This window comes from Schistocerca cancellata, chromosome 5, assembly GCF_023864275.1.
Source record: "Schistocerca cancellata isolate TAMUIC-IGC-003103 chromosome 5, iqSchCanc2.1, whole genome shotgun sequence".
Classification (NCBI taxonomy): domain Eukaryota; kingdom Metazoa; phylum Arthropoda; class Insecta; order Orthoptera; family Acrididae; genus Schistocerca; species Schistocerca cancellata.
The window spans coordinates 316,109,874-316,181,962 of record NC_064630.1 but is presented as its reverse complement, the minus strand read 5'-3'; the positions used below and the strand labels follow the sequence as shown (position 1 = coordinate 316,181,962).

The 72,089-nt window shown below is 43.5% G+C and overlaps 1 protein-coding gene across 1 annotated transcript; it reads left to right on the top strand.

Annotated features, from left to right (window-relative positions):
• Positions 1-27,100: 27,100 nt before the first annotated feature.
• LOC126188515 (alanine and glycine-rich protein-like) lies at positions 27,101-27,789 on the top strand. The gene is made up of 2 exons (XM_049930116.1): positions 27,101-27,182; positions 27,236-27,789. Exons 1-2 carry the CDS (start codon positions 27,101-27,103, stop codon positions 27,787-27,789), a joined length of 636 nt encoding a protein of 211 aa, XP_049786073.1.
• The last annotated feature ends 44,300 nt before the right edge of the window (positions 27,790-72,089 follow it).

Genomic DNA, 72,089 nt, shown 5'->3' with positions numbered 1-72,089 from the left:
ACGACAGTCATTTCGACTACTCTTGTGACAGCTTCTTGAATACCGCCAGCATAGCTTGCAGAAATAAGATGTGCTTTTTCTGTATTGATCTGACGTATGTTTTCACACGATAAACGTCGTCATAAGTAGCGTTCTGAGGCATCAAGGGATCACCAATTTAGTATTGGAAGGCAGCGTGGAGGGTAAAAATCATAGGGGGAGACCAAGAGATGAATACACTAAGCAGATTCAGAAGGATGTAGGTTGCAGTAGGTACTGGGAGATGAAGAAGCTTGCACAGGATAGAGTAGCATGGAGAGCTGCATCAAACCAGTCTCAGGACTGAAGACAACAACAACAACAACAACAAGTAGCGTAAATCATATGTATGTATTTTTCCTCTTGAACTAAGTTGAGCTTCGTTTGCTGGGTGGGTTTCCTGAATTAAAACTAAATCAATTCTGTTTTCAGCTAAAATTATATGCAGCGCTTGGCATTTTGCTCTGCTGATGCGCTCAGTATTCGACAGACAAACTCTGAAACATTGCTCTAGTTTTCTAGAGGCGATCTGTCTAGACTTGAATGAATGTACCCATGTAATAATACCCGAAGCTCACTGTCGACATCACTGCCAAAAGCACATGTGACACAAATCCAGTTATGATCTTTCTATTGTTTCCAGTGTCTTCTTGCTGTGTTTTACGGGTTTTAATGTTGGCTTGTATATTTTTGGCTCCAGATGAATTATGAATATAAAGATCTGGAGCAAGCAACCAAAATGTTTCCAGAAGACGAGGTACTGGCAGAAGTAAAGCTGTGAGAACAGGGCCTAAGTCGTGCTTGGGTAGCTCAGATGGTAGAGCACTTGCCCGCGAAAGGTAAAGGTCCCGAGTTAGAGGCTCGGCCTGGCACACAGTTTTAATCTGCCAGGAAGTTTCACCAAAATGTTGATCATAATTTGTTTCGAAATCCTGATATACGCATTTGGTGCTTCATTTCTACTTTGTTGTTAGTTTTTTCATGCACGAAACTTGCAGTGACGATCTGCAAGAGCATCAGTAAATTTATCGCACTGATGAGTGGACTGCGCTGGATCACGTCACTGGATATAGAACTTAGCCCTATAAATTGGTGAACGGACTACCTAGTGGAATTCTGTTTACAGAAAAGTGTAGCGCCCCATTCCACCATTCCACATATCTAAACTAACATATACAGGCCCAGATGACTTTTTATCATCGTTGTGGTGTGTACGCTCTATTTAGATATTCTATATCTACAAGAAGCTTACGTCAGCGACGGACAGTTAACTTTCCTTCTACCACAAGCCACAACGATCACTGGAGATCGCAAAGAAATAACATAAATTATCGTTCTAAACAGGAACTTCGGTATCACTAAGTACTGAGGCTGGACAGAGATGTGGAAAGACTGCGAGAAAAGCATGTTTGAACATAACTCCAGATACTAGCCAAGACAGCAGGTTTCGCTGTAGTATTTGACCAAACGACGGCACCTGTGCCATGACCTCAGTACGTTGCAAGTGACAGTCGTGGCCAAAGCATTGTTGTGAGGAGCCGCGAGTGCATTATGTCGCAGCTAAGAGAAGTCGAACGTGGACAAATTTTTGCTGCTCGTACGGTGGCTACTTCCGAAGCCGAAGTGTTTGGTGTTACAAATGGTACCGTATCGAAGATTTATACAGCACACAGGGCTAGCGGAAGCACATCATCCACAGAATCAGAACGCGGACGGAAGTGTGTGTTGACTGATTTTGACGAACATTGAAGAGTATTATGACCATAACTAAGAGAACGACAGCTTCAAAAGTCGCTGCAGAGCTGAATCTCGCACTCGCGAACCCTGTCAGCACCGAAACACCACTAAGGTTCCTCCATAATCATGGAATTGCAGGACGAGCTGGCTGAGACTTGGTACCAAGGAAGGCAGGATTGGAATGCGGTTGTGGACGGGACCGTAATCAATTACTGTTGGGCAGTTTATTTTTCAATCACGTACACGTTATTAGGAAACAACAACAAATAAAAGGTGACAATAAATTAATAAGTGTTCCACGGCTGAAGGCCTTAATGACAAAAAATTCAAACTATTTCTCGGCTTAAGGCCCCAGTAGTGATAATTTAAAACTATTTCAAGGCTGAAGGCCCTGAATAGCAACCTTAAGAACCAGTTAAACTACTTCGACCAGCAATTACAGTTATTAAAATATTTTTAAAATAACAATCATCAAAATCTCACTGCTAGAATACAATTTCCTAAGTAAAATTTTAAGACAAGTAACACCCACGGCTGAAGGCCTTAATGACAACAAATTCAAACTATTTCTCGGCTGAAGGCCCCAATAGTAATAACTTAAAAACTGTTTCATGGCTGAAGGCCTGAATAGCAATCTTTTAAGAACCAGTTAACCTCTTCAACTTGCAGTTACAGTTACTATAATTTTTTAAAGAACAATCATCAAAACTGCAACGCTAGAATACAATTGTCTAATTAAAATTTTAAGACAAGTAACACTCACGGCTGAAGGCTTTAATGACAACACATTCAAACTACTTCTCGGCTGAAGGCTCTAGTAGAAATAATTTAAAACTGTTTGAAGTCTGAAGGCCTAACTAGCAATCTTTTTAAGACACAGTTGAGCCATGCATGGCTCGTGTTCCCGCCATCATGTATTTTCATCCTGTTTTTAACGTACTTCCACCTCACTACGTTAATTTAAATTGCTACTGTCAATGACATGTTGCTTTGCCTGTCGTGAGCGACGTTAGCAGCGCGTATCGATATATCCCCTCTGGTAGTATCTTTACTCGACTGCTGTTACTTCCCGGTCGTTGTCGGTCGTAAGGAGTTCGTCGTTAGTTCGGATCGGGAGTTCGTGGCGAGTTCGGGTTTGCCAGTCAGTTGGAATGCGTCTGGAGTGCAGTCCGAACCTGCCAGTCGGGGTGGCAATGTGGCATTAGGGCAGTCGGGTTGGAGCAGCAGTGAGGTCTGCATCGACCTGGCTCGCCCGACCATTGCCGCCATGCATTACTTGAGCCGGGCCACGGTCTTGGTGGATCGTCGGTCGGTCGCCCTACCGGACGACGCGTTTTGGCTCGCCGATCGTTCTTGAGTCGGCTCTCTGCAATGCGGCGCTAATCCAGTCGGGTTGGAGTAGCAGCGAGGCCTGCGTAGACATGGCTCGCCCAACTATTGCCGCCACGCATCACCTAAGGCGGAACACGGTCGTGATGCGGTCGGTCGTCCTACCGGACGACGCGTTTGGGATCGCCGATCGTTCATGAGTCGGCTGTGTGTGTGTGTGTGTATGTGTGTGTGTGTGTGTGTGTGTGTGTGTGTGTGTGTGTGTGCATCGACTTTCGATTGTCTTCATGTGTGTTTAGTTACTGTTGGGTATCGTTCAGCTCTTCGTGCAAGTGTTTGTCAGGTTGTGTGTGTAGTTGGCGTCATATCCTTTGACAAGTTATTTTAAATGTTGTCGGCATACTGGCTCTGAGAGGTCGGTCGTCTGATCGGGCGACGTGTAACTGATTCTCTGAGCGCTTCTGGGCCGCTTCAATTACCATCTTGTGGAACTTGGGTCGGTCCTTTCGTGGTGCTGGGATGTCGTTTAGGCCAGTGGGCGTGTTTTCTCTGCATGGTTGGGTCTGAGCCAGTATTTCCGCCGTCGTGTGTCTGGAAGTGAGTCGGAGGCGCACGAGCAGTTCAGTCGCGACGGAGCAGCAGTTGAAGACGGGTCAGCAGGTAGTCGGTCGGTTGGACCAGGGAGGACATCTCCGCGCGGTGCAGTCGCCTGTGTCCGCTGCCGGGCCCTGCATAGTGTCGTGTGTGTGGAGCTGTCCGATCGCTACGAGCTTAGTGGTTCACCCACCCAGGACGTCGAAGATGAGTGTAATTTTGACAGCTAATACATATTCCATTGTGGATTTTCACCTTTATAACATTGCCGGTTTGAGATCTCATGCACTGAATGACGGGAAGCAAGTCGTTGTGTCGGTCGGTCCATGGCTGTCCCCTGGTTGGGTTCCGACGGATCAAGTATAGCTGGGCTCACCACCTGTCTCACCTAACGGAACGAGGGCAGACCGACGTCCCTGGAGGCCTTCTGAGTGCCACCGGTGTTCAGTTATCTGTTGTCAGCTATTTTAAATTTTAGGCTCATGGTTATTGTTTGTTTCTTAAAATTTTGCAAAATTAATTTTTAAATTTATCTTTAAGCGTAAACACTGCGGCCTTCTGCCTGTAAAGATTATGGTAATATATTTTGAAATTTTGAAGTTTGATTGTGGCCCTCAGCCATTGGTATTGCACCTTTCATATGTTATTTCTTTAAATTGTTTTATTGCTGTCTTAATTGGATTCTTATCTTGTTCAATTTTAAGATTTATTGTTGTTAAACATGCTGGCCTTCTGACTTTAAGGTCTATGGTAATATATTCTGAAATATTGAAATTTAATTGTGCCCCCTCAGCAATTTCGGTTGCGCCTTGTATATGTTGCCTTTTGGTTTTAAATTATTTTATTGCTATCTTAATTGAATTTTGATTTTTTAAAGATTTCTTGTTGACTCAAAAAAATGGCTCTGAGCTCTATGGGACTTAACAGCTATGGTCATCAGTCCCCTAGAACGTAGAACTACTTAAACCTAACTAACTTACGGACATCACATAACACCCAGTCATCACGAGGCAGAGAAAATCCCTGACCCCGCCGGGAATCGAACCGGGGAACCCGGGCGTGGGAAGCGAGAACGCTACCGCACGACCACGAGCTGCGGACTTCTCTTGTTGGCCTTCTGCCTTTAAGTGTCTATGGTAATATATTCTAAAATTTTTGGAAATTAGTTGTGGCTCTCAGCCATTTGTATTGCACTTTGCGTATGTTGTTTTTTGAATTATTTGATTGCTATCGTAATTGGATTTTTTTTATCTTGTTAAGATTTCTTGTTAGAGGCCTTCAGCCATGAAGGAGTTGCTAAATTACAATAAATGACAGTTAGAAGCAGAAACTGACTTCAACCCTTGGCCATTTCCACAATCCTATTACCTGTCCTGGCCAGAGGGTTTAGCGGGCGTTTCACCAGTTAAACATCTTCATTAAAATATTAAAAAAGTAACAATCAAATCTGACCAAACCAGGGAGGAGGGGGCGGTCGCAGACGTTGCTCCAAGGATCAAACTGGGAAAGTTCCTCAAAAGTTCGCAAGCGATGAGACAGCCAGCCAAGAGTTGCATTCACTTCACGAGTTGGTAACTCAGACTAGTGGCAGTTTAAACGCATGACCAATAATCTTTGCCGAATCTACTTAACGTGTGATGACCAATGTAACAATGGAATAACACACCCAAGCCGGAACCGGCAGTCAGCACTACGTCTTCGGACTCCGGCGTTTAGAGTGTCTGAAAGCACAGAGGAATCTCTACTACCAGAGTAGGGAAAAAAGCACCACCCGGCCCACAAATCAAGGAAGCTGTCCAACTACATGCCTTACAAGACAGCAGTGGCAAGGCGAGGAAAAATACACTGCCGTAACAGCAAACGCTCCACTCGCTGCTCTTTGTCTCGGCGACACTGAAAGCAGCAACACGCAAGCAAATGGCGAGATCTTACAAGGGTAGAGGTTTCACTACTTGAATTAAGGCCCACTCAATTTAAGTTTCCTGGGTCCGGCCGACAACGAGGTTGTACCCCTCGCGACTACAGCCTGTCCATCCGGCAGTGCATGCGTGCTGCCAGTGGCCCCGGCGTGTTCTCGAGCCGCGCGGACCTGGCTGCTCGTCCGTCCCAAACAGAACTGCCGACTCACACGACACGGAAACACAGCAACGTCGCCCCAAAGATAATACCACCGTTACTAGATATCGATAACCGCCGCTGCTGCCACTAGCGGACAGACAACGCTTGCAAACGGAGTGGCACCATTGAACACAAGAAGAAGACGACAACCGTAACTATACCAACTAAACGATGACAACCTAACAACGGCACCAACACGAGCCACAGCATGGCTCACTGGCACTCCAAAACTACCCATCAGTGATGCAAGTGCCCGTAACAGGGAAACGTGGTGCTGTGCCATAAAACCTGGGCTATGGAGCAGTGGAAGAAAGTAATTTGGTCGGATAGTCTTGTTTCACATTCTTTTTACCATCCGGCCGTGTTCATGTCCCAAGAGAGAAATACGACAGGTGTTCGGTGACGATTTTGGGCAGCCATATCTGGGAGGATGGTTACACTGCAAGGTCGCACTACTGCCAAGTATTATATGACCATTTCGTCAGATCAGGTCCATCTCATTGTACAAAATTTTTTCCCCAAATGCTGTGTTTCATGTCACCATTGTCCCTTTTCACACAGTTCGCGTAGTCCAGTACTGGTTTTGAGAGCACGAGGATGAATTGTCGTATCTGACCTGGGCCACCACAGACAACAGATCTGTGACTCTGTCGTCTAGTTTGGAAAGAAGGGTGTGTTATCGCTATCCTACCCCATGATTTTAACTGGACAAGCCACTATTTTGTAGGAAGAATGGAATAAGAGTGCGGTGAAAACCATTTGGGACCTGTATTTACCCATTCTGAGACGAATGGAAGGTGTTTTGAATGCTAATGGATTTCATACACCGTATTAGGCATGATAATGTGTTTTTTTTGTGTTTCCATATTTTTGTCGTCCACTCCCCCCCCCCCCCCCCCCCCTCCCTGTAACTATACATTTCAATAGTCATTTAGTGAGACTGAGATAAACAATTACAGATATAGTGATAGTATCACTATACAGGGTGGTCCACTGATCGTGACTGGGCCAAATATCTCACGAAATAAGCATCAAACGAAAAAACTACAAAGAACGAAACTCGTCTAGCTTGAAGGGGGAAATCGGATGGCACTATGGTTGGCCGGCTAGATGGCTCTGCCATAGGTCAAACGGATATCAACTGCGTTTTTTAAAATAGGAACCCCCATTTTTTAATACATATTCGTGTAGTACGTAAAGAAATTTGAATGTTTTAGTTGGACCACTTTTTTCGCTTTGTGATAGATGGCGCTGTAATAGTCACAAACGTATAAGTACGTGATATCACGCAACATTTCGCCAGTGCGGACGGTATTTGCTTCGTGATACATTATCCGTGTTAAAATGGACCGTTAATCAACTGCAGAAGAGGTCGATATCGTGTTGATGTATTGCTATTGTGATCAAAATGCCCAACGGTCGTGTGCTATGTATGCTGCTTGGTATCCTGGGCGACATCATCCATGTGTCCGGACCGTTCGCCGGGTAGTTACGTTATTTAAGGGAACAGGAAGTGTTCAGGCACATGTGAAACGTCAAACACGACCTGCAACAAATGATGATGCCCAAGTAGGTGTTTTAGCTGCTGTCGCGGCTCCCGCACATCGGTAGCAGACAAATCGCGCGAGAATCGGGAATCTCAAAAACGTCGGTGTCGAGAATGCTACATCAACATCGATTGCACCCGTACCATATTTCTATGCACCAGGAATTGCATGGCGATGATTTTGAACATCGTGTACAGTTCTGCCACTGGGCACAAGAGAAATTACGGGACGATGACAGATTTTTTGCATGCGTTCTATTTAGCGACGAAGCGTCATTCACCAACAATGGTAACGTAAACGTAGGAAACGGAAAAAAACATGATGGCTGCGACAAGTGGAACATCAATGACCTTGCCGGGTTAGTGTATGGTGCGGCATTATGGGAGGAAGGATAATAGGCTCCCATTTCATCGATGGCAATCTAAATTTTGCAGTTTATGCTGATCTCCTACGTCATGTTCTACCGATGTTACTACAAGATGTTTCACTGCATGACAGAATGGCGATGTACTTCCAACATGATTGATGTCCGGCACATAGCTCGCATGCGGTTGAAGCGGTATTGAATAGCATATTTCATGACAGGTGGATTGGTCGTCGAAGCACCATACCAGGGCCCGCACGTTCATCGGGTCTGACGTCCCCGGGTTTCTTTCTGTGGGGAAAGTTGAAGGATATTTGCTATCGTGATTCACCGACAACGCTTGACAACATGTGTCAGCGCATTGTCAATGCATGTGTGAACATTACGGAAGGTGAACTACTCGCTATTGAGAGGAATGTCGTTACACGTATTGCCAAATGCATTGAGGTGGACGGACATCGTTTTGAGCATTTATTGTATTAATGTGGTATTTATAGGTAATTACGCTGTAACAGCATGCGTTCTCAGAAATGATAAGTTCACAAAGGTACATGTATCACATTGGAACAACTGAAATAAAAAGTTCAAACGTACGTACCTTCAGTATTTTAATTTAAAAAACCTACCTGTTACCAACTGTTTGTCTAAAATTGCGAGCCGTATGTTTGTGACTATTACAGCGCCATCTATCACAAAGCGAAAAAAGTGGTCCAACTAAAACATTAATATTTCTTTATGTAATAAACGAATATGTAATAAAAATGAGGTTCCTATTAAAAAAAAAAAACGCAGTTGATATCCGTTTGACCTATAGTAGCGCCATCTAGCGGGCCAACCATAGCGCAATCTGGTTTCCCCCTTCAGGCTAGACAAGTTTCGTTCTTTGTAGTTTTTTCGTTTGACGCTTATTTCGTGAGATATTTGGCCCGGTCACGATCAATGGACCACCTTGTATACCCAGTATTATCATACAATAGTTCCCATCACGGATGTGATGGTAAATGTAGCGCGTTTTGCTAAAAGTACAGTGTTATCAAGGTCTGAAGACGTTAATACCTGGTCAAGAGTTTGGAATGCAGATAGAATCAATGACCAAGGACAAGCTGTAAATGAAATAACACAGTAATAATCTATTTGTACTGAACGAGGAAGACTAACCATACACTTACATGAGATACGCAGGTGGGATGACCAATATTGACATAGCTACAGCCAATGCCAAAAGCATAAAAATGAATATCACCTGGTCCGTTATACCACACCTGCGACTAGTGACCACAACATCATTATTACAAGCATTCATGCTAATGTTACACACCATCTTACAGAAAACTGTCTCATTATCAGCAAAACGGAAAGGAACAAACTGAGAATTACGTACAACACGAACTAAATCATAATATAACCGGTAGTATTGATTATAAGCTCCAGATTAACTGAAATACAACAGAACGCACAAAAAATATGACGAATATCAAATACTGAAGACAAAACCACCCAGGAGCCTGAACTGACCAGACTTAGATAGGACGTAAGACGAAAGGGAAAACTGTATCAAAGGGCAGTGAGTGCCAGAGATAGACAAATAAGATTACAGGGCGACAGAGATTCCAAGGAGCTGTTTAAGAAAGTACTACAGACGACTAGGAACAACACTGGGACGAATAGGTCTCAATACAATATTACAACTTTTGGAGTCAAACATATAAAACAATAGCTGAAAAAATTAAGTTCTCTTCAGTTCTACCAACAATGAAGACGGCCGACCGCCAAAGTGACACAAGGATGGATAAATACAGCGCAGTTTCTGTAGAACACACTATAAGATTATGAGCCAACAACTGATGCAGCAATACAACACAGACTTAAAGATATAAGATTATGACCCAACAACTGATGCACCAATACAACACAGACTTAAAGACGAATCGAACACTGAGTATATAGCTCAAGCCGTTACCTACGAATCGAACAATGAGTATATAGCTCAAGCCATTATCTATCCAATCTCACGAGAGTAGATCGCGTTAGCGGTAGCCAGACCAGAGAACAAGTAAGCTCCAGGCCCAGAGAAAATCCATTCAAAATCAATGCAAATGGCTGCATCTCTAATAATAATATCACATTTAACAGACTTATTAAATGGCGTTCCGCGGCTCGGTTGGGTACCTGGGCGGCGGAAGACAGCCAGCTCTGTAATAAATGAAAAAATCACCTAATAAAGAACCTTCAGCACCTTAATCCTACAGGTCAATATGCCTTTTAAATTCTCTAGCAGGGTATAGTAACGGCTCCAGTGCAACCACCTACAGGCATATAGAGAGCTCTACCGTATTAGGCGACATTAATACGGATTCAGTGCAGGTAAATCAATCGGCGATGCAATAATCAAAGTTTTCCGAACTATACAGCACACCACAAATAAATATGCAGTTGCGATTTTAGTTGACATTGCGAGGGCCTTCGACATTCTCTGGTGAGTTGCATTGTTTACGCGACTCTGTAAACTTCATGTACCCGCCACCCTGTTTCCTCGACTACTGTAATAAACAGAGTAGCAGACTAGCAGGCACAGAAAGTAATCGAAAGGATTACAAACAGATGCCCCCAAGGCTCGATTTGAGGAACCATCTTCTGGGGTATCACATTCGAAACGCTCCTACATCTTATGGAGGGGGATGAGCGCACTGACGGTGTTGTAGCCTACGCCAAAGTCTTGTTGTCAGTGGCATCAGGAGACAGAAAACAGACAACAGAGAGCAAAGTCAGTCGTATCCTGATCAAAACATTGGTGTAATACAAATTAACAGTCACGGCAGACAAAACAACTTGTGTACTAACGAAGGGGAGACTGCAAAGACACCCAGCCATAAAAATAAACAACAAAACATCAAACGGGAAGTCACTCCATACATGAGGGTACATATTTATGGGAAAGATAACTTCAGTCAACACAGGCAACTGACTACAAATTAGGTTTAAAAATTCTTTCACAAATTAGTACGTTTAAATATCACAAATTACATACTACCGATCTTGCACGCCACTGCACTTTGTATTAGTCAGAAGCATGTTTTGCGGCAAGCATGTGGGCATGCAGACTCGCTCTACCATGAACAGGATAATAGCGAGGGGCGGGCAGAGGAGTGTTCTTCAGCACCACCTCAGTAGAGGCACTGTGAGTGGTGTTGGGTGTATTTCGAATCGTTGTAACCGAAATTTCTTCAAATAATACATTTGACGGACTACACACTATAAAAAAAAGTTCATCAGGGCTCTCAAATTGCGGCGGGTGAGCCTCCAAATATCCTGATTTGTACAAGGCATATATCAGTACATTGGAAACTCTTGGTGAAGAGAATTCTTTCTGCAGGAATACCAGCAGCCTGTTTATATTCTTTCTCAAGTAGAGACTGATATCATAAATATTCAGCAGAACCAGAACTGAACATTTGCTCACAAAGTTTTTCCAGTATCGAAATCTGTATGCGTCCCAGGCTGTACCTACGCAGTCGGACCTTTTGGGATCACCAGATGAACGAGTTTGTTGCCCTCAGCTACGACGCTCAAAAGATGGTTTTAAAAGACACTAATGGAGAGTTTGCTCCGAGAATTGGAAAATCTCTTTTTGAATCCCCGAACGTTCTTGAGTCAGCATCGAAATCCAGTAAACTAACATCTGACAAGATCAAAAGATGTATGAAAGAAGTTTTATTCCTCGTTGCCAGAGAAAAATCTATATTATTGTTAGATTCTTGACGTGATCAACGTGAAAGAATCGTTTCGAGCATTGTACTCGTGGTCAACGAACTTGTGCGTCTATTGATCCCGAAAGGCTCAATGGGACAGGTACATCCATTGGCTGTATATGGCATTCCATGTTGGAAGAACTTTGTGAGAAGGTTTGAGAACTAGTTCTGCTGAATGATTACGACGTTCATTTCCACTTGACACAGAGTATGATCGAGGTGCAGTCTCGAGTACAACATCAGCTTGTAACACCATAGCTCTAATGCTGTACTGATTTATTTTGCTTTTGTTTTATTTAATGTTACACTGCTGTGCTCCTGTAAATGTTTTTGATTGAATAGATAACACAAAATTGTATATTCTTTTCTTTGTTAAAACTTTGATGTCGTGGTTTGTTTCAATGCAAAGTAGTGTATCTTTCATTTAAACTCTTTGTCCCATTTGGAGGGAACAAAACTTACTGTATATAATTGTAGTTTTGTGTGAATAATTTTTTGTAGAGATGTCAATATGTGTAAATGTTTTGTTTTATTTAATGCATTTGGTTGCTGTTATGTAAATTGCTGATCCTCAGTTGGGGTTCTTAGTTAGTTTGTATGTAAATGGTGTAGTGGTTCCCCTCGGGAACGGAAGTGTGTAGCGCGCGCAAATTGTAGTTGGCCTATGTAGAAAAGGTGGAACTGATAGTCAGTCGGAGACGAGCTACGAGTCGGGGACGAGCTACGAGCTACGAGTCGGAGACGAGCTACCAAACTGTGCACTGTCATGTAAATGTTGCATATCGTGCTGGTTCCGAGAGAGGCTTTTCCTGCCGCTTCCCAATGCCTCGGATGGATGGATAAATAGCTGGAACTATTCTGGAATTTGTATCTGTCGTCGCCACCAAGAAATGACAGAGTCCAGCAATTCTGTCTGCGAATCCACCTACCAACATGCAGTTGCCACCACGTTGTACAATCACTGTAACGTAATACTATAATGATGTACAGTGAAGGATCAGCTTAATGGATGTGTTAGTGTGCTCAAATATAAGGTAATTTATATCTGAATTTATGTACCTACCTTGATTATTCTCCTCATCATAACACCTCTCAGGTTCCTCTCCTTTTGAGCTAAAGTGATATCTGAGTGTCCCTACTGAAAGAACATTAAAAACCAGTGTTTTTTCTCTAATTAATGCCTCTTTAACACAGTAAAGAGAAAGTTAAAGTTAATGTGGCAAGAGAGTGAGTTAAAGTCAATGATGCTTGCTGAATATAATTTTCCTAGTAAAACTGCTTGTTAATGTGTTGTTGCCAACTTCAAATTAAAAATTCTTAAGACTGAGGCTTATAAAGTTTTGCTTAGTAAATGATCACATTACTGCTTGTAAATCGCAGAAGGTGAGTCAGTATCTTACATTGAAAGTAATAGTGTGTTTCGGTGTCTCTTATAATTTTGCAAATAGTTTCTGCTGCTCTGTTAGTTTCAATCTTACCGTAAACATATGTATGTGTCAGAGTTCACTGCACTCGCGTGTGACAAAGTATAGGTTGTGTTTATCCGTTATAGTTACTTATACCTACTTTCTTAAACGAGAATGTTAATCATTCTCTTGCCTAGTTAGGCTGGCGACCGTTTTCTTTACCAGTTAAACAGTGCAGATAGGCAAAATTTTGTTTGTTACTGTTCAAATATTCACGTAATTCTGACTTTCACTTCCGATAAGCCACCTCCGTTAGGTACAACATGGTCAACATAACAAAATTCCTCTCAGAGGGTAACACTGCTCTGTTGCTTTATAGCATTATCACTCTAACAAAATAATTCTGTTTTGCAAATTGCCTCCAGTTTCGAGGTTATGGTATAGCAGTAGCAGGTAGGAGTGTTATATGTCAGAGGGTAACACTGCTCTGTTGCTTTATACCATTATCACTCTAACAAAATAATTCTGTTTTGCAAATTGCCTCCAGTTTCGAGGTTATGGCATAGCAGTAGCAGGTAGGAGTGCTATACGTCGCGCCGCGTGACAGGACGTTGTTCAGTTCAGAAAAAAATAATTATAAGTAGCATTTTACAAACATAGAGTGAACATAAAACGTCCAGCGGCACGAACCTGTGCACCATTTGACAGAACGGATAGTGAAAGTTCAGCTTAAATTGAAAATTAAAAGTATCAATACTTAATAATAACTAAAATGGACAGGAAACTAGAAATAAACCCAGACGAGCAGGAACAGATTGTGGCCGGTAGCAAGTTGGACTGCTTAACAATAGATGGCACGACGCGCGACATGCGAGTACAGGCGGACGTAAACAAACCTATCCAAGCTACGAACATTGCACACACTAAACAGGATGAAACAGACGATGTTGCTAAAGACAATGACTATGCTAACGAATCGAGGGATATGTTCGAATCACCGGAAACCGCAAGGGACGTAGGACGTGAACACGAAAATGCAGTAAAAACCAAAAGTGAAAAGACACCAGATATGACTGATTTGATTAGGATGCTGTCTGCGCAATTTGCAGCGCAAAATGACAATATATCTACACAATTGGCAGCGCACTATGACGATATATCTACACAAATTGCAGCACTGGGGCAACAGTTTGCAGCGCACTATGATGATATATCTGCACAAATGGCAGCACAAAGTAAACAAATCGAAATGCAATGCAACAGAATTATCGAAAAAATTGATATGTCATTCAATGATCTTTCAAGGTCAGAATCGTGTGAAAAGGCATTATTAAATAATGAAAGTGAGCCAGAAAATGCGAGTGAAAAGGAGGATATTTGTACTGTTAATGATGTGTATGAGGTCAATGACGTAGATGTGGGGGAGGTTATGATGAAATATGCCACGCAAAAGACTTGTGCACAACTAATAATAGGTGAAAGTGATTTAAAGGAGGACGTTAGTAAACATGACATTTTAAACAGTGCAGGTGAAATTAATGTTGATGGAAAGGTATTTTGTGGCTCTGATGCAGAAGGGTCTGGTAGGGATTTCGCACGATTATCTGAAACTGATAGTAATGGAATCAGTGAAACAAAGGTTATCCATGCATATGACGAGTATACTATGTACGAAACTAATGCTGAAATTGTCCAAAGTGCTACTACTGAAGTACCTGAGTGTCCAAACAATATGCATTGTGTAGAAAATGAGTCGAAAACGACGTGGCTGAAACATCTAATGATAATCTGCTCCACTGTCTAAAAGTTGCTTTCCTGCTCGAATCTGATGATGAAAATGAAGTCAGTGATAGTTCAGATGATGAAGGGCATACGAATACAGATAAGAATGAATATACTAACTTCCCCTATTGTTCAAAAGTAGAGTACTTAAGTGAATCTGGTGGTGAGGAAGAGAGTAGTGATGACTCCAGAGATGATGAATTTTCAGGTGTAAACGAAAGTGAATATACATTTACTGAAAGAGGGTATGAGAAAATTAGTGACATTTTTCCAAAGCAAAATACAGAAAGTAGAACCTGGCCAAAACCAAATGAATTATTAAGTAATGTAACACAGGGGCATAATTTGCAGGAACCTCCAGATGATACTATACTGGTGCAAGCCTTAACCAATGTTTTGAATGAGTGTGAATTACAGGAACAAAAAGAACCACCTGATAAAATGATAGCAGAACAGGAAATGTTGTACCTTGTTAAAGACTTTGAAATTTCAAAACCTAAAAAGCCTCCTGATGAAACAAAACGTTGGCAAGATCTGAATAGCTTAGTGAAAAATGTAGAAAGTAGGAGGCCTAAAAAGCCACCAGACTAATTGACTGTTTTATGAACCATAAAAGACTGCCTTGTTAGTAAAGAGACTGGGGGCAGGATTTATGTATATATACTGTTAATTTAATGCATGACTTTATTATTATTATTATTATTATATCTGAGTGTTACCTGAAAGTGGATTATTGTTTTGTTGATCTTGAGGCCTGTGGCAGGTTGTTGCCTATTTATTGTAGTGTATTCTTTAACTTTGCTTAGGATCTGTTTATTTTCAATTGAATACTAATTGTTACCAGTGTAATTATGAAGATAAGGGGCATGTAGAGTGAAAAACCTGAAAACTTTATGAATAATGATGATTATGGTAACTCCATGAAAGTGCAAAGAACTTCACAAAGATAATAATTAATTTCTAATATACTTAAAGACCAGAAAGGGCTTATGTTTACACCATGTTGTGTATTTAAAGGTACATGTCCTCAGATGAGGGTTGTTAAGCCTCAGGGGACATGCACTCTTTGCATTGTCAGGTGCCTGACGAGCACCAGGGACCCGAGTCGTTGCCAGCACTACTTCCGTTTCTCTTTGTGCTGCCAACCTTCCTCTTCATCATTCTGAACTTTTACTATCTTCTTTCCTTCTTCTCTATCAGAGTAAACCAAAAAAGTGTAGATGTAGATGTAAGATAATGTATATTGTTTGAGGACAAGTTAATGAATAATTAAATTGGGTACACTAGAAAATGACCAAGAATAATGAAAGTATAGTGGGTACTGTAAAGGAAAAATGGAAAAGTAATTGGAAAGAAAGTATAGATGAGAAAAGAATAGGTTACTGAAAAGAAAAGGTAAATGAGTGCCATATTATGACTAAATGTAAATGTTTTTGAAAATAGGGATAATTATGATGTTGAAAAACTTTATGTGTGTTTAAAATTGAGGAGATAAACCTGACGAATGTCTGCAAAGCAGATGTGAGATGTATGTGTTTAGTGCCACAAAAGGTTGGCAGAAATCACTTGCAGTAGGATGTAAAATTATTGTTCTGAGCTTGACATATCTGATGACCTAACTGTGTGGAAAAATAATTAAACTAGATACTGAGTAAGAAAATGGGGAGAAAAATCACAAATCTGGGACTCTCAAATAACTCCTAAACATTGTCATTATACCAAAAATGTCATTTAAAATTTACTTGGTTAATGTATATGTTACCTGATTTGGTCATGGTGTAAAGAAATGATTTTGTTGCCAGTGTCTAATTACTGTTTCAAAGCTACAGGTTTCATGTTTTATATCACTAATGCAATTGATAACAAAGACGTGACATAATGATGAAAAAATTAAAGATGATGACAATAAACTGCTCAAAAAATATATTGTTGGGCAGCAAAACAATGAAAATGCTGTGGTCCTAAAGCTAAGGACTACAAAATATGCTATGTGAGCAGGAGCCAAAGGACTTGCCATTGTGGGGCAAGAAGTTGATAAGTGGTCATGAACTGCCAAACCTAGAGGATGAGGCAGTGTATTAATTTAAAAATGTGTCTTTTAGTGTTCTTAATCTAAATTGTGTATTTGTGCCTAAATGTTTACATACAAAGGCTGCCAAACCGATAATGGGCAGAATGTGTAACATGGACTGCTAGTGCTGAGGCAAGCAGTGAACTAAGTTAGGTTTTTTGAGCAATATGTTATGAACTGACTATTCTTATTGAAGTCAGTGAAAAGTTATTATAAAATATATATGCATTCTTATTTAAATGGATGTAGATGTTTTTGATAATAGGTTTTTTGAAATAAGTTAAAGTTTTGGACTGCCTTGTTTTAAAACACAGCAGTGATGATTAAAGATAGGCTCTGAATATGTTAGTGTGTTTATGTGCAACAAATATTTTGGACTGCTATTAATGAAGAGCAGCTTTAAAGTTAATTATGTTGAAAAAACCTTGCAAAGCTACTTTGGTATTTAAAGAGTCAGTTGGAAAAAGGTTCTCATAGTTGTTTGTGTAAATATTTGTGCATATCTGGATGCAAACTGAAATTTTCAATATTACATTAATTGTTGAATCTTGTAAAACATACTGTGACCATGAGGATGCTTGGGTGTCTGTGAATATTTACTTTCTTTAAACCAGTGTGAAATTGAAAATTGCTTTAGATATCCTATTTTGAAAATATTTTGGAAGAATGGTTTGAAGTTTCTTAGTGTATATACTGTATGTTTGTAATATGTATTTTTTTTGTCCCAACTAAAGTTGGATGGAATAACATATTTTTTTTCAGCCAACACCACTTAGGTGTTATGGATGTATCTTTCATTTAAACTCTTTGTCCCATTTGGAGGGAACAAAACTTACTGTATATAATTGTAGTTTTGTGTGAATAATTTTTTGTAGAGATGTCAATATGTGTAAATGTTTTGTTTTATTTAATGCATTTGGTTGCTGTTATGTAAATTGCTGATCCTCAGTTGGGGTTCTTAGTTAGTTTGTATGTAAATGGTGTAGTGGTTCCCCTCGGGAACGGAAGTGTGTAGCGCGCGCAAATTGTAGTTGGCCTATGTAGAAAAGGTGGAACTGATAGTCAGTCGGAGACGAGCTACGAGTCGGGGACGAGCTACGAGCTACGAGTCGGAGACGAGCTACCAAACTGTGCACTGTCATGTAAATGTTGCATATCGTGCTGGTTCCGAGAGAGGCTTTTCCTGCCGCTTTCCAATGCCTCGGATGGATGGATAAATAGCTGGAACTATTCTGGAATTTGTATCTGTCGTCGCCACCAAGAAATGACAGAGTCCAGCAATTCTGTCTGCGAATCCACCTACCAACATGCAGTTGCCACCACGTTGTACAATCACTGTAACGTAATACTATAATGATGTACAGTGAAGGATCAGCTTAATGGATGTGTTAGTGTGCTCAAATATAAGGTAATTTATATCTGAATTTATGTACCTACCTTGATTATTCTCCTCGTCATAACACCTCTCAGGTTCCTCTCCTTTTGAGCTAAAGTGATATCCGAGTGTCCCTACTGAAAGAACATTAAAAACCAGTGTTTTTTCTCTAATTAATGCCTCTTGAACATAGTAAAGAGAAAGTTAAAGTTAATGTGGCAAGAGAGTGAGTTAAAGTCAATGATGCTTGCTGAATATAATTTTCCTAGTAAAACTGCTTATTAATGTGTTGTTGCCAACTTCAAATTAAAAATTCTTAAGACTGAGGCTTATAAAGTTTTGCTTAGTAAATGATCACATTACTGCTTGTAAATCGCAGAAGGTGAGTCAGTATCTTACATTGAAAGTAATAGTGTGTTTCGGTGTCTCTTATAATTTTGCAAATAGTTTCTGCTGCTCTGTTAGTTTCAATCTTACCGTAAACATATGTATGTGTCAGAGTTCACTGCACTCGCGTGTGACAAAGTATAGGTTGTGTTTATCCGTTATAGTTACTTATACCTACTTTCTTAAACGAGAATGTTAATCATTCTCTTGCCTAGTTAGGCTGGCGACCGTTTTCTTTACCAGTTAAACAGTGCAGATAGGCAAAATTTTGTTTGTTACTGTTCAAATATTCACGTAATTCTGACTTTCACTTCCGATAAGCCACCTCCGTTAGGTACAACATGGTCAACATAACAAAATTCCTCTCAGAGGGTAACACTGCTCTGTTGCTTTATAGCATTATCACTCTAACAAAATAATTCTGTTTTGCAAATTGCCTCCAGTTTCGAGGTTATGGTATAGCAGTAGCAGGTAGGAGTGTTATAAGCTCTCTTTGCCAAGGTTTTACAATCTACTGAAATACTTCTGATACAAATCAGGATATTTAGAGAGTCGCCTGCCACAGTCTGAGAAACCTGCTGAATTGTGTTTCATATTATGTTGTCCGTTGTGTGTATTAAGTGAAGAAATTTCGTTCGTTCTGTGTTCACAGTGTAAGAAAAACCTTAAGTTTCAAACATTTTCTTTCAGATTATCATTACTGTAAAAACTTCAAATCGTAATAATGAGTTATTTATTATTTTCAGTTAATAAATTACAGAGATGTGTAATAGTAAACTAAAAAACGTAAATATAACAATTTAAAACAAAACAAAAACAAGTAAAATAAATAATTGGTATAGTAATGAACATTTAGATATTTTAATTGGGTTTGTTGAAAATAGTCCGACAGCACATTTTTACAGCTTATTTTCCAAGAACGGTAGTTCAGTGACAACTTTAATACACATAACTGTATGTGGCAAGAAAGCTTCCTTAATATACATTGCAATAAAAAGTTTCTACATTTACTTAGTGGTGGTGGAATATTTTGCAAAATGTCAGATTACTGAAAAAGTTGATTATAGAGTTTTCAAGAACGTAGATTATATTTCAACTTTTATATGAAACACATCTTTTATATATCACGGCTTCGAAGATATTCCCTCTAAACCCAATACGCCAAATTACTTTTTGGAGTGAGTTTTACTCCTTGAAAGTGAAATGTAACGAAAACGAAAAAAATATGTATTGTATTGTTTTGATCCTTCTACATACCCACCAAGCGCAATCAAGATAGTTTATTTACACATTTGAATGTCCGCTTGTGATTGAAGCACTACAACCAGCGTAAAAGTTTTCAGATGGCGGGCCCTAGCTGTCTAAATACAGCCGGAAAAATATTGCAGGCTTGCAGCCTTATATATGCCCTTTGTATGAATAACCCCAAGATCGCTGGTCACATCCTAGAAAACTATGTAACTGGACAGTTCTACATTAGGTGTACCAACATGCGCCATCACATGTGTCCCATACAAAGGCGCAAGCACTTTTATTTCCCCGATAGTAGTCTCGTCCAGCTTCAAGGGTGCATCATCACGAACTGCAGAAGTGAATGAGCCATGGGTAAGGTGAAGGAGTAATCCCTAGATGTCACCAACTAAGTATGTAACTGGTGTAAAAAAGGCTTGCCGGAGACTGGAGTGGGAACGACCGTTGGTTGGTTGCTCAGTCGGTCGTCTCATCGGCCGAAGTGTATTTCGTCCTTTGACCGTTTCCGGGCCTAGGCAGTCGGTCGGTTGTGGCGGAGCAGCGAGGAAGCCTCCGTGGCGCGAAGTCTGCTGGATCTGCTGGCAGCATGCAGATGCAGTTGGAGTTGTGAGGCGCTCCTTGTGTAAGTAGGCTGTTTAGGCTTTCTTTATGTAAGTTTGCTGTTTATGTTTTTTATTGGCAACGTTACATAGCACTCTGTATGAAAATCACTGGCTGTGCTGTGTGCAGTATGTGGCTAGTTTGCATTGTTGTCTGCCATTATTGTCATGAACTGCTATAGCTGGATGCGAACAGCGCGTAGCGCTGGGCAGTTGGAGGTGAGCCGCCAGCAGTGGTGGACGTGGGGAGAGAGATGGCGGAGTTTTGATAATCTGTAAGACTGAATGTCAATTATGAATATTAAGGTAAATACATTGTTTGTTCTCTATTAATATCTTTCATTTGCTAACTATCCCTATCAGTAGTTAGTACCTTCAGTAGTTTGAATCTTTTATTTAGCTGGCAGTAGTGGCGCTCGCTGTTTTGCAGTAGCTTGAGTAGCGAAGATTTTTGTGAGGTAAGTGATTTGTAAAAGGTATAGGTTAAAGTTAGTCAGGGCCATTGTTTTGTAGGGGTTATTGAAAGTCAGATTGCGTTGCGCTAAATAATATTGTGTGTCAGGTTAAGCACAGGCTTGTATAATTGTTCTAAGTGGACGTTTCACATGTAAAATTGTTCAAAGGGGACGTTTCATACTTGCGAGTGTTACGAAGTTTGTCGCCCACCGATCCTGGACACTAAAGTTGAGTGCTCACTTAGCCTACTGTCAAGCCTCAACTGATATCACATGTCTTCTTTTGATCCTGGTTGTCGCTTTCTGGGATATTCCCGCGAGCAAAAACGAGTGTGCATTGAAGTCAGCTAGAATTGCAGCCATCTTCCTGTGTGGTGTTTAACTTAATTTAATTCATTCCTTCATTAATGAAGTGTACCAACGGTATCTTCTGCCTTGTGGCCGTTGACGTTCCGGTTACTTTCCCTGGTCGTTGACGTAATTTCCGCAGTGTATTTTCCTCGTCGTGTTGATGCTATCCAGCACGGCGTGTAGTTCGACAGCTTAGGTGTTGTTGGGCGTTTATTCTGACGTGGCTGGACTGGGCACAAGTATACAGAACGTTGTGCTGTTGACATCTTGCTGTCGTTTTGCTGGTTAGGTGGAGCAGAACTGATCTTGTTGGTTGATTCGGCGGCTGGCTTTCAAAAAAATGGTTCAAATGGCTCTGAGCACTATGGGACTCAACTGCTGAGGTCATTAGTCCCCTAGAACATAGAACTAGTTAACCCTAACTAACATAAGGACATCACAAACATCCATGCCCGAGGCAGGATTCGAACCTGCGACCGTAGCGGTCTTGGGTTCCAGACTGCAGTGCCTTTAACCGCACGGCCACTTTGGCCGGCGGCTGGCTTTTAGTTGGGTTGCCTTCCGATTAAGAGGTTGTCAGTCTGGCTGCCTGTCTCACCTATAAGTGTATTAGTGTTAACTAGCCAGGCCAACCCTTGGAACCTTCTGAGCGCCGCTCCTTGTATTTTACATAGTGATTTCCGTTTTAGTCTTAAGTACTTTGTGTGGCCTTCAGCCGAGTTTTAGCATATTAAAATTGCAAGGCTTTTCTTCTTAAGCCTTAAGCCGTAAAAAAAAAAAATAGTTTCTTATTTGATATGTGGCCTTCAGCTGAGTTTCAGCTTTTCAAAACTAAAATTGAATATTCCTCGTGCCAAGGCCTTAAGCCGTAAATTTGTTTCAAGTTGGTATGTGGCCTTCAGCCGAGTTTTCAGCCTTTTCAAATCAGAAGTTGAAAAATTTTGTCTACGCCGTAAGCCATAAGAAATATTTTCTAGTTTGTATGTGGCCTTCAGCCGAGTTTTCATCTCTCTTAAATTAAAAATTCAAAATCCTTGTCTTGCCCGTAACTCATAAGATTGTTATTCTTTAGTGTGAGGCCTTCAGCCGAGTTTTACACTAAAATATTTTGAGATAAGGCCTTCAGTCTTTTCAGATTGAAAGCTCTTCTTCCTAGGTCTTAAGAAGTTAAATTGTTTTGTTGTTATGCAGCCTTCGCCCGAGTTTCAGCCTATTTAGACTAAATATTGAAAATCTTTGTCTCGGCCTTAAGCCATAACACTGTTCTTAATTAATGTGTGGCCTTCAGCCGAGTTCTATGAGAAAAATTTAAGCTAAGGCTTTCAGCCTATTTACACTGAAGATAAAAACTTGTTTCTAAAGAAGTGAAACCTCCAGAAGAACTCCTGTATCTCAACTCCTTGCTTAGGCCTTGTGCCTTGGGTTTTCGATGTGGCCTTCAGCCGATCTAAATTAAATCAAATGAGGTCTTTCGATAAAGCCTCGAGAGTTTTTGATTCTTGCTTGTGTGATTGAGTGTTTGAACAAATAAAGTTTATATGTTGAGTGCAACTGACAGTAACTTATTTTGGCCCCTTTCCACAAATATAACCTCATTTGCTCTGTCCTGCTAGCTCAGGGATTTCACAGTCACTATTCAGAACAGTCAACACTGCCTTATAGAATTAAAAAATCCGCTTCATTTGCCAGTAATTTCCTTATTTATTGCATGACCGGTTTCTAAGCCTAAAGCTTCATCTTCAAGTGCCACCAAATAATTCTGGAAATATAGTTGAGTGGAGGTCTGGCCAGTCAAGTCATGGCGTGTCACATCCATGTCAAATACACCCGTGGGATGACTAGTGCTGCCCGCCAGGGAGCCAGCTGATAGCTTCCGCGGAAGCGTCTGACATAGGGAGCAGCGACGTGGGGGAAAAATAAGCGGTGAGCTGGTTCCCTGGCCGGCTGAACTAATCACTTCCGTGTTGTGCTATCGAGACGGGCGCCGCGGTTGCTGGTCCTACACTCCCACGCGTTTATCTGACATTTATGTTTCCATAATTATTTGGCGGTACCTGAAGATGAAGCTTTAGGCTCCGAAACATGTCGTGCAATAAATTAAGAAATTACTAGCAACTGAAGCGGATGTTGTTTTCTTTAAATACGAGGGATGATCGGGAAGTAACGCACAATAATATCTTTCTCCCCTGGCATTGCAGCTGGAATTTTAAAAATTTCACTACTATATAGTTTGTGCTACAGAGGGTATTTTATTTTCAAGTGCAACTTTAGCGACAGAAGCGAGATCTATGAAACAAACAGGGTGCGCATGTTACTGTCGTCAACTTACGAAAAGTAGCGAAGTGTAGTTCCATATTTTGGGCCAAAGGGCATAAAGCGAGTGAAATTCAGAGGGACATGCGTGGCGTGTGTGGGGACGGCTGTGCAGCAGTGTTTCCAGGTGCTGCGCATTCTTCCAAGATGGCCGTGTAAACCTGTGATTCCCCACGCTCCGGGCGGCCGGTAAAAGCTACAGTCCCGCAGGATGTCAGAGCCATTGAGGCAGCAATTTTTGACGATCGCGGAACATTATCGCAGCACTTTAAAGTTTCGTATGGTGTGATGTACGATAGTGTTCATGACACACTGAAATTTTGTAAAGTTGGTGATCGCTGCGTGCCAACCCGCCAGGGTAGCCGAGAGCGCTGATGCGCTGCTTCCTGTACTTGGGAGGGCACAGTGGCCCAGCATCGTATCCACCCAGCGGATTAACGACGAGGGCCGGTGTGCCGGCCAGCCTGGATGTGGTTTTCTGCGGTTTTCCACATCCCACTACGTGAATACAGGGCTGGTCCCCATGTTCCACCTCAGTTACACGACTCACAGACATTTGCATACGTTCGTACTCTTTCATGGCTTACACTAGATGCAGAAAGCTGGGGTACACTACTGATGACTCGGGGGTTTGGGGTGGCGGAAGGAAGGGCACCCGGCCACCCTCAGCAACTAACACTGCCATATCCGTCCTAACAAGGCCGACCCCTCATTGGAGTGGGATAAAGGCCCAAAGACAAAGAAGAAGAAGAGTGCTCACTGGGTGCCTACGTACCTGACAGACAACAACAAGGGCTTGTGAATATAACAAGCTTGGATCACTTTATTGGTTACGCTGCAGAAGGGCACGACTTTTTGAAAGGAATCGTCCCTGGTGATGAGTCGTGGGTGTACCACTACACGCCTGAAACCAAGCAGTCCTCTATGGACTGGAAACATGATGGCTCTCAGCAGGAAAAAAGTTCAAAGTGACTCAGCGTGTTAGGAAAGTGCGTATGACGGTGTTCTGGGATGTGCATGGTGTGTTATTGGTGGACTTTATGATCACTGACTACTGTGGATGCTGAAACCTACATTAAAACTTTGGTTGAGTCGGCTCTTAGTGAGAAACGCCACAACATAAATGCTGATGGTGTCGCCCGCATGTTACTGTTCCTGTTCGTGAGAAAATCGACAAATTTTGGGTGGGAGGTGCTCCAGCATCCACCATACAGTTCGGACCTTGTAGCGTCGGGCTCCCATCTGTTTGGTTCATCAAAGAAATTCCTCACCGGCGAATGTTTTGCGACAGATGCAAAAATGAAACCAGGAGTCCCCAGATGGCTGTACTCCAACCAAACGGACTGTGAACAAGGCTTATTGAAACTGGTACCGCGATGGGAGACTGTGTTGAGAACGTAGGTAACTATGTAGAAAAGTAGGTAAAAGATGTATGTTGATTTGTGATTTTGTTTTGTTTTGTTACTTACTAGACTTCTCGGTAGTAAAATTATTGTGCGTTGTTTTTTGATCTTTCCGCGTTTCTTCCTCCGTTGCCCATGTTCACCTGATCAGATATTTTGTGCTCAACAGGTGTTCGCAGGTGACTGAACACACACAGGGAGACCAGAAGAAACTTGCGGAAGACAACAGGAGAGTGATCGAAACTTCGAGCCTTGGAAAAGGTTACGAAATAACGGTGCCTGTAGTATTAAGAGATACGACGCAGTGTCCCTTCGGACATGCATGCATGCCCTCGATTCTCAATAAATATGTCTTTCCAAATACAAAACATACGAGTGCAGCCTTTGATAGGTGGACGACAACATATGGAAGTTTGGTTCTGGACGTGATTCGTGCTCGGATGGCCGAAGCGGTTAAGGAGATTACTCGCGTGAAGCAATAAATTTCGTTTCGAGTGCCGGTCTGGCACAAATTTCCATTGTTGTGATTCCAATATACACTACGGGCCATAAAAATGCTACACCACGAAGATGACGTGAAATTTAACCGACAGGAAGAACATGCTGTGATATGCAAATGATTAGCTTTTCAGAGCATTCACACAAGGTTGGCGCCGGTGGCGACACCTACAACGTGCTCGCATGAGGAAAGTTTCCAACTTATTTCTCATACACAAACAGCAGACGACCGGCGTTGCCTGGTGAAACGTTGTTGTGATGGCTCGTGAAAGGAGGAGAAATGCGTACAATCACGTTTCCGACTTTGATAAAGGTCGGATTGAAGCCTATCGCGATTGCTGTTTATCGTATCGCGACATTGCTGCTCGCGTTGGTCGAGATCCAATGACTGTTAGGAGAATATGAAAACGGTGAGTTCAGGAGGGTAATACGGAACGCCGTGCTGGATCCCAACGGTCTCGTATCACTAGCAGTCGAGATGACAGGCATCTTATCCGCATGGCTGTAACGGATCGTGCAATCACGTCTTGATCCGTGAGTCAACAGATGGGGACGTTTGCAAGACAACAACCATCTGGACGAACAGTCCGACGACGTTTGCAGCAGCATGGACTATCAACTCGGAGACCATGGCTGCGGTTACCCTTGACGCTGCATCACAGACAGGAGCGCCTGCGATGGTGTACTCAACGACGAACCTGGGTGCACGAATGGCAAAATGTCATTTTTTGGGGTGAATCGAGGTTCTGTTTACAACATCATGATGGTCGCATCCGTGTTTGGCGACATCGTGGTGAACGCACATTGGAAGCGTATATTCGTCATCACCATACTGGCGTATCACCGGGCGTGATGGTATGGGGTGCCATTCGTTACACGTCTCTGTCACTTCTTGTTCGCATTGTCCGCACTTTGAACAGTGGACGTTACATTTCAGGTGTGTTACGACCCGTGGCTCTACCCTTCATTCGATGCCTGCGAAACCCTACATTTCACCAGGATAATGCAGGACCGCATGTTGCAGGTGCTGTACGGGCCTTTCTGGATACAGAAGAAGTTCGACTGCTGCCCTGGCCAGCACATTCTCCGGCGATCTCTCAGCAATTGAAACGTCTGGTCAATGGTGGCCGAGCAACTGGCTCGTCACAATACGCCAGTCACTACTCTTGCAGAACTGTGGTATCGTGTTGAAGCTGCATGGGCAGCTGTACCTGTACACGACATCCAAGGTCTGTTTGACTCAATGCCCAGGCGTATGAAGGCCGTTATTACGGCCAGAGGTGGTTGTTCTGGGCACTGTTTTCTCAGTATCTGAGCACCCAAATTGCGTGAAAATGTAATCACATGTCAGTTCCAGTATAATATATTTGTCCAATGAATACCCGTTTATCATCTGCATTTCTTCTTGGTGTAGCAAGTTTAATGGCCAGTAGTGTATAGCCGAAGGGGGTTCATATTCGCAACTGCGAATATGTTTCCTGTGCTTTGGAGAAGGAGCAAGAAGAAGAATACGACGGGGGTTAATCACCCAGGAGATTTCTTCTAGAGGATATAGATTATCGGTTTACGCAGAGGGCCGGGTAGAAGGGCGGCGTTGCTGGGGAGGAGTGGTCGGAGGCGTCCGGAAGGGCAGAGCCGGCGCGGGGGCCGGCCGGAGTGTCGGCGCGGCTCGTTATTGTTGTGAGTGGAGTACGGTGACCCAGATAGCGAGGCCCGGGCAGTGGCGCGGGTGCCGGCGCGCTTCCAGAGATCGATGGTCCCGCCGGAAAGCGAGAGTGCGCGCAGCTGTGCGCAGGCGGCGGCGGCGGCGGCGGCGTCGGCAGGTGGCGGCGGCAGTAGGCGCAGCGCAGAGGCGCCGAGCGGAGCGGAGCAGCGCTGGCCGCCACAGCCGGGTGCGTGCGCGACCGCGACCGCGACCGCGAGTGTGTGCGAGTGCGCGCCGCCGCGCCCGCGGGGGATGCCGCCGCCACCCCGGCCGCCCCCGCCGCCCCCGCCGCCCCCAGCGACGCCGCCGCCGCCGCCGGCGCGACCCTGACGCTCTACTACGTCGTGCTACCCGGGTCGCGCCTGCCCTCGGCGCCGCCTCCGCCGCTCCTCATGGACGCCGCCGCCGTAGCCGCGGCCGGCGTGCAGCCGGGCGCCGTCGTCGTGGCGGGCAGCAGCAGCCGCAGCGCCTCCTCCGCCGCCTCCACCACCTCCGGCGCCGCCGCCACCAACGGCAGCAGCAGCAGCAGCAGCAGCAGCGTGGGCGGCGGGGGCGGCGACCCGCCCAGCCCGCCGGCAGCCAGCGCGCCCGCCGCCGCCTTCACGAGGTACGCTGGCGTCCTCTGCCCGCCGACCGCTGGGCCGCGCCGCGCCTCCGAGACGCCGCGCTCGCCGACCACATCTTCCCTTCCCCCTGCAACCTTCCCCTTTCCAGAATCCCTGCACATAAAGATATAAAGCTGCGAAAGCAAAGGAAAATTACGTTTTCGGGGTGAATCATCTGAAACTAGCAACAGTTTTATTTCGCGGACGGTTCCAGATTCCGAAATAAATCTTTCGGGAAACGATAGTAGGGAGAGGGTCACGTAATTCTATGACATGGATGATTACACACACAATGCTCTTAACTCTTCTATCAACCACGGTGTGGTGACAATGGCAGTGTGTTGGACTGGGCACACCAGAGCAGCATTTTTTAGATTGCTTAGTTGGTTTGTGGGATTGAAGGGACCAAAGTGCTAGGGTGATCGGTCCCACAGCATTTCTTTTTTTTCTGTTTTTTAGAGTCCACACTAAACTTTTGTGATGAGACGAATCCGCTTAAAAGTTGTACAATAATAAAACTTGAACAACAATTAAAACATGAAATGCCCTAAAAACACACACACATACATACACTCAGAGAGAGAGAGAGAGAGAGAGAGAGAGAAATCATGCACTGTGTCAATTCTAAATCTTTAGTTTACCCGCATTCAACTGCAAGCGGTTGTCTGTAACGATCACTTGAAAGAAGGTGAACTTCTCAGCCAAGATCGCTTGTAAACAACCTGTACTATCGTGATCTATGGATGGTATCCTTGTTTACGGAAACCGGTAATCGACAAAAAAAATGGTTCAAATGGCTCTGAGCACTATGGGACTCAAATTCTGAGGTCATCAGTCCCCTAGAACTTAGAACTACTTAAACCTAACTAACCTAAGGACATCACACACATCCATGCCCGAAGCAGGATTCGAACCTGCGACCAGGTAATCGACAATAAATGTTGTTTACAAGCGATATTGCCTACGAAAATCACTTTCTCTCAAGTAGTTCTAAAAGTTATAATAAAAAAGAATAAAAATGGGAAGAATTAAAAGAGTGGAGCAGACAGCTGTGGCTGGGTGAGAGTTCGAATCAAAAGGAAGACCCAGCCACTCTGCAACACACTAAAATTTCCTGCTTAAATGCCTAGGCCTGGAATCCAGACAATAAACAAAATTTTAAACGCCTTACCACACTCGTCATCTGCTTAATAACACGATATACGTTTTTAACAGCGTTCTATAGTTCTTCAATTATGACGATGCGAACGTCAGGAGAACACAACTCCCGAACAGAGAAAATCTCCAACCCGGCCAGAAATCGAACCCGGGCCCATTCGGTCAGCAATCCACCGCACTAACAGCGCAGCTACCGAGGCGGAGAACAGAACACTTGTTAATGTTGTTGAAATCTTCTGCGCAAGTTTCCGAGACATCTAAAGCCGAATGGAAGGCGGCACGACTCGGCTGTTGTCAAGGAGAGACTCTCAACTGGGCCTCAGCCGCTGTATCAAGCCTTTCCACTGTTTGTTACCACGAAAGGTATTCACCTAAATGTGTGTATACAAATTTTAAATTTTGCCTTCCTCCGTTGCCAAGTGGTCATCGCGTCTGGCTACTATGCGGCGGGACCGGGGACTGACTCTTCATCATCGTTAAAAAAAAAAAAAAAAAAAAAAAGTTCAAATGTGTGAAATCTTATGGGACTTAACTGCTAAGGTCTCAGTCATCAGTCCCTAAGCTTACACACTACTTAACCTAAATTATCCTAAGGACAAACACACACACCCGTGCCCGAGGGAAGACTCGAACCTCCGCCGGGACCAGCCGCACAGTCCATGACTGCAGCGCCCGAGACCGCTCGGCTAATCCCGCGCGGCTCATCGTTTCATCATCGTCATCACGATCATCATCAACGTGCAAGTCAGATAAAAAGACTTGCACTAGGCGCTCTCACAACCCCAGATGAGACGGGGGGGGGGGGGGGGGGTGAGGGGTCTCCCAGGTAAAAACGTCATACCATCATTTCACTTGCGTTTTCCTAGGCCCCTTCTAACACACTAAAAGAAGCATACAGTTACAGTTACAACAATCGTAGTTAACCCTGTATTTATGTCGTATAAAGTAGGACCAAGAAGAAATGCGTTATATCTTAGAAAAATAGGTCTGTTTCCTGATTGTACAAACGTCGTAGCCCCACTTTGAGACTCTTCACCGTAATAGCCACCTCCGATGGCCTTACGTTTCAACTTCAGTACATTTCTCGGAAAGTTGGAAGCCAACATTAACGAGTGTTATATCCACGTCATTTGTCGTTTCAAGAGCTTTAGAACGTCATTAAAAATCATATTCGAGGCATATTTGGAAAGTAAGGTCCGATTAGGCGCGAAATTCGACTGAACTTTACACAAATGTGTTGGGCAGTGTCTTTAGTGTACCTGTCGATCGCTTCAAGTCGCTCTTTCCAATTCAGTGTGCAAAGTGATCACGTAGAAAAATGGTTCAGATGGCTCTGAGCACTATGGGACTTAACTTCTAAGGTCATCAGCCCCTAGAACTTAGAACTACTTAAACCTAACTAACCTAAGGTTCAAAAAATGGCTCTGAGCACTATGGGACTCAACATCTTAGGTCATAAGTCCCATAGAACTTAGAACTACTTAAACCTAACTAACCTAAGGACATCACACACACCCATGCCCGAGGCAGGATTCGAACCTGCGACCGTAGCAGTCCCGCGGTTCCGGACTGCAGCGCCAGAACCGCGAGACCACCGCGGCCGGCAACTAACCTAAGGACATCACACACATCCATGCCCGAGGCAGGATTCGAACCTGCGACCGCAGCGGTCTCGCGGTTCCAGACTGTAGCGCCTAGAACCGCTCGGCCACCCCGGCCGGATATCACTTAGAAATGCCTAAAACAACGGGGTCTCCCTCCAAGTATGTGGGATCTCGTGAGAGATTTCACCTGAAGCTATGCAGCCCGCGTAACATGAATGTCATGCCTCTCTTTCTTCAAGACAATTTTCAGCCGTATTCTGCAGGGGCTATGAAGACGCTCCTGCATCGTTTTCGATGCAACATGTTTGATCACCGACAATACAGCCCTTATTTGGCTCCATTGTTTGTCTCTGCTCACATGAACCGCTGGCTTCGAAGACAACACTTAGGCATAAACAACGAAAGGCAGACCAGCGTAGAAAATTGGCGGAAAGCACAGGCGGCTGCTTTCTGTGACGAAAGTTTGTAAAATGCCACGGCAAATGTCTAAGTCGGAGCGGTGACTATTTAGAGAGGTAGCTGGAAGGTGTGGCCAACTGCAACGAATAAAAAATGTTTGATTTTCACTGTGATTTTCATTTTGCGACCGATCGGACCTTGCTTTCCGAACAGCCCTCGTATTTCCACTTAGTATTTTTTAGTTGCTACAGTATCCTGCTTCATAAAAGATTTAAGAGTATTATTCATACAACGAAATTACTTTCCGCTCTTATCAACTATCTAACTCTGGAATCACGCGGCTGCTACGGTCGCAGGTTCGAAACCTGCCTCGGGCATGGATGTGTGTGATGTCCTTAGGTTAGTTAGGCTGAAGTAGTTCTAAGTCTAGGGGACTGATGACCTCAGATGTTAAGTCCCGAAGTGCTCAGAGCCATTTGAACCATTTTCCCTTATCAACTATCAATTGCCGAAAACCTCTTTTCGATATCTTGATCTGTTCACATGCACCCAGTGTCAGGAGTTTACCCAAGAGACACACGGACAAAATTTCAGCGATTGTTCATGGATATGCTCTGAGTATTTCGATGTACCCACTACCGCCGGTTGGTTGGTTGATCTGGGGGGGGGGGGGGGAGGGAGGGGACCAAACAGCGAGGTAATCGGTCACATCGGATTAGGGACGGAAGTCGGCCGTCCCCTTTTAATGTAACCATCCCGGCATTAGCCTGAAGCGATTTAGGGAAAGCACGGACGACCTAATTCAGGATGGCCAGACTTGGATTTGAACCATCGTCCTCCCTATCCATTGTGCTAACCGTTGCGCTACCTCGCTCAGCGCACCTACTGGCTGATGGTTGCGGCGTAATAGTCTAATTATGATTTATTCGGTTTGGTACCCCATGTGTCTTTCTTTCCGTGAAAATGCCTTGACAACAGAGAAAAATCCTCAGCGAAACGTGCAACACAAAACACAGAGTAAGGCAACAACCCTAAGAAGACAAACGTAGACGTTTTTCGTCGTTGAGTCGCTCTTCCCTTGCTGTGTTCTCACTAGAGTTGCGCTCTACCAAATCTACGGTTCAGATGTTTGATACACTAGTATGTGTGAATGGTAGCGCTACCGGTAATATTGCTAGCACTGGTAGTGGAAGAAACATAACTGAATGTGCAAACGTCTCTTTTTTTGTTTGATTATTTTTTTTTTGCACATAATTAGAATCGCACATCTTTCAGTGTTAGTTCACTGAGTACAGATTGATCCGTTTGAGATATCGGAAAAGAATAACGTTATACAGTATTTATTAATTTAACGTACATATTTCTGAGCAATTTCCTGTAATGTACCTGAAAATGATGGATGTTAACAATGAGTGGCCATGCTCCAATAGGTAAACCAACAGCACATAGTTCACTGCACAAACACCAGATGTAATAAATGCATTGTACCGAGGTGGCACAAGTTAGCGCATTCAACGTGTCTTAATTGTTAAGTGAAAATGATCGTTACACCACAACATGCTCATTGTGTCGTGTGACATGCGAAAGTTTCGAGTCTCGTAGAGACCGAGTGAGCTTTCAGACGTCGGTACATCTTAGATATGTCTCGTTACATCGAGACATTATTAAATGGTACGACGTGTTCTTGGAAAGAAGGTTGCAGATGCCTCATGCAGGATGTATGCAGCGTGCTGGAAACAGGGAGGAAGATATTCGACAAGTCATGGCTCACAGTCCACGAAAGTCACTCTGCCAGTCATCACCAGAGATCAACGCACCATATGCAACATTCCAGAGGATTTTTAGACGGACTCAAGCACTGACACAGCTGTATTACTGAACTCGATTCCAATATCTTATGAAGATGTGTGAGCGGAAGGAAGCGGACGATCAATGGTTAAATCGATGGATGTAGACGGATGAAGCCACATTTCATGTGAGTGACAGAGTCAACATGTGTAACTGCATCATTTTGGGGAATCGAGAATTCGCATGTCTCTTAAAACTCGAAAGACTCAACCCTAAACTGGACGAGTGGAGCGGAGCGACCTATCAGAGAGTCTTCGGCCCAGTCTTTTTTTTGTAGAGGAGACTGATCATGCCATCAGTTATCTTGAAATGATCGAGCAGTATATGGTCCCTCATTACAGCAAGATGGGATGCTGGACACCATTATCTATCAACAGTACAGCGCACCACCGCATTGGGCTCTCATAGAGCGGGAAGAGTTATACCAGATATTCAATGATCGCTGGTGCGGCCTTAGTGGACTATCCTATGAACTCCTAAGAGCCCCCCTAGCACCGACTGATTATTTTGTGGCGGGCTACGGCAAATCAACAGTGTAGCCACAAAGACCACAGGATCTGGCAGCCCTTTTTTTTTGGGGGGGGGGGGGGTCATAGTCTTCTGACTGATTTGATGCGGCCCGCTACGAATTCCTCTCCTGAGCCAACTTCTTCATCTCAGAGTAGCACTTGCAACAGACATCCACAATTATTTGCTGGATGCATTCGAATCTTTGTCTTCCTTTACAGTTTTTGCCCTCTACAGCTCCATGGAAGTCATTCCCTCATGTCTTAACAGATGTCATATAGTCCTATCCGTTCTTATTATCAGTGTTTTGCACATATTCCTTTCCTCTCCGATTCTGCGCAAAACCTCCTCATTCCTTACCTTATCAGTGCACATAATTTTCAACATTCGTCTGTAGCACCACATTCTTCGATTCTCTCCTGTTCCGGTTTTCCCACAGTCCATGTTTCAGTACAATGCTGTACTCCAGACCTATATTCTCAGAAATTTCTTCCTCAAATTAAGGTCCATGTCTGATACTCGTAGTCTCCTCTTGGATAGGAATGCCCCTTTTACCATCGCTTGTCTGCTTTTGATGTCCTCCTTACTCCATCTGTCATTGGTTATTTTACTGCCTAAATAACAGAATTCCTTAACTTCATCTACTTCGTTACCATCAATCCAGATGTTAAGTTTCTTGCTGTTGTCATTTCTGCTACTTCTCATTACTTCCGTCTTTCTTCGATTTGCTCTCAATCCATATCCTGTACTCATTAGATTGTTCATTCCAGTCTGCAGATCATGTAATTCTTTTTCACTTTCACTCAGGATAACAATGTCATCAGCGAATGGTGTGATTGAAATCCTTTCACCTTGAATTTTAATTCATATCCTGAACCTTTCTTTTATTTCCACCATGGAAATATCGAGACAGATTTATATAAAATCTCTTGCCTTTGATCATGACGAGAGGAACGTTCTTTTGAGTACAAAACAGTAAAAATTTATATATCCACAATCTTGTTGTTTTGTACTCAAAAGAACGTTCCTCGTCACGATCAAAGGCAGGAGTTTCCTGTTATTAATGATAAATGTAAAAGTTGTTTGCGAATAACAGATACATGTTTTACATAAGTTCGACGAAGTATTGAAGCGATGTTTGATATATTTTTGTTTTAAGGTTTTTTATTTTATGTTTTTGTTGAGGAAATTTTTCTAGGGCTATATGATAGATAGATACTGCTCGAGCGTTTGGGATCCCTATCAGGTCGGATTGAGGGAGGACATAGAAGCAATTCAGAGGCGGGCTACTAGATTTGTTACTGGTAGGTTTGATCATCACGCGAGTGTTACGGAAATGCTTCAGGAACTCGGGTGGGAGTCTCTGGAGGAAAGGAGGCGTTCTTTTCGTGAATCGCTACTGAGGAAATTTAGAGAACCAGCATTTGAGGCTGACTGCGGTACAATTTTACTGCCGCCAACTTGTATTTCGCGAAAAGACCACAAAGATAAGATAAGAGAGATTAGGGCTCGTACAGAGGCATATAGGCAGTCATTTTCCCCTCGTTCTGTTTGGGAGTGGAACAGGGAGAGAAGATGCTAGTTGTGGTACGAGGTACCCTCCGCCACGCACCGTATGGTGGATTGCGGATTATGTATGTAGATGTACATGAGATAGATAGATATTCGGCGATCACAGGCCCTGCAGACCAGGCGCTGCTTCCACAAACTGCCTCCATTCCTTCTAGGTCCTTCGCCAGTTCGTCCATTCAGCACTGCCTTGGTCGTCCAATGGGGCGTTTTGTGTTTGGTTTCCCCGCTAGTGCCATCTTCGCCAGTCTTCCATCTGGCATACGGGCTACGTGGCCCACCCATTGTATTCTTTTGCTCTTTATCTTCTGTAGGATAGTTGGTTGTCGCATCACAAGGTAGATATCCTGGTTTTTCCTCCTCCTCCATTCTCCGTTATCTGAAACTGGTCCCCATATCTTCCTCATTACTCTTCTTTCAAATATTAATGGTTTTTCCCTTTCTCGCTTAGTCATGCTCCATGTTTCTGAACCGTACATTACTACTGGGCATATCACTGTGTTGTAGATTTTCATCTTAGTGTTCACTGAGATCGAATTAGAGCCGAGCCTCTCTCTGAGGGAATGCATGCATTTCATTCCCAATGCTATTCTTTTCCTAGATGTCCATTTTTATGTTGTTGTCCGTGGTAAACCAAGATCCCAAGTATTTGAACTGATGTACTCTCTTGAACCTCTTGCCATCTATCTCAAGAAATTCTTCCTGTTCTTGTATTCTTCCTAATTGCATGAACTCTGTTTTGTCTTGATTCACTTTGAGCCCTATCTTCTGTGCATAATTGTCCATTTTCTAGCGCCATATGACAAATCTATGTTGTTTTCTTTAGTTTTACTACGACACCCCACTGGTCTCGTTACAAATCGACAATTTTCGAATAAAACCAGAATTAAATGTTAACAAGTTCAATTTTGATATAAATATCGTTTATTTTTAAGTAACAGACAGGAGCATAACTATATAGAACAAAAGTGTTCCGTAGGTTAAAGCGCCCTTTATATATTCCTCAGTGAGTTTCTAGACAGTTCACCGCTTCCAGTTTTTACGGGAATCTAGTAAGACACTGATCGCATGGGTAAAGAACGCGCGATAGTTATGAGACAACGTCCGATAACCTAACTTACAGGTAACGCGGGTACGACCTTAACTGACAAAAGCTACTAGGAAAACTGCGGTAGTCTACGCGTACTTGTGATAGTCTACAGTAGCCTATGGTATTTTTGCAACTCTAATTGTCACTGATAACTTATAGCTGACACTGCCGGAAAAAAACAAATCCGACACAGAACGAGCAGCACTTGATGACGATGCGAAAAGTGGACGTTACTAAAATATTCAAAAAATCCCCGAACAACTCTCGAAATTTTCTCGATGGAGTTCGGGTTGGCCCCGTATGACATAACGTTCCGTTAACGTTAAGGTTATTGGAGACAGTACAAGAACGTGGAAGCAAATCAGACACAGCTTAATTTGGAGAACCATCCAAGCATTCGTCTGGACTGATTTAAGAAAGCTACACAGAGATACAAGATGTACTACCACTCAGTTTTATAATTATTTATACACACCACGATATGATATAGTAGCCATACTGGCATGAGTAAGTTACTTCATTATGATGTTATAAACGACAGAAATCAGCAAAATTGGCAGACACATTAGAAGTTGTAAGAAAACAACCGGGTATATTCTTCTGTTATTCTGTGCATGTTCCACAACAAAATTTCACGAATGTCAGTTAAGAAGCACTACGAACAACTCTCACAAGAATGTACCCGTGGTCTAGGGGTCGGTGGCAGCTGTTACTTCTGTTTCTGGTGCTCTGGCATTTTTGGACTTTGGCAAGGCGGTCGACCTGGTCAGCCATGGCTTCCCAGGTACTGGAAGCCATTAGGTTCACAAATAACGCGCGCGGGGTCTAGTCTAATTTGTGTACGGCTATCCAAGCTTCAGTGGCTGTGAACGACTGAGACCCCGTTTACCATCCGTAAAGGTTTTGCTCAAGGCTTCAAAGAAACGTCGCTCAGTTACAAGAATGAATACTCTTGGGCGGAACGATCTCGGTGCGAGCATAAGCGAACGATGTGATAGTATTACTGCGTTCTCCCGCTGATTTCATTGCTCAAGGCTACATTGGGTGCCTTTTAACTTGCCTCTGGTGCCAATATCAACGAAACCAAATGTCAGTAGATGAAATTAGGACGTTTTGATAGTGCTGTCATTTAGTGGGTGACGGTGGTCGATAGATGTAAACCTTTGGGAGTCATAATTGATCGTTCTCAACTCCAACTGGCTATGCTTAACTGGAAATTGGTTGCGGAGAAGAAACAAGGAGCAATTCTAGAACATGAACGGTGTTCCTTTAACGTGCTTCAGAAAGTTCGGATTGTGGATACCTACATCTTGTGCAAAGCGTTTTACATCGCTCAGATTTCTCACCTTCCCGTGATGACGGCTAGGGCACTAAAACAGCTGCCTAGGTGTTTGTTTGTGGAAACATCACATTTTTCCATTACGATACGAGGTGGTTGCTCGTGTACGTTATTTCGAATATTCAAAAGGTAGCGTATGTTTTATCGGTATTTGTTCAGCGCACGGTGTTGACTATATCTCACGCAATACACACATTCACGTCTCGGTTATTTTACTGTCTGCCGCCGGGTAGTTTTGATCCGCCTGTCGATGCTGGTGGAGTGAATTTCCAGTTAAAACATGTCCGTGAATTTTATATTGCTGTCAGTTATGTGGGGGGCTGATATTCTAAAGAGGAAGCGTCTCACTATCACAATGTGCGGGAGAGGGATTGACTGTAAACCGCCTGTTGAACGGGCATGGCCCCCAAACTTCTTGGAAGAAGGTGTGATTTCAACTTAGCCTTCATGTTTTACCAATGGCGGTGGCGTCCTCGGGGTATCAAGTGGCACACAACCTGTTATTCGCTAATGAGCGCCTATTTCGTTTTGTACTTAGTGTTACCGATCGGTGCAGTCGCTGTCCACCGTAGACACACTACGACGTAGATTTACCTGTCATGGTTCTAAAGCGAACTGGCACTGACTTAAAAAACCAATTAGCGTTTCTAACTAGAGCCACTGAGCCTGCTTTTTCGTCTGATATCCTATTGAGACTAGAGCATCCTACTTTCCAAGGGTAAAGTCAAACATAATCTCACGGTTGTTGGGCCACTATGTTCATTACACTGTAGACATAAGCGAACGCAGTCGCCTTCCACCAATATATGACCACTGCGATATCACGACTTACTCGCCAGTATGCTGAATCTTGTGTTTCGTTGTCAAGGCATCGGTTGAGCTAACTGATCCTTGTCCTGTTCTTATCGTGGCTCCTTTTCAGGAGTATTGTTACACAATTCATTTCATTTTTGTGGCCATGTTTGTCTAGGTTGTTTTATTTAATAAAGAAAGCACAAAAATTTCTTGCAGGCTGCGACTGTAAGGGGAAAAATCTCTCTATTTTGAGTATTCGTAGAAGTGGCGGGTCCATGTAGGATAAACTCCGATTTTTTTAGTAGCAACTTGTAAGATTTTTAAAAAGGCGGTAAAGTGCGAGCCTACAAACCAACAGGTCGTAAAAAATTTGGTAAATTGCTTGCCTGCAAATTTGGAGGGGCTGAAAACCGAATGGTGATGCGATCGAATCCTGGATAAGCCATTTTTTTCATTATGCTTTTAACTAGCATAAAAAAGGGGTGGCGTCTTTGACTAGCAATCGGAACGTCTTCGGTCCCGGCATTGCTTACCTTTTGAATAAAAAGGTGCTGCAATGGGGGCCGAAGACTTCCGGCATAAGAAGTCACCTTCACTGTGCCAACACCCTTGCCAAAGGGGGCGGTCGAGCGTACAGAGGTTCAGGCAAAGCGTCCCTTATCGCGCAGCAGTGTTCGCGTATTGAGCTAGATAAAAATGACTATCTATGTGCCGCTGCGCTCGACCTAATCTCATCTTATTCTCACGGTGCCTACGTGAAAATGGTTCAAGTGGCTCTGAGCACTATGGGACTTAACATCTGAGGTCGTTAGTCCCCTAGACGCAGAACTACTTAAACCTAACTAACCTAAGGACATCACACACATCCATGCCCGAGGCAGGATTCGAACTTGCGACCATAGCAGCAGCGCGGTCCGGACTGAAGTGCCTAGAAATGTTCAAATGGCTCTGAGTACTATGGGACTTAACATCTATGGTCATCAGTCCCCTAGAACTTAGAACTACTTAAACCTAAGTAACCTAAAGGCAACACACAACACCCAGTCATCACGAGGCAGAGAAAATCCCTGACCCCGCCGGGAACGCTACCGCACGACCACGAGAGAAGCGCCTAGAACCGCTCGGCCATGCCTACGTCAGATATGCGATGCTGGCATCTCAGTTTTTGTGGAATAGAGTTTCACTAAGTTTACTCAACAAAATTGCGTCATTCTTCAACGTTCCGCGAGCATCTCTGCTACATTTTCATATGGGCTATTCTGTCCTGATACGATCTTAGCAAAGCGTATCTGAATTCGTTCGATTTCTATCTTCACTCCTGCTTGCTAAGAACTCCAAGCGTTAGAACAGTACAAATGGTTGCAATTTTCTTATGCCAATAAATCTAAGTCTTCCTTTTGCCTTCTCTAATACTGACTTTACTCGTCCCATTCCATGTCGTTTCTTACTACCTTATTATATCTAAACACTTACACGATAAGACGTGCTCGAGATGTTCATTGAACCTTCAATTACTTTTCAAATGAAAGCAAACATTGTTTGTACTTTCCTTTGAACCATAGGATTACATAGCTTTTCAATGTTTTGATTTATATGATCGCTAAGAGAATTCTTGTCTGTGAACTTCAGTTTAGCTTCCTCTCACAAACGATGACCTTCTTGCTCGCACGTGTGTTTCGAAATGTCGGCATGTCGCTTAACATACACATTGTAAAAGTTTTGATATAGATTCAGGTTGAACACAACAACATCCATTTCTGTCTTTGTGCTCTTTTCGTGAGACGTAGTGGAGAAAGCAATATACTGACTGATACTTCTAGGGACACACACACTCGAAATTTTAATAGTAGACCATGCCTTGGTGAAGAACGCCTCTTTTGCGGCGTGTGCCACTGGAGTCGCCCGAGCATTTCCGCGGCGATTTCGCGTTTACAAAATAACCTGTAACGAAACGTGCTGGTTGAGCCATGGTAAAAATTTGCTGTTTTGAAGAGCGCGCCGCAGCGAATAGTGTGAAGCAGTCGCCCTCCGTTTCTGGCGGTGGCGCCGCTGTGGCAATCGCTGCTTTGGTGTCTCTCTCTGGTGGGAAGGGGGAAAGGTTGCCTGTTCTCGTGCATTTAAGGGGCTCTATGAGCTCGCCAGTCGGTCAGTTGGATCATTCTCTCGTTCCCAGCTTGATGGTATGACTCTCGTCCGCTTTTGTTAGACAGTTAGTGTCTATCTGTCGTTCGGAGTGCTAGTATGTCTGTCGTTCGGATCAACCTTTAAAGCCGGCAAAATGAGAGTCTTTCCACTCCGCCAGTAAGAGAACTCTGCGAGTGGTCGCCCGGTCGGGGCTTAGTTCCTGCATCTGAGTCTGCTCGTTAGCCCGCCAGTCTGCTAGAGTTTGCTCAGGCAATGATCATTGGCGGTTGGATCGATCGGTTGTTCGGTAGCGCACTGAGACACGACTTGTCCGTCTTGAGCGTCGGCGCATGTGAGGTCGCCACGTGAGTCCAGTGGGCCGCGGGGTAGTGACTTCGCGGTCGACACGAGAGCAATAGGAGTCAACACACTACATCAGTCTGGCTGGAGCGAGCTGCGACGCCGTGAGACGGGAGATCGGCGCGCCTTCCTGCGTCCGTTGAAGCGGCTGGCAGCGGACGGTTCGGGGGAGCGATTTGGGGGTGCTGCGCCAGGTCTTCTCGAGAAATCGCAGTTTATTAGAAGTTAAGTGATTGGTGATATATTGTTTGATTTACTTTTGTTAAATTCTACTTGTTTTCTTGGTGAGGTCACCAGCCGTTTTGCTTTGGGGTCGTTCCACCATTCTTCTCCGTTTGCCCACCCGCGGGAAGGCGGTTGTTTATAAATTGGGTGGTCCGTTTTTCCCTTGTGGAGTAAGGGCGGGTTAGAGCAACCTGAGGTTCGGGTTGTTCGGTAATCTCCCAATCAATCTACCGTACGTTAGTAGCTGCCTCTGTCATGTTTGTCGGATTTGGTGTGTTAACGAATTCATTGCTTGGAGTGTAACGGCCTAATACCTGAAATATGTTTGATCTTTGGAAACTTTGATATTATTACCTATGATCTTGAGAGGCGGTATCTATGTACTGTAGAGCATCTTATCTATTGTTTGGCCAACCTTGTAGAATTTTATGTAAGATTGTATTTTATGGGCTTTTATTTAAATGATCATTTTAGTATATAAAGTTGTCACCCTTCACCGTAAGACTTTTCTTATAAGTTAAAATCAAGTTGACCTTCGGTGGCAAGGTTAATATTTTAATTGTTAGTGTTTTGTACCATTTCCATCCCTCCTACAGAGGGTGCATAGTTTTTGTGCTTGTGTAAATTGTTAAAACTCTTATTTTAAAGTTATCTGGTGTGTTGCAGATTTGCACCAGTGTAGTCTTTCAGAGGCTGTTGTGAGCGGTCGTAACTACGGCCGTGTCAAAAGGGAGCGGCAAAGTTCTCCGCCCAAAAGCTCATACAGTCAGACCTTGTTTCTTTCTGCCTCTGAATAAATTGTAACTTTGATATTTAGAGGGTGCTTTCTGATTATAATTTTAAATCTGTTTCTTTTAAAAAATGCTTTTAGGCACTATTAAATTCCAATTTGTTAAAAGGAATTTAGTTACGATTTCATCAGTTACTCTCTGGCAACTACTTCCATGCTTACATAGTGTGATTAAATATGTTAATGTTCTTGATGAATCGCTAGTAAATAAAGTAAATTCTTGAGGATATTCTTTGAAAGTAAATCACGGTTCAATGGTGTTCTTTGCATCTTCTCTATTTCCTCTGTCAGTCATATCTGGTGTGGATTCCAGACTGAAGATCAATACTCAAGTTTTGGTCGAACGTGTGCTTTGCAAGCTACTTCCTTTGTTGATGAAGTATATTTCTTGAAGCTTCTTTATATGAATCTCAGCCTGTCACCTGCGATCAATTCAATTTTTTATTTATTTATTTACTTAGCATCCTTGTATCTCATCATTATAAAATGATAGTTCCATTTCAGATCGCTCCGCACGTGTACTCCTAGAAATTTTATGTAACTAACCGGTTCCAGTTATTGTTCTGCAATCGTGTAATCATACAAGAAAGGGTGTTTCTGTCTGTATATTTGCAGTACGTTGTATTTATTTATGATGAAGGTCAGTTGCTATTCCCTCTTGTAATCGTCGATCCGCTTAGGTCTTCCTGCACTTCGCTAAAATTTTTGTACTGTTGAGACTTCTTTGGATACACCAGCAACATCCACGAAAAGTCTCGTGGAGCTTACGAAGCTACTTACTCAAATTTTCCTCCACTCAGTCACTCCGTATGATCGTATCTTGGTTAACAGACGTCAGTCTGGTACAATGTCGAACGCTTTCCGAAAATCTCTGAAGGCAGGAGCTACTAGTTCACCTGCATCTACTCTCTGAAAGCTATTAATACAAGGGATGTCAAATTTTTTCCTTCCGCTAAGTGCCTGCTTGAGACGTCTTTCCGTGAGCTGTTGAACTAGATACTCTAATCGCTAGTCACTGGAAATTTCACAGCGATAGCTTTGCCAGTTGAGTGTTCTCAGCTTTTGAGAGTGGACGTGTGTAATAATGGCCCTAAACATCGTCATAGCTGATTTTCATAAACAATGTTACACAATAAACTTTAGCCGGCCGCGGTGGCCGAGCGGTTCTAGGCGCTAGAGTCTGGAACCGCGCGACCGCTACGGTCGCAGGTTGGAATCCTGCCTCGGACATGGGTGTTTGTGATGTCCTTAGGTTAGTTAGGTTTAAGTAGTTCTTAATTCTAGGGGACTGATGACCACAGCAGTTAAGTCCCATAGTGCTCAGAGCCATTTGAACCATTTTGAACAATAAACTTTTGTGTCTACTTGAAGAAAATCACTACCGAAACCTACGACTATTTGAAGAGAGCTTATGGGGCTCAGCAGTATCTCGTTCGTCGGCATCACACTTTCAAAAATGGTTGGGAAAATGCTGAACTTCAGGGAGGAGCAGATGCACCTGTTATTGCCGTAACAAATCAACAACCAACACAGCAAGTGCTGTTATTTGTAATGACTCACGTCCAGTGGTATGGCGAACATAACTGGCAAACTGGAGTACGACACTATATTGGAGTGTATATAAATGTGTATCCGGCTTGATGGCCTAAAGATGTCTTCCGTGCGAGTGCACTCACTCTCCTGAACTCTTGCAGGACGAGCAACGAGTACGAAGGACCGGGGCGCTGCGCCAGTAGTGAGATAAGTTGGGAATTTAAGTCAGATTGGGTTCGTATTGGTATAGGCGAACACAGTTTGCCTTTGGCAACGAAGTGGCGCAGATAAGGCTGTTTACGTCCTCGTCATGGCCTGTGCAGCGAGATTGATTACTTTCACAACGGTATTCACACTTGTTACGATCAAGCTGCTACCACATTGAAGTTCACCTTCTCCAACGAATATACGCGACTGAGTGCATTCGCAGTCGAACAATTCCTATGTGTCGAAGTGAAGATCCCCTGTGAAGACACGATCACAAAACACTGGCCAACTTTCGTAGTGTCGTGTACACGAAACTAACAAACGGCGCTGCTTCCGACAAGATCTTAGCAAAGACGAAAGAAACCTCAAAATCTGACGTTTTGATGGCCACATCGATACAATAATTGTTGAACATGTCGGCCAGGGATTACGCATGGTCTGTATCTCCGAATTTCAGTTCGAAATGCCAACGGACAGTGCACTGCGTCCTTATCAAACAATACGAAAAATGGGAATTCTGTGAAAGATGCATTACACAACACTCGTCTGTGCTTCTGTGGTGGGTACAATGGGTAAAGCTAGCGCTACATCGCGCAGTGTTCCACTATATCGAGGAACGATTGCAATGGCACCGAAATATGACAGAATTTTACTACATTAGCCTCCGGGACCTTATGGAGACCCACCATCCCCGGAGCGTCAGATCGACCTTGAAATAAGAACGTTCAACGAGTCAAGACTAAGATTTTGGTCCTTATTCAGCACCGATTAGAAGGTGGAGTTCTACGATCGTGATGCCAAGACAGCATCAACTGCGAAACTCTTTCATTGCATCACGTTGTCGCAGGTCTCAGACTATGTTGACAAGTTCTCATCCATTCTTTAGATTTACCTGACGACCAACTGCTGATACCACAGGCGGACATCGCAGCGGCCTTCGAAGCTCACTATCTTCACTTCTGTCGTGTGGAAGGCCCTAATTGTGGTACTTACAACATACCATTGACGGTCCACCGTACCCTTGATGACTCTTTTGACAAACATCTCCACTGAAGATATCACTGATGCGCTCACAAATAAAGCTCTGAACCCATCGTCAGGACGAGACGGACTGCTGTTAGAATTCTGTGGAGGGAAAAGTACCAGGAGCTACCGTCTCTTACGACGCCACCACCACCGGAATTTCTGCAACGTCTAATTATTCCGAGACCCAAACACTCCGGAGGCAAGCTACCTGGCAGCTACCGGTCTATCAATTTATTCAGCTCAGATTTTGAGATTTTTACGCGCCCCCTCCCAATGCGTCTCTGTTGAGTCCTGTACCAGGTCCTGCCGCCCGTGCAAACGTTCTTGGGCGGAGATACTAATATACAATCAACGGTATGTGATTGTAAAGGCGTCATTGCCATTTCAAAAACCTGTCCACTTCAGAGAGCCATGATTTCCGTTGACTGTGACAAGGCATTCAATCACGTGAACGACATCTCCTTCACGAAGGTAACGGGACGCACAGCTTTCCCACCTAAAACCGCCCGCGTAACCATGTGGCAACTTCGTGACTCTTCTTCGAGGGTGACTGTTAACAGCTGCAATAGCGATCGCACGGTCAGTCCGACAGGGTTGTCCCTTTTCAATGATCATGTGCGCCATCCCACCAGAACCACGTCTCTGTAGCCTCTAACATCGTTCATCAGAGATCACCCTGAGGGGACACACATTCAAATGTCGCGCCTACGGAGACGACATCTTCGACATATACACTAATGAGGAGCTTCAAGAGGCAACACCTGGATCAAGCAATACGGGAGCGGAGCGGGCAGCAACATGAACGTCGCCAAATCCTGTGTGACGACAACCGGAAGGAGACTCTTGGCTGAAAGTGTGGCGCCGTTCAGGACGATGGAGAGTGTGCGCTGTTCAGAAATAGTTTTCACTGGAGACAATTGTCGCACTGCGGCGATCGACTTCCGGCGTCTCTTCAGAACATCAGGATGGGTGTTCGAAGTCTGCCGTTGCGAGCAATGGAGATAATACAAAAGGTGCAGTTTATTTACATTTATATGGCATCCCGTAGTAAAAAAAACATCGCACAAATATTTCCTCTCTCTACAGTGATGGAGCGACGGATCCCAGTGGACTACGGTTATCTTGTCAGTACCGGTCACATACTCAAGGGCGAGTATGACATCCTCACACTCCATAAACGAAGAGAGACGTCTAGGACTGGTCAGTGTTCATGTGTGCACTAAGCTCTTTACGTACATACAGTCTTGAAATTATCAATCACAGTCTCTACAGTATCATGGTTTTTGGACAAAGAACTCGCACCTAGTTCATGTCAACCAGCGCTATCACATATCAACCTTTTTCTTCCTGAATACAGTTATATCGATGAAGACTTTCTCGCACTAGCACTTTCACTATGCGAGATATTTATCACCTCTTAATGTGGACTTACCCTGGAACGTTTTCGAATGATGTCACACAGAAGTTGGGTACCAGACGTGAGGTATGCACTTCATCGATCGTACTTCACCAAGGAAACGAGCGCCACCACATCGTCATTACTGGAAAAATCTCTGACGTGACACGAACTTGATGCTATCGTCCTGGCAGACAACCCCCGTCTGCCTGTGGCGTAACGTGGACGACACGGAGAACGCCGTCTCATCTGCGGTGCGGTGGCTTACGTATGGTTCCTTCTCTAGAAGATACTGGCTCTGTATGGCCGGAAGCCAACGCACGTAATTATCTCCAGTACGCTCCTCTATCTGGACGCTAAGGATTTTTCACTATCAAAGATGCTTGCGACCAGCTGTATAAAGGGTAAGGCCATTCTTTATTCTTTGAGAGGTGGGCCCAAGAACGTGATCGACTTTTGGACGTTTTTTGCTACACGACACGTAATGAGACGACACGTCAAATACCGGTCCAGCTTTGCTAACTACTTGGGGAGCATTTATGCAACCCGCCCCGCAGTTGGAACGTCCCCAGTGAGTGGGGTTGAAAGGTGCAGGTCTATTCTCATGACCATCGAAGACTTAGTGTAACATCCTGGTAGCATGTCCCCAACAGACGTCTGGCGTATTCAAAACAAGCGGTCACCGATTTATTTTCGTACGTAAGGAGCATCTTGGAGTGATTTTTTTCCTGTTTCCTACGATAATTAAAGGAATTTTTCGTCATTGTTTTACACTGTGTAATTGAATAAAACGTTTCCTCAGTTACCTGTACTCTGTAATTGCTAGTCAATGGATAAAAATTAAATGTAGATAAAACACGAAACAAACGACAGATTAGATTAGATTAGTACTTGTTCCATGAACAAGTACAACACTAGGAGAAAAGATGATCTTCACTACTCAAGGTTAAATCTAACTTTGGCTCAGAAGGGGGTCATGAATACGACACTTCGTAATGATGTGGAACGTGTCAGGTTAATAAAAGGTGTCTATACAAGATATTACATTACACAAAATATTACATGACACTTAGCATTTTTAATTTTTTCGGGTGGGGGATGGGAAAATTACCCACTTGCTATATCCAGAAATTCATCTAATGAGTAGAAGGAGTTGCCATTCAGAAATTATTTTAATTTCCTTTTAAATGCTATATGGCTACCTGTCAGACTTTTGATGCTAGTAGGTAAGTGACCAAAGACTTTTGTGGCAGCATAGTCATGGTGTCTTCAAGGGAGGATATAAGATGAACATCAACAAAAGCAAAACGAGGATAATGGAATGTAGTCGAATTAAGTCGGGTGATGCTGAGGGTATTAGATTAGGAAATGAGACTCTTAAAGTAGTAAAGGAGTTTTGCTACTTGGGGAGCAAAATAACTGACGATGGTCGAAGTAGAGAGGATATAAAATGTAGACTGGCAATGGCAAGGAAAGCGTTTCTGAAGAAGATAAATTTGTTAGCAGCGAGTATAGATTTAAGTGTCAGGAAGTCATTTCTGAAAGTATTTGTATGGAGTGTAGCCATGTATGGAAGTGAAACATGGACGGTAAATAGTTTGGACAAGAAGAGAATAGAAGCTTTTGAAATGTGGTGCTACAGAAGAATGCTGAAGATTAGATGGGTAGATCACATAACTAATGAGGAAGTATTGAATAGGATTGGGGAGAAGAGAAGTTTGTGGCACAACTTGACCAGAAGAAGGGATCGGTTGGTAGGACATGTTCTGAGGCATCAAGGGATCACCAATTTAGTATTGGAAGGCAACGTGGAGGGTAAAAATCGCAGGGGGAGACCAAGAGATGAATACACTAAGCAGATTCAGAAGGATGTAGGTTGCAGTAGGTACTGGGAGATGAAGAAGCTAGCACAGGATAGAGTAGCATGGAGAGCTGCATCAAACCAGTCTCAGGACTGAAGACAACAACAACAGTTTACCCCCTTCTGAGCCAAAGTTAGATTTAACCTTGAGTAGTGAAGATCATCTTTTCTTCTAGTGTTGTACGGTCAAGCTGACCGTTCTCTAGAAGCGGGAAATCCATGTTCGTGTCCCGGTCCGACACGAAGTTTTACTTGCCGCCACTGAAATTATTTCAATGCCTAATTGCAGCCGAGTCAGAAATTCTTTCATTTCATTTCAACAGTGGTAACTGCCATTACAGTTTAGCACCAACACTCTTTCTTCGAAATTGCTTGGAAACTCACCAGGTGGCAGCACAAGGCAGAATTGCGACTTCTGTTTATAATAGCTAACAGTAGAGAGACAAACGCAGGGGTCAAATTACACATAGAGAAGAAAGTTTCCCTGTTGCATGTGAACTGAAACTTATTTGAATTGAATCAATGGATATTTCTGTAACAGAGGAAAAAATGGCATCCAGAGGAAGCTGTACGTGATGGAGAGAAACTTAAATCAAAACTGAAGTCAGAATACGAAAATTAGTCATAATAACCGGTTTTTATTCAGAGGGCAAAAAGTATGTTGGCAGTGTTCTTTGAGAGGAGTCTGTCTGTTTCCAGGAACATCTTAATGTCTGAGCCCAGAATTTACTCTAGGATCCTGCAATAGAGGGACGTCAGCGATGTCGAACTCTGTGCTTCCGTTCTTTTATCCTTTTCGTGGACCGGAGCGACCAGTGCTGTTTATGTCATGAGGCGCAGTTCGCAGCGCAAACGATTCTCGATAAATACGAGCTAATTCCAAAGCGTATCCAGTGTTAAGTCTTAACTGGAATTCCGTCCAGTCCTGTGCCTTTTCCGCTTTAAGTAGTCTTAATTGTTTTTCAATGCCGGGTGTTCCTATATCGAATACTAGCGAACCCGGCAGTGCTTCGCAATTGCTATATATGCATGGGAAATGGACGTACGTTCTAATCTGGGGTGCCCCTGGGAACTGTGTCAGGATGCAGATTTCGGCTTCTCGTTGTGACTTCGCCATCTTTGAAGCTATGGCACTCGAAATTATGAAAAGTCATTTAGAATACGAATTCAAAAAAACTATTTCCTTTTCGTTTTAAGATTTTTTTAAATTATACGCAATATTTCAGAATATACATTATTATATTTTTGGGTACTGTGTGGTAAGTTCGTGAAAGCGCTATATACAATGGACCTCGCCAAAAATTTGTGTAACTGCTGTTGTAGTTAAAACCGACTCTGTAGAAGAAAGCGAAACAACACATCATAGCACATCTATACCACCATTTATGTACGGTTCCGCGTACAGTTGTTTTTTAGTAAAAATATAACTTATGACTTAATAGCATGCAGTATAGTTTTAGTTTTTGCGATACTGTGTGATACCAGTGACTGAAAGTTTACGTACAATTGACAGTAGTAAAAACAGTCAATTACAACGTATCTGAATGTCCGATTTTGATCCTTCTTTATTGTTATTGTAACCTTGATTTGCTTAAAACGAATGAATAAATCGTTTGGGATCATTGGTATACAGGGTATGAGAAGACCTCTCTAGTTGCTGCATCTCTGAGGACAATCGCTTCGGCGATGTTATTTCGCATAGCAAACGGGTAACATTAAAAGTTTCGGATGATTCAAATTCAGCCCCTTATCTACGATTCTTCCGAACCAGGTCAAACCCTTCCCCCTCCAAATCCCCTCGAACCTTTGAAATAGGACGTCAAAAATTTAAAAAAATCATTTTTTGAAAAATGTTCATTTCTAGCGCACATCTTTCTGAAGAGTTTGATATATAAAACATGTGTGTTTGAGGAAATTTAAGACTTATTGTTTAATCTTAAGAGTGTCTAAGTGCAGTGCCACGCCTCTTCACACAGCATTCTTCAATCGCCGTTCATTGCATTTCTCTCTGTGGAATTTAAACGTATGTATTTTGTAATGGAAGCCATCAAGCCTATATTCAGGACAGTCGAAATTAAAATGGCCTGTGGTGCCTCTCCTGTTCCAGTCGGTCGGTTTGACGCCCCACTCCCCTTAAAAAAAAATTCGCAATTAATACTGGGTGGGATTATTTGTAACCGGGAGAAGAGGAACTCTTCACAAAATTCGCACTCTTTATTGCCTATTAGCTAATAACTTTCTCTTTTGTGTAAAATAAAACTCATAAAATTAAATAATGGAAACGTAAAATCAGTAAAGACAAGAGACAAGCAACACAGTACACATCTCTTCAATCCTTAGGTCCCAGCATTTTTTTCTAGCTAATCTTGCTACAGATTTACATGGAGTGCTTTCCGTTTTGCGAAAGAACCTGTTATCTCATAAAAGTGCGTCAAACGTTTTGCTACTTGAAAAATCAAAATGTCTTTGTCTAATACTGAAAAAGCTGTTAATTCGAATTGTACCCTAAACTGATGTGATTCCTCGATCTGATTATGTCTATTTTGTCACAGTTTGCTAGATAAAACGAATAGGCCTTTCTTTTATTGCAGCAATTGTAACATACGCCAAATAAACGAGATTGTTTTGGCACAAATAGTCATTTTTTAATACATCACTTACATAAATAACACGACAGAATATAATTTACGCAGTGCCAATATCAAATGTCTATTAGGCCTACTACAAACAGTAAGTTTTATATTAGGAAATAGTTTCACATTTGATTCATACGCTCCAGTTTCTCAAGTATGAGATCGAAAAGTAGTAGTACGAAATTTTTATATGAAACTGGAGTCGTCATATTTTTCCATACAATTTGTGTGATGTCCCCGTTTCTTCTCCTTTCTTATTCTAACCAACAATCTTGTTATCGGTAATTCTTGAACTACTGCTGCCATTGTCAAAACTTATTCTCCGGTTAACTTCATTATCCCTGCCAGAATCACGGCTTCAGTTATCCCGTGTTTATTCTCCGGTTAGGCGTTATTACGTTTTCGTACAACTTGTTTTCCGCGCTATTTCGAGAACAGAATTCAAGCGTCTGATAACCGGGGACTGTACAACTGGCCCTTAGTAATGTGGCCACCTGGCAAAAATTTTCTGCCAAAATGTAATTTTCTTGGATACACCGAGAAGATAATATGTAATATTTCTTACCAGTTATTTCTGTTAGTCGTTTATTTCGTAGTCTGAATTCGCTAATAATTATAACGATGCTGATCATGTGCACACCCAAATGGTTCAAATAGCTCTGAGCACTATGGGACTTAACATCTATGGTCATCAGTCCCCTAGAATTTAGAACTACTTAAACCTACCTACCTGACACCCAGTCATCACGAGGCAGAGAAAATCGCTGACCCCGCCGGGTATCGAACTGTGCACACCCAGTCAACCACATAAACAAACAGCGATTGGCATTTACCCGTTCGGGTTTATTCGGCTCAGCTTGTAGAGTTCCGTACCCAGATGTCTGCAGGAAAGTTAATTTCTAGGTGTGACGGGGATTCCCCTGGCACACACACCACGTACTATGCACGCATTTAAAAATCAACTTACGATTCGTTCAGAATGTGTTCAAAATTGTTTAAAAACAAACTGGGATACTTTTCAAAATCGTATGGCTAATCGATAGACCAACTTACGCTGGATGCTAAGCGCTTTGTGAAACTACATATAGATTTTCCGTTTTTTTTCTCGCAGTCGCTTTTAACAGAACATGTTACTTAAAAAAAAGCTATGCCGAACCACATTATTACCATCCCTTTCGATTTGAACCAGCGCCTGTATACCCGCATGGTAAAATCCCGGATCATTTGGCAGCGTACACAAGGGAGTCATCATCTGTATACCCGCATGGTAAAATTGTGGACCATTTGGCAGCGTACATAAGGGAGTAATAATCATCAAACCTTGTTCCACGAATAGTCTTTCAGTTTTCCAAAGAGATGATAGTCACATGGAACCAGGTCAGGACTGTAAGGCGGGTATTTCAGTGTTGTCCATCCGAGTTTTGTGATGGCTTCCATGGTTTTTTGACTGACTTATGTCCGCAAGCAAGAGTTCTTCGAAATCGAAAAACACCGTAGCCATAACTTTTCCAGCAGTAGGTGTGGTTTTGAATCTTTTTTTTCTTGGGTGAATTTGCATGATGCCACTCCATTGATTGCCTCTTCATCTCTGGTGAAAAATGATGGAGCCATGTTTCATCACCTGTAACAATTCTTCCAAGAAATTCAACTCCACCATTATCGTACTATTCCTAAAGTTCGCTGGATACAGTTTTTCTTGTTTCTCTGTGAGCCACTGTCAACATCCTGGGAACCCACCTGGCACAAACCTTTTTTAACGCCAACACTTTTCATATTCTGCAAACACTTCCTTCCCTATCCCAACGTAGCGTGACAGTTCGTTCACTGTGATGCGTCTGTCAGCAGTCACCGATTCCTTAACTCGCTGCACATTGTCTGGAGTGTGTGCAGTACGAGGCCAGCCGCTGCAAGAACAACCCTCAATATTTCCGTGCCCGCTTTCATCACGTAACCTGCTTGCACACCGACTAACTGTACTGCAATCGACAGCAGCATCTCCATACACCTTTTTCAAACTCTTGTGGATGTTTCCCACTGTCTCGTTTTCACAGCACAGGAATTCTGTGACAGCACGTTGCTTCTGACGAAGGTCAAGTGTAGCAGCCATCTTGAAGACATGCTGTGACGGCGCCACTCACAGGAACAGGTTGAACTAAGTTTGAAAACAAGCGGGAAGGATGTATCCACACACTGTAAAACTTTCACACATGCAGAATGAAAACTGCATGAAGGGTGTTGCTGAGGAAATGTATCAAGCCCTACTTCTGAAGGAAGTTTCGGCAGCAGACGACTTCATGAAATGGTGCCAGTATATTGAGACAATGCATCAAAAGAGAATTACACGCAAGAAGTTTGAACGGATTCCAAACGTCGTATCGATGTGATGGAGGAAGAAACAGATTTCACTTCTTCGTCAGATAGTGAGAGAGGAAGTTAGGAAGGCACTTGGATTTCACGACGAGCAGAAAACAGAGACATTTCAAGAGGTCATAAAGGAGGAACAGACATTTAACCCAATCTCTCGTCCTTCATTTCCCTTTAAAAAGGTAAAAAAGTCGAGACACAGGCGAAGTTACGTTCCTACAATGCCGCATGAGGAACCTGTTTGGGCACCAAGGAAGACTGATGTCTGGAGAACCCAGGATAACCAATCAGTATGTTTCCACTGTGGACGACCGGGACATGTGGTGCGCTATTGTCGAGGAGGGCGGCGGATATTTGATGACGCCCGCGCCAGAAGGCAGCAGACCGATCTTAGCCGACGCCAACTCCAGGACGACGAAGACGAACTTAGAAGATGTGGGTGCAGGACGACGTAGGTCACCATCGCCGCAAGCTATCCGCTGGAGAGGACGCTCCCCAACACGCCGATCAAGGTCTCCATCGCCGTTTAGAAGCTCCAGCCGACCACCTAGCCGCCGCTGAAGGGTGCGACCTTCCTTGGAGGTGACGCCGCCGAAGAGAAAAATCCTCCGCCGTTGATCACTACAAAAATGATAGGAAACTACGTCGATATTCTCATGGATGGCCGACCAGCCCAAACTCTTGTGGTCTCTGGAGCACCATAGTCAGTCATTTCGGAGAAGTACCGTCGCTAGTTGCAGAAAACCGTATTCGTATACAGCAAAACATCTCTGCTGAAGGTGGCCAATGGGAATTATGTAAAACCTACAGTAGGATGAGTCATTCGTGTGGGTATCAGTGGCCATACACAGCCCTTAGAATTCATTGTCTTGCAAGAGTGTAGTCATGACGACATTCTCGGATGGAACTTTTTGAAAGCTTCTCAAGCAATTATAGACTGTGGTCCCTCGAAGATTATGCTAGACGAGATGTGATACTGTGGACAGGAAGATGTGCATCCACGTGTGTGGAGACTATGTGTGCTGGATGAAGTGATCATTCCTGCAGTCAGCGTTAGAAAGGTAGCTGTCGTATGTCATGCCATGCATCAACCCACGGATTTTGTAGTGGAATGTAAGAGAAGCATACCACTGAAGAATATCTTGGTCATCCCAACCTCTTAGTCTCGTTTAAGAACGGATTCGGTGAATTGTGGATCGGTAACTGTCGCCAAGAACTGCAGATCCTTCCAAGACGCATGTACATAGAAACTGCTGAGCCGTTAATTGCAGAACAACTGAGCGTCATAGAAACCTCCCATGCCGAGTCTGTGGGCGAAATTAGCGCTAGCTCGACTGTCGCCATATCTCACTAAGGACCAACAGAATAAGATACTTGCCATTCTTCAAGAGTTCTCTGAATGCTTCAATCCACAGGTGAAGAGCAAATTAGACAAATCGACGGTGAAGCACTGGCTTAGCACTGGAGATCACCAACCAGTAAGCCATAGACTATACCGTGTGTCAGCAACGGAATGTTGAATAATTCGTGACGAGGTAGAGAAATGATGAAGAATGACATCATTCAGCCTTCGCAGAGCCCATGGTCGTCACCAGCGGTTCTTGTCAGGAAGAAGGATGGCAGTTGGCGCTTTTGTGTTGATTACAGGAAGCTTAATAAGGTAACTAAAAAGGACATCCTCTTCCACGAATTGACGATACACTACATTGTCTGAAGGGGGCTAAGTTTTTCTCAACCGTGGACATGTACTCGGGATACTTTCAAATCCAAGTAGATAAGGCTGATGGTGAGAAAACTGCATTCATCACTCCTGAGGGCCTGTATGAGGTAATGCCGTTTGGTTTGTGTAATGCACCAGAAACTTTTGAACGAATGATGGATAATCTTCTGTCACCTGAAGTGGACGATGTGTCTTTGTTATTTAGATGACATTATAGTGTTCTCAGAGACATTTGATGAACACTTAAAAAGACTAAGGGCAGTTCTTAAGTGTCTCCAACAAGCCGGACTGAAACTTAACCAAGAATGTGTCTCTTTGGAGCAAAAGAAATCATAATACTTGGGCACCTTGTGTCAAACGAAGGTGTGCGGCCAGACCCAGTAAAGGTGAGAGCTATAACGGAATTTCCTATTCCTAAAAGTATTAGAGATGTGAGAAGCTTCCTTGGATTGTGTTCTTACTACCGTCGTTTTATGAAAGACTTTTGTATCAAAGCAAGGCCACTCCAAGCGTTGTTAAAACCTGATGCTAAATTTATCTGGAGTGGTGCTCAACAAGACTCTTGCAGTGAGCTGCGGAAAGCTCTGACAACTGACCCTGTACTTGGTCTGTATGATGAGAGAGCACTTACAGAACTACACACAGATACGAGTGGGTAGGGATCGGTGCTGTTCTGGTGCAGATTTCGGATGGAAAAGAGAAGGTTATAGCCTATGCTTATAGGACACCTACAAAAGCTGAGAGAAACTACTCAACTACAGAAAGAGAATGTCTTGCTGTGATCTGGGCCATGTGAAGATTTCGACAGTATCTCTATGGAAGACCATTCACAGTTGTTACAGACCATCATTTACTTTGTTGGTTGACAGGCCTTAAGGATCCAACAGGAAGACTCACCAAGTAGGCACTACATCTTCAAGAGTATGACATTACCATAGTGTACAAAAGTGGAAGAAAACACCAAGATGCTGACTGCCTCTAAAGAAACCCTATGCAAGACCATCAAGACTTTGATGACGATAGTGCCTGTCTCGCTGCATTCCAGCATCTCTCTACTGAGCAGAAGAAGGACGCCAAGGTATCTCAAATTATGCTTGCCTTAAATCGGTCCGAGGATGTGAAAGGACAATTTCAGGTAGTTAATGGATTACTTTGCAAGAAAAAAATTTGATCCGTTTGGAAAGAGATGGCTACCAGTGATTCCTAAACACATGAGCTTAGATGTTCTACAGAAATTCCATGACACACCTGAGGCCGGACATTTAGGATTTATTTAGACATACGGTAGAATCCGCAAGAGATTTTTCTGGCCAGGTTTATTTAGGAGTGTCCGTCACTATGTGTCGCACTGTCGAGAGTGCTAGGGGAGAAAGGCAGTTCCTCAGAAACCACCTGGCCGACTCTTACCAATTCCACCAGCCAAAACGCCTTTCCAGCGTGTTGGGATTGACCTCCTGGGACCATTTCCAACGTCTGCTAGTGGCAATAAATGGATTATTGTTTGCACTGATTATCTGACACGCTACGCCATTACAAAAGCCGTGAAAACAGCCGAAGCATCCGAGGTAGCCATTGTAGAAGACATTGTATTAGAACACGATGCCCCAAGGTCTTTAATTATGGATCGAGGGAAAGGTTTTCAATCGAATCTTGTGACAGAGATAAACCGTTGGTGCAACATTACTCATCACATGACGACTGCCTACCATCCACAAACTAATGGGTTTACTGAACACCTTAATAAGACCTTGGCCGACACGCCATCAATGTTCGTCAATGTTCAGCACGGCAACTGGGATGAGGTGATACCCTTCGTGACGTTTGCCTACAACACCGCCAAACAAGACACCACAGGATTTACGCCATTTTCCTAGTGCATGGGCGTGAGGTGACGACGACGATGGACACTATGTTTCCGTTACGTCCTGATGACGTGGACGACGACTACATCGGCCAGGTGTTAACCAGAGCTGAGGAAGCTCGACAGTTAGCTCGACTCCGCACGCTGCAGGCTCAAGAAACCGATCGCCGAAGGTATGACGCGAGCCACGCAAGCCACCATCCTATTGTCTACCAGCCCAGTGACTTCGTCTGGATCTTCACTCCTGTTCGGAAGGTTGGTCTCTCAGAGACGCTCCTCAGGCGCTACTTCGGACCTTCTAAGGTTGTAAGACAGTTGTCTGGTGTTTCTTATGAGGTTGAAGATTTAAACTCCGACACAAGACGACGAAAGATCAGAAATACGGTCCATGTCCTTCGAATGAAGCCCTTATAGGATCCTGCAACCCAGGGTAAATTCGAAGCTCCAGCGACAGGCAACAAGCGGAAAGGCAACGACGAACGTAGCGGCAAGGGAAGTTCTAAGAAGATGACCGCCAGGGCGGACATCAGTCATGGGGAGTCAGAGTATGCAGGACCGATGTCTCGTTCCCGGACTAGCAGGATGTAACACCGAGACGCTGTTCTCTTAAGGAGGGAGAAATGTCGCAGAAGAAGCCCAGTAGCGCAGTCGCTGTAGTATAGTGGTTATGATACTAAATTGTTGCATGGAGGGTCGTGCAAGTGCTGAATAAACCATCGTTAAGTGAAGTTAGTGTTCGTCATTCATCTACTTACATCTTCCTCTACGTGACAATACTACTCTATACTCATGTGGCCAGAAATCTACATCTACGTGAATACTCTGCAATTCACAATAAAATGCTTGGCAGAGGGTTCAATGAATGACCTTCAAGCTGTCTCTCCAACGTTCCACTCTCGAACGGCGCGCGGGAAAAACGAGCCCTTAAATTTTTCTATGCGAGCCCTGAGTTCTCTTATTTTATCGTGATGATCATGTCTCCCTATGTAGGTGGGTTCTAACAGGATGTTTTCGCAATCGGAGGAGAAAACTGGTGATTGAAATTTCACGAGAAGATCCCGTCGCACCGAAAAAAGCCTTTGTTTTAATGATTGCCACTCCACTTATCATGTCTGTGGCACTATCTCCCATACTTCACGATAATACAAAACGAGCTGCCCTTCTTTGTACTTTTTTCGATGTCATCCGTCAGTCCCATCTGATGCGGATCCCACAGCGTACAGCAATACTCCAGAATAGGGCGGACAAGTGTGGTGTAAGCATTCTCTTTATTAGATGTGTCTTGTCTTCTTTACATTAGATTCAGCCTTTGCATTTCCCTTTTGAGATTTTCTAGCTTCAATGCCACGTTCAAGCTTCTAACAGTCCACTCCCCGACTCGTAGAACGTTATCTTTTCGTTGATTATTCAATCTTTTTCTCATGGTCACCTCCCTCTTGGTAGTTCCCTCCAGGAGATGGAGAGATCATCGTGACACTTTTTCAATCACAGGTCACGGGTTCTGTAGATACACGTTATGTGTCTTTAATGCAGTGGTTTCCATTGTCTTCTGCATCCTTATGCCTTTGATCATTGCTGACTGTTCCACCTGTAGGGGCAGTTTCCCATTCCAGGGACAAGAGAGCGCCCTGAACCTCTGTCCGCTCCTCCGCCCTATTTGACAAGGCCGTTGACAGAATGTGGGTGACTTCTTATGCCGGAAGTCTTCGGTCGCCAATGCGGATTATTAATCAAAATTTAGGCCGTGGCTGGTTTCAAATTTGACGTAGATCGTTCAAGGACTCTTCGAAATTTTTGGAAACAGCGTTTCCCCTTTATACCTGTATTAGTATAGATATCTCATTACTGAGACTGTCAAACACTGGTACGGTAGTATCCTCATGAGCGAACAAAATTTTAAATGCGGGTTTCAGTATATTGTCCTCTGTACGTTGACTTCAACTCTAGATGGATCACCGCGCTCTATATACGCTTAACACAGTCGCCCATACCAAGGTGTTCCCACAACACCTTATTTCTGACTCGCGCGAATAAAAAGAATCTTGTCAGGATGCCTGAATCTACACGTCGAAATCTGAGGGCCAACTACGCTACACAGCTTTATTTTACTTAGCAGTGCTAGGAGGTGTATACTCAGAATCTCTTGCTAGTACAAAATTGTTCATTGAAGGTTACTACTGGAAATCATGAAGACCTCCTCAAGAACTGGTCACCGTACGAAGGAAAAACACTGAACTGAACTGATTTCGAGACTGGGATTTGGTCTTCCCTAGGTCTAACTGGAATACATTGTTTCATCACTTAGATGCTTTAGAAGGGCAAGTTAGCTCGTCTCTTTGTAACTGATACCATAAAAATTCGATATTACGATTTATGTGGAAGTTGCTACGATCAAAAGGTGAAACGCATTGATTGAAAATATTTTAAATAAACGAACCTCGAATCTTCACTCTGCTGCCACTATAAACTGTTTCCAGTAATAACATTCACAATCATTATTTCTAATGCTCACGAAGTAAAGTATCTTTTTTACTCTTGACTTTTCGACAGCCGGCCGGAGTGGCCGCGCGGTTCTAGGCGCTACAGTCTGGAGCCGAGCGACCGCTACGGTCGCAGGTTCGAATTCTGCCTCGGTTATGGATGTGTGTGATGTCCTTTAAGTTAGGTTTAATTAGTTCTAAGTTCTAGGCGACTGATGACCTGAGAAGTTAAGTCGCATGGTGCTCAGAGTCATTTGAACCATTTGAACTTTTCGACAGATTTGATATTAAACTTCTACTTCCCGGCTTGCGTTTCTTAATTCCTAGTGTTCTCACCTCTCACCTCTCCTGACATATCAAATACACTTCATTATTCCACGACTGTAATACCACGTCGGATATGGTCTAGCATCTGTTTGTCTGCGCAACACTAACTTTCTCTATTCCTTTCTCGATTTAAGCCATACGACTGTGGAATAAATTACCCAGTAACCTGCGTTTTACCCAAAACCACTCTGCATTCCAGAGTAGAGTAAAGTTTTATCTTTTATCTTTGGGATAGCTTCCCTCTCTATGCTTTTCCCATTGTTTTCCATTGCTGTTTACTTCTTTGCATCTCATCTGCTAATCTTACTCTGTCATTACTCCTTTTACTCCTTCTTCATCTGACCAGTCAATTTTCTTCTCCACATTGATTCAGTCTGTACTCTCGTCATATGTGGCTACTCACTTTCAACAAGAACGTAATGAGGAAATTGCTTAATGTTAACACGACTGACAATCCTTAAATCGCTACGGTCGCAGGTTCGAATCCTGCCTCGGGCATGGATGTGTGTGATGTCCTTAGGTTAGTTAGGTTTAAGTAGTTCTAAGTTCTAGGGGACTGATGACCACAGATGTTAAGTCCCATAGTGCTCAGAGCCATTTGAACCATTTTTTGAATCCTTAAATTACACGTGTACATCACTATAAGTATTTTGTTTCCTTCTCGGATGCGCCACCTAAGGACCACGTTCCATTTTCAATTCTTTAGTCGTTGTTCTTTTCTTTCCTTCCAGCGCTCTTTCATCTGCTCACTATGTTTTTTCTTCCTGTCTGCTGATCTCTTCGCAACAGGTTTTTTTCATTCTTCTACATTGGAATTCTTGATTATTCAATGGTTTTTCTCTGAACACTTCTCTGTCAGTTGTTCCTTCAGATTTCGTATTATTTTTTGCACATCCTCTTTTACTTCATGAATCCAACTTGTTGCTGACTTCATATTATTTTTATTATTTTTGTTATTGTGTTGCTCATGTTCATTATCATGTCGCTCATTTCAATAATGAAGTTTATTCAGTGAGGAAGTATGGTTAGATAAGTCTGCCACGGACGGAGAAGCAGCTGTGTAGGTTTTAGCCGTAGCGTGCGTCTCGCGGTTGTTTACTTTCACAGCGGTAATCGCAAGTGTTACAATGAACGATAATATGGACAACTCCACGGTAAAGCCACATCGGATTTCGCCTTGAACGAATATCCGCTTCCGAAAGTATTCGCAGTCGATCAATTCCTACCTATCGAAGTGAAGATGCTCAATCGGAATACATCTGTCCATCGTTAGTAGTGTGGTACACATCATACTGACAAACTGCGCAGCTTGTGGCACTATCTCAGCACGGACGAAAGATGGCCTCAAATGCCGGCATTCGGACAAACACATTGACCCAGAAGTTGTTGAACATGCCGGTCTTGGATTACGCACGGTCCGTATCTTAGAACTTTCTTTCGAAATGCCGTTAGAAGACGTGATGGTGTAACCGTACCCTTATGGAACAATACACTGGAATGTAGCAGAGAAAGGGGCACACTTCACTGCACATCCAGTTGTGAACGGTGTGGGGCAAGATCCCATTGAGCTAAAAAGTGTCCCACTTCTGGACGCGGTAAAGAAGAACATGTGCGAAACGAATGCAGAGGTCCTGAATGCCATGGTTGTACCTACATCCACCTTCGTTCCTGAACGTCGTGACTCAATCCTGTCGCCTGACTCGAAATAACATCCCCGTAAACAGAAGTCACCAAAACGACGCAAGAAGATGAGGGTGACATCGGTCGCAGAGACGGAGTAATGCTTTCAGTATGAATCCGTCATGCACCAACCAGATGATCCCCAGAAATAGATCTCATGCACAGGTGACACTCACTCCCATCACAGGCAGAACAACTTGCGAATGACTCTGGAATACAGCAACGCCCTGCAGACCTCGATGGCCGCGTTTCTGGCGCCGCCACTCTGATGACAACGGCTCTTGTTGCTCTGATCGGATCTGACTGCCCCGTTTCTTGGGCAGACAGCACAATTACCGAACCCTCACCAGATGAAGAAATGCCACAGGCCGCCCCCGTGAGCCGGGCTTGATCAGGAGGCAGACAATGCTTAAGAACCGACGACATTCGTTCTTACCAGTACGGGTGCGCACGGCAACGCGGTGCCGGTGCAGGCGTACGGAATTACCACCGCCGGTGTTAAACTTCAATTCTTACCTGACGCGTTAGAGCAATGGGTGTTGACATTGCCCTGTTTCAAGAGCTGCGGATGGAGACTTGGGCCGATTTTATGGTTATACTGTATGCATCGTACCAGCTGCCAACGGAGATAGTGGAGCAACGATTATCGTGCACGATGGCACTGCACTTGAATACGTCACTTACTTGCAGTCAGCCTGAGGGCTAACACCAACAGTACACATGATCAGACTAGTGAATGTCTATGCGCCGCCCAGCATAGACCAACGACGAGAGCGCTTACAGTTTATTATGAAACAATACCGCCTCTTTTGCTGGGATGATATGAGCATGCCGTTGAGGGCGAAGATTCCAACCGTATTCTTGCGAGGAAAGGACCAATATCCAAATTTGACCGCCTGTCCCAAATGCCGTTATTTAGTCTCAATCTTGTAGACACCTGAGAAGGTGCTCAGAGATCGCCTGAGATATACGTACGTCACGAGACACTCCTCCAGTCGATTGGATGGCGTCTACAAGATTTTCTCGCTCCCTTCTGACGTTCTATATGCGGAAAGATGGCTTCTGGCCTTCTCAGACCATAGCGTTTATCGTGCGTGATTAAATTCCAACGTCAAACTATACGGTTCAGTCGAGTTTAGTAGAAACTTAATGTTGGCTATTTACTGAACCGGAATGTCGCCTAATGGTCACGGACGCACGGGAATCATGTGAAAGACGCGTCACATATTACTCGTCCATACTTTGTGATGGATACAATGTGTAAAGCCAACCTCACACCATGCTCTGGGCCACAGTACTGACACACGACAGAATTTTCCTACGTGATTTCTTTGGAAGTTATGGAGCACCCGCAGTTCGCGGAACGCCGGGTCGAGGTAAACGCGTCAAGGCTACGATTTTGTCCCTTACTTGGCGCAATTGGAAGGCGTAATTGAACGAGCGCGCTGCCAAGACAGCACAACGGAAAACGCCCTCAGTGTATGCCAATGGGGCTCTGAACCGATCGCCAGGACGAGACGGACTGCCGTTAGACTTGATGCTACCGCGATGGAGGAAAAAGTATCAGGAGCTACTGTCACTTATAACGACGCCGCCACCACCGGAATTTCTGGAACGTCTAATTATTCCGATACCCGAGCCCTCCGGACGCACACGACCTGACAGCTATCGATCTACCACTTTATTCAGCTCAGATTTTGAGATTTTTACGTTCCTCCTCCCAATGCGTCTCAGACGAGATATCGTCCGTGCAAACGTTCTTGGATGGACATATAATTAATAGTCTGCAATCAACGCTATGTGATCTTAGAGATGTCATCACCATTTCAACAGCATGTTTTTTGCAGGGAGCCATGATTTCCGTCGACTTCGATCACGCATTCGATCGCGTGACCCATATCCTCCTCGCGAATGTGTTGAAATGATTGGCTTTCCCACCTCCTTCGTTGTCGTGATTATGAGCCTACTACGTGACGCTTCGTCGAGGCTGGTGGTCAATGGACGGATGACGCGTATGATAAGTTGGGGCGAGATATTCTTACGATATTTCACTCATTAGTTTCCGCCATAGAATACGACAATATTGTGTTGATTCCCATCTGTATACTGAGAAACGACTGCCGTGATAAAATAAGGGAAATAAGAGCTTGCACGGAGTTATTTACTGTTCATTTTTCCCACGTGGTTTTTTTGAGAATGCAACGGTTGAGCAATGGTCTGAAAGTAATTGTGTGAACGCTCTGTGAGACACTTAAGTGTGAACTGTAGAATAGTTACGCAGCTGTAGATGGATGGAGAAGGAAATAAAATAGCTAATACTGCCAGTGTACAGTGGTTTGTGGAGCATGCGTGTAGATCTACACTGAGGTGACAACGATTATGGGATAGCGATTCCAGTGTGTCAACCACTGCGCCAACTCGCTCGGTGCCAGCTCAGTACTGTAGCGTGGGTGTTCCGAGCCCGACCGGCTAGCCACGCGGTCTGACGCGCTGCTCCCCGAGTGGGAAGGCGTGCCGATCCCCGGCACGATTCCGCTCGGCGGATTAGTCTCGAGGCCCGGTGTGCCAGCCAACCTGTTGATGATTTTTAAGGCGATTTTACATCTGCCACGGCCAATGTGGGCTGGTTCTCCTTATTCCGCCTCAATTACACTACGTCGGCGATTGCTACCTAACACTCTCTCCACGTACGCATACACCATAATTACTCTACCACGCAAACAATTGTGGGGGGGGGGAGGGGGAGGAGGAGGGATGGTCCACTGGGGGCCGAACCGCACATAACCCTCGGTTCGGTGTGGGACGGCGGTGGGGTGGGTGGATTGCTGTGGCCTGTTGTGGGGTTGTGAACCATTGAGGGCTATTGAGGGCTATGGTGGGACGAAGCCTCTCTGTCGTTTCTAGGTCCCCGGTATAATACACACAATACACAATGGGTGTTTCAGTGCTGTCCATGCTTTGTGATCTCGGTGATATCTTTCTCACTGACATGCGGCCGGGCGTTACACAACAGCAGAACATCGCGTTTTTGCCGATGATGTTGTACACGACCCTTTAGAGCATGAAATTTTTTAAGGGTTGTCATATATGCACAAGAACTGGTAGTGGTTCCGTGTGACATAACGTCCACAAGCAATAGTCCTTCTGAATCAAGAAACACAGTAGCCATAACTTTTCTGGCTGAAGGCGCGTTTTTGAATTTCTTCTTCTTCGGCGAGTTCACATGATGCCATTCTGCTGATTGCCTTTTCGTCTCCGGTCTTAAGTGATGCCACCATGTTTCAGCTCCCGTCACAATTTTTGGAGTGAAGCCATTTCCGCACTATTTCTTCTTCTTCTGTCAACATTCTCGGAATCCAACACGCTCAAAGTTGTTTCAAGTGTGTCAATATTCTGCACACATTCGCTTCTGCTACTACAACTGGAAGTGACAGTTCGTTCGCTGTTATGTGACTGTCAGCCAAAACCACATTTTGAGCACGTTGCACATTACCAGCAGTGTGCGCGGGATATCCCGTGTATTGATATGCCAACATTCACCAGATAATCTACTTGTCCAACGGCTAATTGTACTGTGATGAAATACATCACCCCATACTCCTTCTTCAATCAGTTGTGAATGTGTGTCACTGTCTCGTTCTCACAGCACAGAAACTCTGTGAAGACGGGTCGTGAGTCGTGCTTGGGTAGCTCAGATGGTAGAGCACTTGACTACGAAAGGCAAAGGTCCCGAGTTCGAATCTCAGTCCGGCATACAGTTTTAAGCTGCCAGGAAGTTTCATATCAGTGCACACTCCGGTGCAGAGTGAAAATCTCATTCTGGAAACATCCCATAGGCTGTGGCTAAGCCATGTCTTCACAATATCCTTTCTTTCAGGAGTGCTAGTCCTGCAAGGTTCGCAGGAGAGCTTCTGTAAAGTTTGGAAGGTAGGAGAGGAGGCACTGCCGGAGGTAAAGCTGTGAGGGCGGGGCGTGAATCGTGCGTGGGTAGCTCAGATGGTAGAGCACTTGCCCGCGAAAGGCAAAGGTCCCGAGTTCAAGTATCGGTCCGGCACACAGTTTTAATCTGCCACGAAGTTCCATATCAGCGCACACTCCGCTGCAGAGTGAAAATCTCATTCTGGAAACATCCCCTAGGCTGTCGTTAAGCCATATCTCCGCAATATCCTTTCTTCCAGGAGTGCTGGTTCTGCAAGGTTCGCAGAAGAGCTTCTGTGAAGTTTTGAAGGTAGGAGACGAGGTACTAGCAGAATTGAAGCTGTGAGGATGGGTCGTGAGTCGTGTTTGGGTAGCTCAGATGGTAGAGCACTTGCCCGCGAAAGGCAAAGGTCCCGAGTTCGAGTCTCGGCCCGGCACATGGATTTAATATAACAGGAAGTTACAGAAACTCTGTAATAGCAAGTTGTTTCAGACGAATGTGAAGTGCAGCATGCTATGACAGCGCGACTTGCAGGAACAGGTTGAATTAAATACGAGTACAAGCGGGAAGAATGTTTCTATGATCTCCGTAAATACCAACGATGTAGGACAGACGTTGGATATTTGAGGACATGATGTGCATTTATTTACGAGCGACCCTCGTAACTTCAGCAGTTGCCTCACCGGAGAGTATTTCAGTCTTGGATTGAAGACTTCCTAGAAAAGATGCTGCTTATACTGGAGAGGCCTCGCATGATTGAAGCAAGAGCCTGGCGTACCTCAAGGCAGTATTGTAGGGCCGCTGATGTTGTCGATATGTGTAAATGAATTGGTGGACAAAGTCTGTTACTCATTAAGAGTGTTCGCCGACGACACAAATGTGTCCAGGGAGATGACAGCTTTAGAAACGTTTTACAAAGTACAGAAACCTTTGCAGATGATTATTCACTGAGTCAAATATTGGCAGCTAATCTTGAGCGCAAACAAACGCATTTCGCTTTAATACGGTGAAAGATCCAGTATCGTCTAACTACCTGAATGGCAACCAATCACTGCATTCCGTCACAACCTTCAAGTGTCAAAGAATTTCTACCCAGAGTAATTTAACATGGAACGACCATATAAATCTAGGCGTGAGTAAGAGAGATATTGGATTTATTTGGAGAATTTTATGGAAGTTGTAATTCAAGCATAAAAGAGGATGCTTACGAACCCTCATTCGACCAGTTCTTGAGTACTGTTCGTTGGTCTGAGACCGTTACCAAGTTCGTCTGATGTAAAAGACAGAAAAGATTTAAAGAAGAGGTGCACGAGTATTCACTGGTTAGTTTAGTGAGTGTGTGTCACAAACGTCCTTAAGGGACTGCAGTTGGAAACGTTACGTGAAGTAGGCTGTGTATCACAGAAACTGTTACGAAATGAGGTGAGAGACGTAAGACTTCCTCTAACGTCTATTTCTCGCAATGACGACAACGATAAAGTGAGGGAAGTTCTGACTCAAACGGACGGATACCAACAGTCTTCTTTGTATGTTCATCCGTGAGTGGTCTAGGAAGCGGGGGAGGGGGGGGGGGGGTTGGGGCGGGGACAGCACATTTAGAATTGCCATTGTGTGTGTTGTGTCGTATGCGCTTTATTGAAATGAATCCCTTACAGCACTTTTTCATCTGGGTAAAACTGGCTAAGTGACGTTCAGTAATCTGTGATATCGATGAATGAGACTAATCTTTAGTACTATATTGCTTGGTTTCCCACATGCTTTTTTATATTAACATATTTTAAATGCCATAAAAGCACGAAATAATTAATAACCAACCTTCCTGCACTACAGCTGATAACTTGGTAATCAGTTGATGAAGGGGGGAGGGGCGGGGAAAAGAAGTACGTGCAATTTTCAGACCTCACTTCTAGAAATTTGACGAACGTCATGGAAGTCAGAACCAAAATGTTCAAGACTGAGAGAATAAGGGAAAATATGTAAAGCTCGCTTCATGACAATTAATAAGAGTATTGATTTTCGAAACCTTGTCGATTGTGGTAAAACAATTCTCAGTATATTGCTGTGCCGTGGTACAAAATGTATATAACGATCCGCAAAGATATTACTCGGGTCAATTTCGTATGAAGAAAATGATCACATGCAGTATACTTTTTGCCGTGTAAAGGGAGTTAGGCTGTGCTTTGTACTGTTTTAGCAACACGTAATATCGTCATCACAGCTGATTTACTTAAAATGTCCCTCATATCGTGTGGTTAGTGGGCAACAGAAATCGACAGCGGAGATTGCAGTTCTGGGAGATAGATACAAGAACATGGAGTAAATTCATTTTTAGAAGATCAGACGTTAGTCGTGGTGTAAGGTATGTAGGCTACCTTAAGGATGGAGACTGTAAAGGACACACTACTGTTGTTAATGACAGATCGTATGGGGACACTCCGACATAAAAGCTTGAATGTGTTGGGCATGTACAAAAAAGGAGTGGGAGCTCGGCTGAGAAAATTATGTAAAGACTTCAGTGGAAAAAAACTGTCAGACGAAAAACACATAGGTCGTCCAGGTCGTCTTACAAAAAGTTAAATTGGTTCTTTGACTCAATATTATGGACTAGCAATAAGAAGAAATTTAGGAGGTTTGGAGAACATGAGACGAGCTGTTTGAGTAACTTGGTTTCCCGAGTGTGTCAACAGATGAAACCCGACATCATGGTTTGTGTCCAAAAGGGGAAGATTTGTGGTGCAAGTACTGGTTGAGCAATGCTACAGGTATACAATATACCCACAAGCATTCGTTACGACTTGCTGTAATGGAGACAATTAGGCCTCTATATAGGGATCTGCTAAATAAAAATCTACTTAGGAAATGTATGCATGGTCTCTCTCAGAATGCAAATGAAAGCCTCAACAGCTGTATATGGGAGAGAATACCCAAAACTTTATTTGCTGGTCTGACAGTGCTCAAGACTGGTGTAATGGATGCAATAATAACATTCAATGATGATGCAATTTCAATGATCAATGTTATGAAGGAACTGAACATCTAGTCTGGAAGGAATATGACTTCAGATCTGATATATATAAGAGGTGAGTAACTGAAGCAGAGACAGCTGCAGAAGCTGCAACCAAGGAGTCAAGGATAAAGAAAAGAATGGAGGGAAAGAGTATGGACGATAAGGAAACAGGAGAACAACTGGAGTATGCAGCTTGAATGTTCTAAACGAGCATAGTGGTAAGTTAATAAATCTGTAAATCTTCTTTTGCTATCGAAAACTTGAATTTTCATCGTTTAGGTACAGCTTTCTCCTAAATGACCTAAGTTAAACTCACAAAAAAATGGTACAAATATTTAGAATAACCTCGTCTATATCCACTGTCTATTATTTCCTGAAAAATTTATAACATGATTGTTGTATCGAGAGACCCAACCAACCAACTCGCGCACGCTCGCCCTGACCGTGACATCGCTGGCCACAGCTGCTGTCGCGGCCCTCGGCGTCTCAGGGCGTTTCCGCCGACGGAAGAGGTCGCGCCATGGCTGAGCTCGGGTCCGCAGCGCCCTCTGCCTTTTGCATATAAGGAGGAGCGCTGGCCCCGAGGCGGACAGTCTATTGTCGATTGTCTATTGCTAGCATTTCGTGGAGTTCATAGCGGAACCATTGCAGTGTGATATTTGCTATTGTATTCGACTAGGCTCAGTACACGGATTACTCTTGGATATTGTTTGGACTTGTATTGCTGGTGCACGTTTCATCAGAAATAAAGATAAGTTATCTCTTCATTCTAGCTGGCGCAATTCTTGTCATTAATTATTTTTCGGTCAACAGACATAGCTACATCCTGGTCACTACCCACGCTTTATACAATCTGTGGTGGCTGCCCCAAAAGTACCGCCGAGGACCTTGGGTTTGGGAGCGGTCACAAAAATGATTATGATGTCGGTGATAGTTGAGCTACATCTTTAAATATTTTTGTTGTAGTAAAATAAATTACTTGTCGTTTTCACAGATCAGCATCAGGGAAGGAAATTGGGGGCATAAAACACTCACGTGAATGTTGTCTGTACTCTAACTCTTTTTTCCAATCTGTGCAGTCAGTAGTTACAAAGAAAATGGTACCGCAGTGAAATAGTGTTCCGTTTTTATACTATTAAAATATTGTTGTCAGTAACAAAATATAATAAATATCTCAATGATTTTTTGGGAAATGCTTTGACCAATGACCCCAATTGTGAGTAAGAATTTTGAGCTATCTCTCGTTTATAAATAAATTGCACTATGAGGGTGAAGATAATGCTAAAAATGCTGCCCTTTCAGGGGCGTGTCCCCTTAAGGGACACAGGTTTAAAATATCTAAATTGTACCAAACGACTGCGTGAAGTTTTAACGACCTGTATAAAATACTGTGAAAAGTTTGTCGGTTTTGTTCCTCGTGGTCTATTCATAACGCGGCAGTTGGCGCCGCGCGCACATGTTACGTGTAGCCGGCGTGAACTCGCGAACTGAATTCAGTTCACGTCTATTCTGTGATTTACTACTATACAGAGAAAAAAATGAGACGCGAACAATTTCGTAAACATTTAGCGTTTTTATTTATGGCTTCCTGAAGTTTCATTACTGTTACCGAAACAAGGTTAGTGTGTTTTGGTCGTCGCTTTTCATTGTAGCCTGCGAATTGTCTTTATAGTTTTCGGATCATTCTACTGTTTCTTAAATTAATTGATTCCCGTATGGTTGAAGCACAAAATAAGCTTTCTATAAAAAAATTTAGACAAGTAAAGACGCTGTAAGAGAAGAAATTTCTGCAATTATTTTTGTTATATCTTCATCTGATCAAAAGTATGCGGACACGTGTTAACTGACATTAATATCGGACTTGTTCACCCTTCGCCTTTATAACGGCTCGTACTCTGCTGGATATCCTGTCACTGAGGTGACTGTATGTCGGTGGAGGTATGGCTGCCCTCTCTTCCTGCAGAGCCCAAACTGGAGAAGGTAATGATGTTGGACACAAAGATCTGGAGCAAAGTTGACGTTCTGACTCAAACCCTAAGGCGTTCCATTGTGTTCATATCGGGACTCTGGGCACGCCACTCCATTTCAGGAATGTTACTGTCAACAAACCATGGTGCACAGTCATGCTCTGACAAACAGTCATCGTCTCCGAACTGTTCCTCTGCTGTAAGTAGTGCACTATGCTGCAAAATGTGTTCATATCCTTCCGCATTTAGTGTCTTCTTAGGCACAGTAAGAGGGGCACATACTAACACCGAGAAACACCACCGCAATATGACAATAACACTACCGGCTGCGTACTTCACTGTTGGTATTACATATGAATATAGGTAACGTTCTCAAGGCATTCGCCTAACCCAAACCCCTCCATCTATGGCCACAGGGTATAGCGTGAATCATCACTTCTAACCTCTCGTCTCCAGTCATCCACTGTCCAATGGCGTCACTCTCCACATCATCTCAATCACCGATTAGCATTGAGTACAAAGATGTTTGGCTTATGAAGATCTGCTCGAACCTCGTACCCAATCTTTTAAACTTGCTGCACATAGTCACTGTGCTAGCTGGATTGCAAGTGGTACTGTGGTTCTCACTAGTGATTCCCTCCGCTAATTTTACGAGATTCTTTTTTATATCGACGATACGCAATGATCGATAGTCGTTGTCCGTCAGCACTTGAGGGTCTGCCTGGCCTTGGTTTAATTGTGTTGTTCCTTCTACCTCAAAACTCACGTAATCAGCAGTCCATTTGGGCAGCTTTCAAATCAACCAAATCGGCGATCGAGGACCCTGTAGACCATGCTCTGGGCAGCTTTAAAAAGGGTAAAAGTCAGGTGAAGTCTAATGAAATTCTTCCTATCCATCTGTGGCACGAATCAGCAAACCAGTGTTTAATAGTATTAGTTGAAAACAGTCTTGGTTGCAATTTTAGTTTTTTTATCAACTACGCGTTTCACCTTATTTAGGTATCTTCTGGCTGATATTAATTTGGTAATTCTTAGGACGATCCATTAGACAGTGTAGCTAAAGGGCATCGTCGAGTACATCAGGCCGACATCGCCTTCGTTAACCTCAGTAAATTCTTTCTATACGGATGCGAGTAACTCCAAGACCTGCATAACGCGTTCACGTTCACCGGAGCAAATTTTTATTTTATTTGATCCTGTGAACGTGAACGCGTTGTGCAGGTATTGGAGTCACTCACGCCCATCTGGAAAGTATTTACTGAGGTTAACGAAGGCGATGTTGGCCTGATGTGCTTGACGATGCCCTTTACTTACACTCTCTAATGGATGTCCTAAGAAATACCAAATTAAGATCAGCCTGAAGATGCCTAAATAAGGTGAAACGTATAGTTGATAAATAAAAAAAACTAAAATTTCATCCAAGACTGTTTTCAAATAATACTAATGATATCTAATGGCTTGTCCACGTTCAAAATCAATTACCTCCCGTGATCGATCCATTTTAGTGTTATTGCTTCTGTGCTGACAGCAGACACTCCCCGCTTCCTTTTATGCTAGCGGCTCCACCTCACGTGATACCTAGTGGTCAGTTCCGAGGTGGCCACGAAGTATTGTTCAGATAATGTATCTAATTTGAGAAATTAGAGAAACGAACCGCCTGCGAATTGCTATGCCCCTTCAGGAATGATTCATTTGATAAGACATGTGGACTTTCATACTCAGCTTACAGAAATCCTACATGTAAGAGACCTGGAACGTCGGAAATAGACTGCGGAATCTGCAGTTTTCTTAATATGGGTGAAATATCTAGCATGGTTCGTTGTATGTGTTCTTATTATTCAGACGCTGCCCATGTTTAAAATCCAGTACTAGTATTTGCTCAGGAGATATAAAAATTACAAGTGAGACTGAGTATTTCCAAATGTTTTCTCTAATTATACATGTTCTCGCTTTTCATTTCGTGATAAGGAAATGGAGTGGGCTGTTTCTGACGTCAGATCACTGCAGTGGTCTACTTTCCTCAGCGAGATCTCCGTATGGTAGTATTTGAGTTCCCCATTAGAAAAGAGTGGGAAGGAATTTCCAGTTCTAGCATTTGCCTTTCAATCAGTGGCAGCCTCCCGAAATCTTGGTCGGAACTGGAGGATAGAAGGAATGTCACGTATCTAATAATTTTCATCTACATTTAATGATATATCGGCCTGTTTGAATTCTGACACATTGTACGAGGGTTAGACGTAAGGTTTTAGTTATTACTTCCAAAAATCGAGCTTCAACCGGGTAACTCGCTAATTTGTTGGTCCTTTACGTATTCACCCCCTCAGTACGACACATTCGTTCCGACGCATCACTTGCTGGAGAGGTTGGTTGTAAAGGTTTGCATTTTGGCTGTTCAGGAAACATTCCAATTCAAAAATCACTTTTTCGTCATTCAAAAAAAGGCCTGTCACTCTATGTATTCTTCAACTGAGGAGAGAGAATATCATGAGAATACAGAGAGTGAGGCAAAAATTGATATTCGAAAGAAGCAACTTGGATGACGATATCGTATGGTGACTGATTCGATGGTTGGTTGATTTGGAGGAGGGAACCAAACATAAGGTCATCAGTCCCATCGGGTAAGGGAAGGATGCGGAAGCAAGT

Coding starts and splice junctions, on each gene's coding strand:
- LOC126188515 (XM_049930116.1), top strand. CDS start 27,101: ATGGTCCCGCCGGAAAGCGAGAGTGCGCGCAGCTGTGCGCAGGCGGCG. Junction 27,183..27,235: donor GTCGGCAGGTGGCGGCGGCA/GTAGGCGCAGCG, acceptor TGGCCGCCACAG/CCGGGTGCGTGCGCGACCGC.